Source organism: Sturnus vulgaris, chromosome 5, assembly GCF_052056855.1.
Source record: "Sturnus vulgaris isolate bStuVul1 chromosome 5, bStuVul1.hap1, whole genome shotgun sequence".
In the NCBI taxonomy this organism is placed as follows: domain Eukaryota; kingdom Metazoa; phylum Chordata; class Aves; order Passeriformes; family Sturnidae; genus Sturnus; species Sturnus vulgaris.
The window spans coordinates 37,702,257-37,774,345 of NC_142247.1; the positions used below are offsets into that span (position 1 = coordinate 37,702,257).

At 36.1% G+C, this 72,089-nt stretch overlaps 1 protein-coding gene across 3 annotated transcripts; it reads right to left on the reverse strand.

The window, feature by feature from the left end:
- Positions 1-5,836: 5,836 nt before the first annotated feature.
- Positions 5,837-58,045, reverse strand: MDFIC (MyoD family inhibitor domain containing). Of its 3 annotated transcripts, none has more exons than XM_014887992.2 (5): positions 57,917-58,045; positions 55,752-55,907; positions 44,476-44,607; positions 21,764-22,039; positions 5,837-9,312 (listed from the first exon to the last, which is right to left on the reverse strand). In XM_014887992.2, the coding sequence occupies exons 2-5, from the start codon at positions 55,840-55,842 to the stop codon at positions 9,065-9,067; spliced, it is 747 nt and encodes a 248-aa protein (XP_014743478.1). In that variant the 5' UTR covers positions 55,843-55,907; positions 57,917-58,045; the 3' UTR covers positions 5,837-9,064. The 3 variants fall into 3 exon arrangements, with proteins under 3 accessions (XP_014743478.1, XP_088021598.1, XP_088021599.1); XM_088165472.1 differs by lacking the exon at positions 57,917-58,045 and adding an exon at positions 56,343-56,432; XM_088165473.1 differs by lacking the exon at positions 57,917-58,045 and adding an exon at positions 56,174-56,255.
- Positions 58,046-72,089: the final 14,044 nt, after the last annotated feature.

Here is a 72,089-nt window from a genome sequence, read left to right on the forward strand (position 1 = left end):
GAACTCAGGTCTATATAATTATTTTTATAAAAAAATTATTCTTGTTAGTGAATAATAATTGAGAAGTATTTTCCATAAAACTATACTGACATACATTATATTTTCTCTGTGAATAAAATAATTCTAATTACCGTTTTTGAAGATGAAGAGTAGTAAGGGAGCACTAACCTTCTGAAACACAATTTGTTTATGTTAAAATTTACTCTCACTTATGATCTTAAACCCATATTGCAAGGCTACTACAAAGTTACAGGTAAGTTCAATAAGGAAAAACATCACTCTTCAGTAGCTTTTTTTTCCTTCATAAATATGTATTAAGCATCAAAGAAGCAATGAGGACCAACAGAACTGCACCTGAAGTTTCAGTGAAAACACAGAGGATGCTGAATTAGTAAACCAAGTGCCTAAAAGAATAGCAAGAAGCTGAAAGCTGAGATGGAGTGAAAATACAGAAGTAACAAATGTCGATAAACTTTAATGACATGGTCGATTCATCTTCTCTGTTTACTAACACCATACCTGCAGGTCTCCATCCTGGAAATTTTTAAAAGTTTTCTGCAAATCCCATGAAAATGTTTCAAGGGATTATGTCGATAATCATAATGCTGATTCCTTGGACTGTTTCTTTTACAGAAGTTAAGGTTCAAGTGAAATACTGTCAACTTTCATGCCACAGAAATCCATGCACATTATAGACATGAATGTATCCCTTATCTCAATACACTATCCAACATCTGTGTTTCTTATTAGCAGAAAAAAAATTCCTTCATGAGTTGCTCCCTCAGTCTTATCATAGTTTGAAATGAGAAGCACAGGTCATAGAGTTTATAATGCCTGAAATGAATGTGGCACTGAAAAGACTGGGACTAGATTTCTTTAGATTAGGCAAGAGAAACCAGGCAGGAGTACACAAACTATATGAAAGGTTAATATATGAAAAGTTATGACGAGAGAATGGTGATTGTTCTACACATCCACTGGGAATAGAACATGGATACATCCGTTTTATTTGCAGAAATGAAAATAAGATTAGATGGGATGTAAGGAAAAAAGCTATTTGTTAAGACTCTACTGTAGCACAAGTGAGAACTGTCTCCAGTGTCCAATCTCCCTTCATCAGAGGCTTCCAAGAACATGTTTTTAGACACTGTTACAGCTTAGACTGCTGAACGGGAAGTTCTCTAGAAGTTTCATCCAATCATGTAATTCTGTGTTTCCACAAGACTTGTAGGTACATTTTGGGATTAATATATTTCAGTATTAGCCTTACTTATACAAGTGATTATGCAAAATAATGTCCAGAAAAGTTGGAAGTTAATATTACTCAGAAACACAATAAATTTTTGTCCTTTCCAAACACTACGTAAGGTAGGAGTTCAGTATGAAATAACTTTTTTTCATTTACATGTACATGTACTACAAAAATATTATGGTTCTGCTTTCAGACATTATAGAAATTAATATCAGCTTTAAAAGTATGTGATACATGTAAAAATACCATTTTAACACCAAAAAAATTTTCACCACAGATTTTGTAACAAGACTTGCATATGCAATACATGGAACAATTTAAAAATCATTTTGATGCATTATGAATCACCTGTAAAAGAATAAGTAAGTGAGGACATTCTCAATTTCGGTAAATATTTATAGAGCCAAACAATATGAAGTATATGTAACAATCAAATTTCTAGTGAAAATGTGTGCAAGAAGGTTTATTTTGAAAGGAAAATTCCTACTCCCAGTGTCATACCCAATTAAATTCTCCAGGTAATGACCCCATTTGCATAGAGAGCTGAACCCACAAGTGGGAATTTTAATGGGCACAGCACCTGAGTACATTAATTGAGAGTGACACTACTTGAACTAGTTTTGTGCTTACCCCACTGAAAATTCTACTCATATTATTTTTAATGTCAAGCTACAAGTCAAATTTCAAGATGATGGATTTGTTCTTTTTTAAGCATTGAATTTGAATAAAAGGCGGCTTTAATTCTGTTATGCATTGCATAGCTTTAACTAATATGTAGTTCTGATTCTCACCATTGCTTCAATTTTTCAGTGATTGGAATTTAATTTTATTCATTAATTGGCAAATAATTAGATAGAAAGTAATACCTTCTGCAGCTAAATTACTTCTGGATTGCTGTTTAATGTACTTTAACCAGAATATGTGTTACAGTTAAGCTGACATAATAGTTTACTAAAATGTAATTGTGTAAATATGTCTAATTACTCTATCTGAAGAAAAAAGATTGAATATAAAATTTTAGTCACGGATACCTAAATTTTCTTAAATTTAACCCCATGAAAGCTTGGTAGTTGCAAAACAGATTACTGAGGCAGAGACAGCAGTTGTCAAGAGTAGTGGGATCCTTGTAACACATTTCCCTTTATCCTTCACACGCTACTTCTAATGACCTTGAAATTATTGTGGATTCTAAACCACTGCTGTTAGTCTACATTAAATATGTAATCAAGGTGTCTCCTCCTCACATGAAGAAACAGACAAATGGAGTTGCGTTTCCTAGGGAGGAAAGAAATACCAAGTTGTTTAATATATTTATTCTTCCCAGCTTGTTCTTAATTAGTCCTCGCTAACTGAAGGTAGCTCAGAATCAAAAAACTAGCATACATGTGTGCATATATATATATATATATATATATATATATATATGCTACTCTGAAATGCACTGATTTGAAATTTACGTACTAGTCTTATTCTTGTAACAGAACTATTTTGAAGATTGTCAGCTTGCAAAATTCTGCAGAATCCAGCTTGATGAACTTCTGGTGTTTTATTTGAGCAAGAGAAATAATCAATACATCTTCATTTTCAAATATTTCAACACTATTGAGCTTCAGTTATTTAGATGCTAAGTCCAAAGTTCCAAAGACATCACTTTTACAAGTCTCTTTGACTAGAAGTTGCATATAGCAGAGAACATAGAAATGATCAAGAAACAACTTACAATGCAAGATGTATCTTGGTATTGTCCCAGACTTCCATAATGAAGACCCTTTTAATTCGCTTTGAACCAAAATTTAAAAGTAAACAAAACCAAACATACTACCTTGCAAAAAAAGCTAAGGAAACAAAGGTAGGCACTGTGACTCTAGTGCCTAAAAACATAGGATTGTAACATGAAACATATTGGAGTACAGCATATTCGCAGTGTGGTCACTTTGTGCAACTTGGAGATGAGACAAATTTCTGAATCCTGCATCACTGATTGAAGAGGAATTCTGTAGTGCTTGGACACCAATTACATACCCTACTGAGATGATATAAAGAGCCCCAATTAGAGTGGAGTATTTTGTCAGTTAAAATAGCATATGCATATCAGAATAAAAATCAGTAAGGCACTATTAAATATATTAAAGGTATTATATAGTCTTTCATCTTACATTCCATTTTTATGAGTACTGAATGGTAATGTACTAACAATTGCTATAAAATGTGTACATAAAATAAGAAAACAGGAATGTACACAGTGTTTTATTAAGTGTGCTGAACTGATAGGAGAATTTGAATTGTTCAGCCTGGAAAGAAAGAGCTTTTGGGTGGCCTAACTGCAGCCTTCCAGTTACCTGAAGGGAGCCTAAAGGAAAATGGAGAGAGACCATTTACAAGGTCATGTCAATGACAGCATGAGGAAGAATGGCTTTAAGCAGAAAGAGGGGAGGTTTAGATTAGATATCGGGAAGCAATTCCCAATGTGAGGGTGATGTGGCACTAGAACAGGTTGTCCAGAGAAGTTGGAGATGCTCCACCACTGGAAGTGTTCAAAACCAGGTTGGATGTGGTGCCTGGAAAGGCTGACCTGGAACAGAGACCAGACAGGGCAAACGGAATAAAATTGGTATTTATTGAAAGGATACACTTTGGGCAGTGCAAGAGCCCGGCTGGGGCTACACCCAAGTCAAATCCAAGATGGAACACAGTAAGGAATTTTTACACTTTTATAAGTTTTGGTTCATCTACATATTGTGGTCAATTATCCAATTGCAGCTCCAGGTTATGAAGTTTCAGCCCCTGGCTTGCCCCTACCCTTTGCTGTTGTTTATGCTTTTTGAGTACCAGTTGTCCTTGATTCTCTTGCTGGCAAGAGATTGTTTTGTCTCTGTGAAAAGAACTTACTAACACCTAATATGAAATTTCAGAGTTACACTTTAAGCAGCAGAGAATCTAAAAACTATAAAAGCTCAAACCCAAGGCATCGGATGGGGCTCTGAGCAACCTGGTCTAGTTGAAGTTGCCCCTGCACATGGCAAGCGGGTTGGAATCATATGATGCTTAAGATCCCTCCCAACCCAAGGCATTCTATGAACCTATAATTAAAAATCATAAAGACATTAAGAACATCTAATCACATTAAACATCTGCCTGTTTTGCAGAATGGTAATTCAGAGAACATTCTCTTTCCAAGTATAGTAGAAATAGCCCATCATATTAAAGATTTCTAAAGGAGCGAAAACCCATTCTTTTATGACACTAATACCAAATCACTGTTAAATAGCATAAGCAAGTGTTTAAGAGTAGGCTAAACTTTGTACAAGCAATCAACTTCACATTCAAGTGCACTGAGTCAACAAGTGCATCTTGGAAGTGAGTGTGGTGCATTATTTTTACTGAACTTCTTTCAATGTTAAAATTGAGTTAAGGTCTCCTTGCTCTCTTTGGAAGTGCTAAGGGCTGGCAAAAGGTTTGGAAGGTAAGGGAAAAATCAAGATTAATGTCTGTAGGATTCTAGAGCTACTACTGTCACCATCAACACAATGTGGAGTTTTCCAGTACACGGTGTATGCACTCACAGACTAAGACAAGACACTAGGGAGATATTTCTCTAATATTTAACTCAATTTTGGGGCCAAGAGTAAGATTTCAGATACATCATTCATTCTATGATCTCTTACCTTTCAGAAAGTTACAAGACTGGAGACAATAAAAGCTTTATAATGGAGGTTCATCAATAAAATTGGCACTGCTTTCCAAGAACATACATCAAATATTGCAACCATTGTTGCATAATGTGAAAAAAAAAGCCTAAGTGTGTGATGAGTTCAGAAGCTTCTCATTTAGAATATTACAAAATCAGTGATTCATCTAAGTCAACACACAGTTCTTTACATGAGAACTACGACTAAAATAAAGCCATTATTCAATCCAAAAGCTCCTGAATGTTCCTGATCCTTCTTCACAGGAGCCATTTTTCTCTAGGAATCTTATGTATTATGGATACTGGTAAACCAACTAAAATAGATGTCAAATGATGTTATTTATCTGTGTTTATCAGTTCTTTTACTAAAGCGATTATTTTGGTGCACAGTCTCAACTCAAGACTTCATGACACACACTCAAACACAATTTCTGCCAGTTTTATCATCCTTCCTCTGCAATGGCCAGAGAAGCAATTTTTTTTAACCTTCTACAGGGGTATAGATGAAAAAAAATCATATGAATACTAAGAACTAATTGCCCTCTTGGTTCAGCTTGTTTTTCGTAAACTGAAGACTTGCTGTGGATGTATTAAAATAACTTTCATTTTGATAAAATTTAATCATTACTGGAATTTCATCTAATTAATCCAATTTAATCAAGGAATGAATTTTCCCTCTTAATTACAAACTTTTTTACTGCTGGAGGTTCATGCTAGCACAGCTTCTAGTGCCTGAGTTGGCTGAGCTCCACCTGTAAGACTTCACTCTCTGTGCAGGTCACCCAAAGGCTAACACCTTTCAGACGGGTTAAAGCAGAAGGAAAAACACAAAAAGAGATTAAATTATTCTTCAGAGGAGTAACAAGGCAAGACTAGAAGAAGGTGACATCCAAAAGTTTCAAAATAAAGATCTTTATTTCAAAATAGTGTTTGCAAATAGCACTTCCAATTGATACAAAATACAAACAGCATGTTTTTCAAATGGGCCAGTTTGCAGAACTATAAACTGAAACACTGTACAAGTTCACAAGAACTATCATAAAATAGACAATTCAGTTCTAAGGTTTTCATTTTATTTAAATTCTATTTTCACATTTGACTTCTAATTTTGCTTTTTTTTTATTACACAAGGTGCTTATAAGATTATAGAGTGAAAATTACAAAACAGAATTTAAGGATATAAATATAGAAAGGAATTGCTTAAACTACATGCTAATATTCTCTGCTACAAAGATACATTTTTCAAAAGTGCTAATATCTCTATGACAAACAGTAGCAGATTACATTTAAATGTCAAACAAAATACACAACTTTTAATTTTTTCAATTGTCTGTAATACTATGATACTTCTAATCATTATGAAGTTAGTAACACTATTTTCACTTCCTAGTATTTCACAAATACAGTGGGAAAAGACATATCTGTGTATGTCCATGTGTGTGAGAAAAAGTATATACACATATGCATGAACAAAATTCTTGTAATTATTGTTTTCATAATTTCAATAAATCAAAAACCCACTAAGTTCCAGTAAGTAGAAACAAGGTTTGTGCAGGGCAAATTCTATAGATAACTTTTACAGAAAAGAGCTCTCCAGATAGGTATTTTTTTTTTAAACCGTATCAACCTGTAAAAATAATTTTTAGTAAGATCTAGCATTCACTAAAAGCATGATACACAAATGTGAATTTTCCATGCACAGAACTGGAACTGCTCCAGCAGGGCATGGATATCGGGGCAGGACAAGAGACTGGAAGTCCCCTTCCCTGTCCCGAAAGCACAATCAGACAAGAAATAGCCATAATTCACCTCTCTGTGACCAGAAGGACATGAGGAAAGATAGTTCATGGTGCTGTCTAGCCCCAGAGAACATGTTACCACAACCACGGTGTCAACCACAGACCTACAATGGACAAAGTACTGTCTAGACTTTTTCCAAGGTGCATTGAGTCCCAATGCTCACTGTGATGCCCCCAATTTCCCCAGAGGCATTATGCCTTACAAAGACAAAATGCCTCCAGGCAATGCCACTCAACCAAGGCACCTCTTCCCCCCTTCCCAATGTGGTTCAGCCTTTTAGGAGTCATAATTGAGCCCCATGAGCCTGATTCTGAGCACTGGGGATTTATCAGTTTAACTATATTATTCCTTATTAGCCTGCCTATTACCATAATATTTTTGTGCTCTCTAACTGGAATTTAACCAATAGAAAATTCTGACATGAAATGGAAATGCACTTCGTTTACACAATAAAGATCAGAATCTGGCCCAGTACACAGGGAAAAAAAAAACAAACCCAAAATAAGAATAATACTTGTAGCAACTATCAAAAACAGATTAGGAAACCCTCTGAGGGTGAATCTGCATTACATGAGAATATACCACACTATTGCATACGCTAAGGCAAAACGTAACACTTCCCAGCTCCCTAGTATAGTTAAGGATTCGGCTTCAGTGATAACTTGCAGTAGTAGGCACTACTAGTCAGTGTTCACAAGAAGAAGCTTTGGTTAATATCAGACCATTTGTCGACTTAGCTTCACACTCCTATGATCTTTAGCTCGTCACATTTGTATAAACTGAATTCACTATAGTAGAAATAGACATTTATGGCCAATTCACTCAACACACGTGCTATTGGCTATTGATGATTCTTGTAACAAGGACTGAATTTAAGAAATCTACACTCTACACTTGGAATATCTGTAGTGTAAACAGGAAAGTTTGTGAGATCAAGATGTATGGGTGGTTTACACAGGAAAGTTCATGAGCTACAGACATGGAGGGGAGAAATTACCAGATTATAAAGAAAATGGGTACTTTGATACCCTAAATCTGGGAATACCATAAACCTCTTTATGTGTTTCACAATCACAATTATAAAAGACATACTTCTTGGAAAGCCTTAATGGTGTAATAGGGAATATACAGTTAGGTCCAACAGATCCTAACTGTATTTTTCAAACATTTTAAATACCAATCTTTTTTTTATTTTTAAAGCATATATTTTAAAAATTATCTTTTCTTACACAGTTATTTAAAAATAACATTTAAAATGTATCAGAAAATAAACATTTTTCACTTGCTTTTTGCATTTGATGACAGAATTCCTTGATCAAGTCAGTTTTAATTTACTTTTATACCCTATATAAATTCTGCTACCCTCTGTAGATCTTTCTTACACTGCAAAGAAATAAATATTCAGTTATATGACACAGGCTCTAATGCCACAAACACTGACCAGGCCACTTCATGAACTGGTTTAGATTCTTGAGTTAATTTCTAATAATTTTCCTCTTATAGCCAATTTTTGAAGTATTGTTAGTCTATTAATTTGTTACTCTAAGGATATATTTCATGTCTACACAGATTTCCAAAGTCTCTTTCTAAGACAAAGCATTTCAAGTAATTATTGTACTGAACTAAAATTATAAGGTCTCTATTCTTTCTTCATTCATGACAAAGAGATCCTGGTACTCTTCTAGTCCAGGGCAAAACTTATATTTGACTGCAGATTGTCAGATAAGCTCAGCAATGGAATTTCTCTCTAATCAATGAGATATTCAAAACAAAAGACATATTGCCAACATGATCACTGTAGCAAAACCAAGGGTAGATTTCTGATGCTGGCTTGTAAATTAAGTTTAAAACAACAGAGCAAAGTTGCTTTCAACCCAAAGAGAGAGAAATAAAAATATTTTGATTTTCAGTATGCCTGTAAAGGCATGTTATGCATGGAAGCATTTGAGTGTTTAAACATTAAAGTAGGTAAAGGCAAATACTTAAGGCTTTGCCTTGCAGTCTGTTCTCTGACCAAAACCTATCACTCAATTCAAATGGCAATTTTGCCTTCATATGGCCTGCAGTATCAGGCCTATAATTCACTTTCAATAAACTCTTCCATTTGCAAAGCCAAAAGGAAGCTGGAATGTAGCTCTAGTTTCACATACAAAACTATACAGTTTGTGTTAGAGTACAGATTTGAGGATTACTATTTTAAAAAAATATTTATATATAGGGAATTAACAGTGCAAGTGTGAAAATCTTACCTTGTCTTTCTTCAAATGTATTTAAAGAAAAGCTCTCCAGTTTTATAGAGAATAAAATAGAAAGGGTTAAATATTTCACGAAGGGAAGCAGATCCCACAGCATTCCATGCAGATCTCCAAGCAATCTGAGGATTCACAACACGCGTCCATTATGCCACAGTCCATATCGCACGGGCAGTTACAGTCATCCCCCATCTCATCCCCGCAGCAGCAGCAGCAGGCTTCCGACGTGCAGATGCCACAGGATGCTTGTCCCAGAACAATGTTACAGAGGGTGAGAAATTCACAGAACAAGCAAGCTAGGATACAGTGAACACAGCAATCTTCATATGTAATAGTTCAGTAGCATGTCAGGAACAAACAAAACAAACAAAACAGTAAAAAAAAAAAAAAAGGCAAAGAAGAAAAGAGAAAACCATTAATATGTCATTCTAAATCCAGATATATTACAATGTCAAATAAGTAGCTGAATGAAAATGGTTCAGAGTAGACATAATCTACCACAAAAAAAGTGCTTCCCATCTTCATGGTCACTTCTGCAGCTCAACTCATCTCCCACTCTGTGCAAGTTTCCTGTCCCCACTTCACTTCATACAAATCCCAAGTACTAAACTGCTCAGAGCTGCTTAGATCAATCTCCTTAGTAATTTATTATGTAAAAGATCCATATCTATTATCTTCAGTTATACATTCTTACACAAACTGATAAAAAAAAATAAAGAAACAACTAATGAAGGAAACTACCTAAAATTATTTCCAGCCCTTCCCAGTTCATCTCACCCTTCTGAAACTGTTTTGTTTGCTTGATGTATGTGAAGAAAAATAAAGGAGTTGACTAAACATTGTTGTTTTCTTTATAGTTTTTTGCACATGTTAAAATCAGTTTAACAGCATGTTATATGCATTTCTCATTTTCAACAATATGTAAAATATTCAGTCAAAATACAGATTTTTCCATTGCTTTTCAACACAAATCAACTGGCAATTATTTTAATGTACTGCTTCAATCTTCAAGAGTTCTTAACTACACCTGAACATAAATATCCAGCTTTTAGAATACTACTAAATTATATAGATGATTAAGGTGTCCCACAAACTGCCTGCAAAAAATAAGGCACTTGAAAAGTAAATATATGGAATAACTTCAAACAATAATACATCCATGAGATATGACAGGAAAACAAGGATTGGAAGTAAACATGTAAACAGTGAAAAGGAGACTACAGGAATGACGGATATACTTAATTTTACATAATATGTATAGATTTATACATATAAACATATTTAATTTGTAAGAGGCAGTGAATGGCCATTCAGAAACAAAACAAAAACTTAAAAATACAGGATGTGTTCAGGATGGAGAAATACTTTTCTTTCCTGGGCTCAGCTTTCGTTCTTTTTACTGCGCAAACTTTGAATTCTTTAGCCACAGACAGGTGGAGACTGGAAAAATGTTCTGGGGAAAGTATCCTGCACGGCCTCACCCTATCTCTTGCCCCTACAGTCTAACACAAGTATCCTCTATGAGAGAGACTGTTAGGAATGACAGGACATTGAGCTATATGGACGACTGCTCTGAGCACCTACAGACATTATGTTCTATAGACATTATGTTCTTACAGTTCACAGGCTGAAGACTGCTGTCATAGGGGAAAATTTGCAATTACTTGCAACAGTAATACTATTATCAGGCCTTGTAACCAAATTTATAAATGTAAAAAGTTGTGCAGTAGCCATGACAAGTATGTTGATTGATTCCAAATACCTCTAACATTGCAGAAACTCTGACTGCATGTTAGTGTGGCGGTGACTTACAAGCAAGCAAGAATACTTAGCACAATGCAACAACAGACACAGACCAGCCAAATCTATCCCAAGAAGCAAAGGAACTACTTGAACCCTTGGCACACTCCTACTTCCTACACTCTTTAAATGCAAACTTAGCTTGGACATTTCTGTACTGCAGTGTGGCCACGGTCATAATGTACTACTGAACGCTTATGCCCAAAAGGAAAAAATGGAAATTTCAGAAAAAGCAAGAAGAGGGAAAAATCCTCAAAACCCTATCCTTAAAATCTCCCTACTACTGCACAGGAAGAAAGACAGAGGAAATCACAGGTACATTTAACGTGCTCTAAAGAAAATTGTTTCTTGTAGTAAAAGGCTTCTATTCCCAAAGACATAATGTCACTAAATAAATGACCTTCATAGAAAACACAGAAGATATGTGAAAAAAAGCTGGAGAGTATCAGTTCACTGAAGAAGACCAAAGCCAGACTGATAGCGATTAATTAGCTGGTTGTCATGGAGATGGTGTTAAATATGCTCAGGTAAAATCTCCTTTCAGATTTTCTTTTAATATGAAGGAAAAAGATAAAGAAGCCAAGAGGTCTATCTAAGAAACCTTCATATTTGAGGAACTAAGGTTTCAGCATATTGCATCTTTAAAATACAGCCTGAAGAAGCTAATACATCAAACGAACAAATGTTGTTCTGCTGTTGTTCTGTTGTTGTTAGTTTTTTTTTAGTACACCATAATGAAACTTTGTGTGTATATATATTGTAAACAAGATGTTCAAAAAATCTTGCCTGCTTCAAGCAGGGATATGTGCAATTGCAGGGAGAGAAATACACATTCACAGACATTATGTTTCTGTTGATGGGCAAGGAACAGAGTTCAAAGGTTAAAAAACAGAGACTATACTCAGAAAGCATTTAAGCATTTTCTGGACACACAAAAGAACTTTTCTCTCCTAATCTAAAAAACTCACCAAATAAAGACTTACAAGAAGATGCCGTGTTGATTTAAATAAACATATTTCAAAGGTAAAAACCTATGAAAAATCATCCAAGACACAATAAGAAAATTTGGCCACTAGTATTATTACGGAAACTCTGTAGAGGGTACATTTTCCATCTCTTCTTCATGGACTGAAACACTAAAAGGATTTATTTACCTACTCCTTATTTTTATTTCCTTCTCCCCAGCTGACAAACCTAATATTCGATTCAAAAAATCTTTATATAGTAATTTTACTTAACCTCCACAAACAATTAACAGAAAGTAGAAATACCCTTTAGTCCTCTCTTCATTCTTGCAATGACTCATTTATACAATGAACATAAACTTTGATCCACATTTCAAGGACAAACCTGAAATAATCATGCTTTTATGTTCTTCATGTTATTGACTTTTAATAGCTATCCAGGTAGCAATTATTTAACACATGACAAAGCATGCTGTTACCTAGTCCTACCTAACTTGCTGAATTCAGAATCATGACTCTAAAGGGCTGTAATACAGTTGGATAAAATGGGTGGAAGAATAAATTCCATGTATGACCCCTATTTATTGGCTTCTTATCCACAGACAAAGTTATAAGCAAAAGATACAGTTATACTGTGTTTTGTAGTAATAACAAACCTACCTGGCACACAAAACTCAACCTTCTCTAGTGTCTACATTCCTACAGCAACCTGTCAGTTCCACAGACAACATCATACAGCTAAAACCGACTGCTGTTATGATCAGTGGAATGCAGCCATGAAGGTGCTATACAAAGCTTGCTTCAAAAGAGATGACCACAGGTTTTTCCTTACCATGTTGGAGACCACTACAATATATTTCATTGCTTGCACAAGTCACTCCAGTAATTTTTTCCTCCTTATAAGACCAAGGAGACTATTTTAAATTACATATTATTCTAAATTTCAAAACTTTTTAATACATTAAGAATAAAGACTTTATTTAACTTCCCTTCTTTAACCTTACCCCATCAAAATTCGATTTCTTTTTTTCCAGGTGACTGGGAAGTGGAATACTTTAGTCCAACTAGAACTAAACATATTTTATGTATTTGTAAACTTGACGATTTTAAGGTCTGACAATGTGTTTTCTGGAAACTTTGAGTATATTCTAATATTTTCTAATAAAGAAATTAGAGAGTAGTACCAGTTATGACACTGGTGCCAGCTTAAAATTACTATTTCTTTAAGCTTTTTTGTTTGTTTGAGAATTAGAGGGTCTCATTCTTCTTCTCCCATTAGCTATAGTAACACAATCCAGAATTAGGGTCACGTCTTAATTGTGGACAGAACTCCATTGGCCTTGGCATTCATGATGCACTGCTGTTGATAGTAAGTTAACTCTGAAACTTCTTGAGGTTTAAGTTTTCATTAAACCAATTTCCCTCTCTGTGGAAGTTTCGTCACAAATCAGGCAAATCATTAACGAAAATAAACTTTTTCTTAGGACTTCTACACTACACCACACCAGTCTCAAATTTCCATTGCTTTCAATTCTTATATGACACTTTTCTTTAATTGAGAAATGCTGCACTAGCGACTGTCACTACATAAAAGTGAGGATGTGAGGTGTGAGCACGGTCTAGAGGTATACTTAAAAAAAAAAATCCAAACTAGTACATTTACCTTAGTTCTTTTACCAAATGCTTCTCATTTCATCAAAACACTATATCACATTTGTTGACTAGATCCAAGCTCCCATAAGCTATGCTAAATGGTATAAATTACAACAGTCTTGATCTGCAGGCAGTGCTAGTACATTTCATTAGACCAATTAATGTTTGGGGGAAAAAGGTGAGCTTTCAGATAATCAAGCTTACCTTTAATTATTTTTTCATTTTGTCTGGGATGAAAGTTAGACCTGAAGTTAAAAGGGTCATCCCATCTGACATTTTTTAAAACCGATGTAAGTGAAGGTATTTCCTTAATCCTTTGGCACACCCCCAAAAGGCACAGATTTGTTAGGAAACTTCATCAAAACTGTTAAATCATGCCAAGGCAAATAGAGCTCCACCAAACATGTTCAAGTTTTTACTGCTTTATATCATACACACACACCCAACCACGTGCTGATTTAACCAAAGAGTGGATACAGTACATGTAACATCTACTTTAAATGGGTTTTAAATGTTACCAGAGACAATATCCAGACAAGAAATGGGCCTAAGATCCCTTCAAAATGTTTACATACTGTTATAAAAGCCCAGAAGGCTCCACTTCTAACTTACTCCAGTTATAACAGCCATGCTCATTTAAGGAAAAGAAACAATATCGACAATAAAACTATTTTAATGTTTGTCCATGTCTTTAAACATTTGCAGGTGCACACCATTTTTTACTTCTAAAACTTCTGCATGCAGATATTACCATGGTACCCAATTTCTTTCAAATACTGAAATATATATTTATTTTATTTCCATTTCCCTTGCATGATCTCCTCTTCATTTTTATGAAAAGGTGCAGCTCTCTTTAAAAAACAGATTTTTAAGAGAACTATCAACCATCAAAACTACAAGAAATGCAGAAGGTGAATGGAAAAATGCACAGAGAAATGCATGTGCAGGCTGCTATGTGCTGCTTTTGTAATGTTTGACACCTACCTGTCACAAACTGACTCAAAAAGCTTTCATACCAAGCAGGCAGGTCGCATATGATAAAAGTTTTTCATGTCTACAGCGGTAAATAAGCTCACTTACAGGATGGTGACCTTGGTCAGCTCCTTACTAACTATATTCACCAAGTTCAGACAACTCAAAACAAATCTCCAGGCACTCTGCTGTCTCACAGAGAGAATCAAAAAGGGCAAACCCACAATCAAAGTGACAGCTGAGGTCTTCAGCAGGGGTTTACTGCGGGCCCCCGCAGAGCCCTGAACAGAAGCCCCAGCAGGTGCTGCAGGCGTCCCGCAGCCCGGCAGCGCGGGCTGGCAGCGGCTGGGATGAGCGCACAGCGGCAGCGACTGAGAGCCCACAGCCAGAGCACCAGCGCCAGCCAGGAACCAGCCCAGCACAAGGCTCCTAAAGGGCTCCAGAGGCCAGGAGCAAAACTCCCGAGCAGCGGCACACACGCTGTCACACCTCCCATCGCTCCTGCTACGGCGCTCACCGGCAGCCTCTGCCACCCAACCCCTTTCTCTGGAGAAAAATCACTGCACCCAGGAAAATGTTCACAGGAAAATAAGAAAAGGCAGAAAGAATGAATGGACGTGTTGTATGGAGTATGGTTATTGCTAGATAAAACGGACATTTATTTAGACAGGGGAAAACACAGTTACAAAGCCTAGCATATGTGATATTTCACCGTTTAAAGTAAAAAACTATTATCTCTATTGAACAAGAAAATTAAAATGTTGCCTGAAAGGGGAAATCACACTGAACACATGGAAACTTTCATCAAAGCTTATATTCTAAACTCTCAACACAGATATAACCTCAGGAGTAAAATGATCCATTTCAAACATACAGATATACTAAGAAATCTGCTAATTTCCAATACCTAAGACTTCCTTAGAACATGAAGCCTCCATTGCCACTGCTCACCACTGCAAATACTGAGACAAGTTAGGTGCTAAGTAGACTATGTTCTTATTTAAAAGACCCTTTTTCTGTTACCGGCCCCATTTTCCACTTACTCTTGTCAAAAAACATGTAAATTACCTTTCAAGATTTCTGTGCAAAAAGAAAAAATGTAAACCATAGTGAAAACACATCACTCTTCAAAATGCATTCTTGAAAAACACACATTTGGCCATATGATAATGTTATTTGCCCACTGCCTGATTGACAACTGTGTTCTGATACAACCTTGTCTAACAAAAACACCTGTTAATCACTTCATGCTCAGACACAAATCCACTTTGAACCAATTTCTAAAACATACCAAATAAAATTTCGGCTAAAGTAAAGAGATTGCAGGATACTAACAAGTAGCTGCCTAAATAATATTTAATGCTACAGGATGGATTTCAGAAGTGTATGTATGTTCAAAAAAAAAAAAAAGCCAGATCGAGAGATGGCTAACAGATATTTCTGCAATGTTAGGCTATTGATGCTGCAATGTTAGGCTATTGATGCACACTTACTGAATTTCAGTAAATAATACCAATCAAATGACTGAAAGGTTTAGAAGAGAAAAATTACTGCTGCTCTGGTGTCCGTCAAGAGGAAAAAAACCCAACACAATCCTATTGCAAATCATGCACACTAAAGAAAGTTTCCTGGGAACCATTTTTCCTATATAAAGTTATGAAAAACAAAGTAAAACACTCCTACTTCAAATAGAAGTCTGCTAGCATGCTAAGACAACTACTCATTACTTTCCATGTATATGCACCTAGTGGGTCTTAAGACGCTGGCTTAACACAAAGGCTATTTGTTGGACTTGCTTTGTCTTCAGTTAAGCCATCAGTATCACTTGGGATATTCTAATAAATTAATGTAGTCAGCAGCATGACTTAAATAGGGTCCACCATGCTTTGATTCAAAATCTAGAACAGATGAAGTTTCATTATACTAAAAAGAAGGGGGAGGGGGAAAGGGATGTCTTATTCAAATGCGCCCTGAAATGTTGAATTTTAAACACTTTATTTAAAAAAACACCCACATATTGGGTGAAATAATTCATTGCATCTCTAAGCTCAAACCACAAGAAGCATAGTCTAGAAAGCTGAGGAGGGTTCAGGCTTTGCTTCTGGGAAAGCATGAATGGTAACTTGAATGTGGTGGCAAGTCTGCACTGACTGTCCTTCCCCAGAGTCTCATCCCCATGGTGCAGGCTTTCCTTCTCTAGCTCACTGCTGCATCTAGCCTTATCACACTTCTTAAAGACCTCTCCTGAAAGAGAGGCTTTCTACCCATTGCAAACAAGATGCCTTCTCATGCCTTTCTGGTTTAGTGAACCTGGGAAGGAAGGAACAGAGTAGATCTCACTGCCCATACAGGAGGCAGACTCATGAACTGTTCAACATAGTTTAACAATCTACTGTTTCCAAATGAATACAGCAATCGTGCATGCTTAAAGCCTTTTGAGTGAAGTACCACATTAAACTCAAATAATTGAATCACTGGAGTTGTGGGAACTTCCCTGCCAAACACACTAATTTCTGAGATGACAACAACTTGACCAGAAGTGAGAGCTTCATGTCAAGAATGAATTAAAACCTGTATTCCCTCTCTCCATCCTTAACTTTTCAAAAATGATTGCTTTGACTCAAAAAATGTATAACACCAAGCTTCATAAGGATTTGGTAGGAAAACTTGGTTTGGTTTCTAGAATATAATAAGCACCTACCTTAGCTCTTCACTCCTTTAATTAAATTCCTCTTCCATCCCCCCCAAATTCTTTCATTTTCTCCTCCAACTCTGCATGCCATTATTACCTTCCACCACTCTGATACACATATGCATGTATTCAGTTACTCATCTGTCTTCATTTCCTGACATCTAGATCTACTGTTCTGCTGCCTCATTGCTGACTCCTTTTAAGTTTCTCTGGACAGGCCTGTATCTGGATCTGCACCAGACCTATGGATGCTCTGCCTTCCTTTTTACTCATTTACAATTGCTTTTGCATGTTTCCAAGGTGATTTTCTCCACTGTTCATAACAAACAGGCACAAAACAGTAACAATTCTCTGCTAGTGGCTTACCAACCAGAATTTTGGAAGTACTGTGACACCTCTGGCATCAATAATTCAAAATATTATTAAAATTTCTTTGAGCTAAATTTTTTTTATTCCCAATATTCACTGAAACCTATCCAGTCCCTTTGAAAAATCTTTAGAACTGAAACTGTTTAAAAACTGCTTTTCAAGAGTGACTCTCCAACTATTTCATAATACCTTTGTTTTTTTATAGTGTAAGTTATGGAGCTGAGTAAGATTTCTTCAGGGACAATATGGATTAATAATAGATGTAGAGGAAAAGCAGAACTGGTGAGTGCACTCACACCCTCCTAAGTCTCACTGGATGTGAAATTGTTTCTAACCAGCATATTCTGGAATGCTGACATGACCACATATACTACAGACTCATTTTAAAAAGTAGTCTTTAAAGCTTTTATACTACTGCTTACAAAATGTCTGTTACATTTTGAAGCATTTCCCACACAAATTCAGCTCCAAAAGCTCACAATATGTGAACCACAGTACAACTGGAGTTTCCAGCTGGAACAATTAATAAAAGAGTTCTTAACTGTGGTGGGTGAATTTTTGAGGGGTGGCAGACTGGGAGGTTTCATAGCTTGTGTTAGGACTGCCTAGTACTTTGGAGACCAACAGGAAAAGTACCAATTTTCACAGGAAGATGTGCTACTCAGGCTAAAGTAATATTAAACTTCATTAGCTTTCTAGTATATATACTGAAATCTGCAGTATATGAAGAAGCATGCTACATTTTAAATAAGAATGAGCCAGAACGTGTTCCTGTGCAGAAGGGGAGGCAAGTCCGTCATGTTTCTTGAGTCTATCCTCCTTCAAGCTCCTCCAGGCTTTCAGTTCTGTCAACAGATACAATATTCTAGAGCAAAGTACCAGACCTGGACAAACTGCATTACAACCAACTGTGGTGCTCCAGAAATATTAATATCTTTTCTTTTAAAAAGAATCAAGAAGAATGTGGCTTTTGGGAAGGAATAAGAAAAAAATGAAAAATATTTTGTCTTTCCCATAGTTTAAACTCAGCTTGACAGCCGGAATTTTCACTTGTCATCCTTATAATCTATTTCTTTTCTCTGGCCACTTTCCTTCACTTAATTCAGTTAGTCTCCTGACTGACAACAAACCAAAACACTCAAGGAGGAAGACATGGCAGATGAAGCAAAAATACAGTGTGTGTTTTCAGATTTTAAAAACAAACAAGACTAGCAATTAGATTATTAAATCCAAAGTACTACATAAGGAATAGCAAAATTAAAGTGAATTGAAATATCTGAAAGTGTAAAAGTTTACCTTATTTCTTTCTACTAAAACTTTCTGGGTGCTATAAACTAAGCAGGTGAGTAAATTCAGGTGATTTATTACTCACAGAACAAAATAAATACAGTTTGTCTCTTTCCGCACAAGACCATTTTTAAAACTGCCTAGAAGTTATATTATTACACTATATATATATGCCTGAATACAAATACACACCTTCAAGTAAATTCAAACCCAGCAACTCTTCAGCAGTAACCACTGGTTTATGAGGTTAACATGGTACAAGTTAAAGCAAAGCCAAGTAGTGAAGCAATGTCACAAATAATTTTCAATAGCTTTGTATCTTTTCCATCTTCCTGTAAGCTGTGTCAATAGCCTCTACAGAAATGTCATTGAATCAGAAGAGGCAACTGCTCAGAAAAATGCCTCTTTGTACAAAAACGTTCATTATACAAAAAGAATAGCTGCAGAAATTAGGTTCAAATTAAATTGTGTACACCATTTTGAAAGAATGTCTATGCCATCATCAGTCACTGAATACTGATACTGAATACTCTGGCTTAGTATAATTAGATGTATTTATCAAGAGTATATATGCATATATATACATATATTTCTGATTTAAATGCAATTACGGTAAACAAGTAACTGGGCTAATTATATCAGGTTTTTGTAATGCAATCTTTCAGAAGTAGTCATAGAGGGCTAACATGACTTGTAGTAATAACACAATTATTTTTATCTATCAATAAGTAATTTTCCCCTTAAATAGTGAGTTCTTCTTTGTTTTAATTTAGATATTTCAAGTTACTGTTGCCAGACTTTCTGATTGTGCATCTTCTAAAGAATTGGGATGATAGAACAAATAAAGTATATAGTGATACTTCTTGAAAGGCAACAGCTTGATAAGAATACTACTTATATTTATAGTTCTGTCATGTAGCCCCGTAGGATACCTTACTGAAAAGCTGAAGAAGCTGTCAGAAGGCTTGTACATGTGTGCAAGCAGATGTGTTTACACAAATATAAAAGATGTCTGTCAGAGAACTGTAAAGCAAAATAAATTTCAAAACCAGAAAATCACTTTTAAAAACACATATTCCCTTATGGACATATTCCAATACACCAGACATACTTTAATCATTGCACAATAAGACCACAATAAGAGCTTCGCTTGGATTGAGTAACAGAAAATTTAGAGCTGCAGACATTTGCAGAATGGGAGAAGCTACTCAAAGCATATATCCAAGTTCTCAATTCAGAAGGAGAACACTACAATGCCAGATGTACAATGTTGACTATATTTAACCTTAGCTATTTGGTAACTTGTGAAACTGTTAGTGACAATAGGACTATCCTGCATTTCTGTACTTTGAAAGAATGCAAGTTATACAATGTGACAACACTATTTATTTATATTCTAATCAGACATGTCTTTAAGGATAATGGTATTTCTTCTGTATATAAAATTATTTTATGATGGCAGTTTCAGGCAACTAACACAATTGTGTTGGATATTAAAATCAGACATTAGAATTTAAAGCTAAATCTGAAGATATCATTAATTTTCTCCTGAATCACTTAGTAATTTGGCATATTCACTTATTAAACAAACAAACAAAAAAAAAACAAACCAAAAAACCAACAACTGTTTTTATTACAGGGCAATTTTAGAAGAAAAAAGGAAATGTTTTCCATAATTAATTGCATATGGAATTGAACAGGGCAGGCACTGCCTCTGAAACAACAGCTTTGGGTTTTTTTCAGAGGTTGAATTTCTTAAAATTCAGAGGCCTGCACTTTGTTTCAGTCACATGAACAGATCTAGGATTCTTAAGATATAGTCTTTTCAAAGTGCACTAAGGAGAACCATATAAGGATATTTCACGTAACAGAAAAGGGAATACAGGAAGTATGAAGTTGTGGTTCTGGAAAGAAATGTTAGAGGACTAAAAGTGCAGCAGAAAAGTAACAGTAGATTCTTGAAGATAAACATGAAAATAAACAACAGCAAGGGGGATCAGCCCATGGAAGGGTCTGACTGAAGCTGTTCTTGATGTCACTACACAGATTCACTGAGTAAGTTTGGCCAAAGTAGTTGAAGCCAAAAGGAGTCACTCCACATCAGTGACATCAGTAGGCTTCCTTCAGGCCACTACGTGCAGTCCTTCTCATCACCTCATCCTTTCATCTAGGCTGGGAATCTTCCCCATTTCACTGAACACTACTGTCTCCCATTTCTCTAAGAATTGTGTCTGTTCGCTCCCTCTAGAGGTGTTTTTTTAACCAGTCACATCTGTGCCTGCCTCAAACCAATAAAATTTCTAGCATCTCTATACTCTTCCTGTTAAAGGCAGAAGAAAAATCCATTGAGTATATTAGTGCTAATGGGAAGGCAGTGGATGGAGAAGCTCAGGAACTCTGGAAATCATGAGTGTAAATGCAAGCAGTGAGAGCACAGAGACACAGCTAAAACATAAAAAGAAATTATTTACTTTTGCTTATTTAAGCTATTCAGGTGTATGAAGATTTTTTGTGCACATTATCTACATCCCAAATATAGCATAAGGCACACTGAATACTGAAGCACAGGTCATTGTTTTATTATCTAGTCTTCAGACCTCACAGCTAGTCAGGATATCAGCTAACAGAACATTTCAAAAGCAAAGTCTACCCTCACGGAGCTTGCCATTACTGGATTTAAATATTTACTATGCTTTGAACTAGTACTACTTTAATGTTTTTCTTTCTGTTGCATGTGTGACAATGTTGACAGGAGTTTCTCTCAGTTCAGGATACTAAGTACAGAGACTAAAACATTATCAGATCATGTTGACCAAACATTTGAAAGCAAGAACTCTCCCATTCCTTCCCTTTACTTCAAATACTTAATATTTTCCTTTGGGAAAGAAGCTTGTCTTTTATCTTAATAACTTCTATTTGCTTCTGGAGTATGAGTCACATTCTTCAATTATTTTCAGTTGATTGTATAATTTTTACTGAGGTTTGCTTTGTCTTTATTCAGTTTGCTTTTTTTAAAAAAGAGTATCAGCTTACCTTCTGGTGAAGTACCTGGCTTTTGAGAAAACACAGAGCTTATTTTACTCTTCTTGCTGCTGTTGCTGTTGACAGACAAGGTGGACTGAATTTTTCTGTGCATTTTTTCTGAAACAGGAGACGAAAGCTTTCTGTTGTCTGCAGGCATATGCTTGACCCCGCTGTGAATTCCACTTCCATTACTCAGACCCACATGGCCATTTTGGATTTTGCCACTTTCTTCCTCACTTCTTTCCAGTGCTGAAGGATTTGGCTGAGGCAAACGTTGAGGTTGTGCTTAAAAGTAGAAGAAAGAAAGGGTTAATTTAAATTGTAAATTGATAATTGAACACTTTAGGCTAGACTGGGAATGCAACTTTCCTTGCTCTTATTAATTTAAAACCAGACTATTAATCTTATTAATCTAAAAAAAAGACAAGTTAACATTCCCCCATCAAGACAATAAAGCACAAAATATCTCTAGATTAAAAATAATTACTAGATATTCAAAAAGCACCTCACATCTGCATGAGGCCTAGACTCCCCATTTGGCAATGCAAGGAAAGGCTTGCAAGGCTCTGTGAACTACACAGAAAGAATAATGCAAGCAATTTGAAGAAAGGGAAAAAGTCAAGACTGGGAACAAATGCAGCAAAACTGAGATAAACTTTTATTGAGGGAATGAAATTAATAATGTGTGAAATACACCCAAATGAGAGAAAAAGTGTAGGAGTAAACATACAGACAGACCACATCACTGGGCTAAGATGCAGGCTAGCCAACATGCCAGCCTTCAGAAAATAACCTGAGTGACATGGTAGGGGTCTCCTGACACTCAGCCATCACAGACCAGTATATTACAGAAAAGCACAAATACCCAGGTAAGCAACAAGTTTGAGCTTAAATTCATAAAGATCGTGGATTAATGAGAAGTATAAAACCAATCAAAACCTAATTTTGTGGAAGAGCTAACCAGAAGGAATTTGCATTCAAACACCACAGAGCTGTGACAAACCAGAGTCCCCACCTCCATATTCTTCAATTCAGAATCACAATTTTAGAAATGGCTGTAATGGACCAGTTAGGGATTTAATGGAAACACTAAAATGGTCAAAGGGGAAAAAACAACCCTGGTCAAGGTAAGAATCTGCAGTGACTTGGCTAAGTCTCTGAGAGTACATGTTATAAACTCATTCTAATGAATAAGCATGAAACTTGTCCATTCTGTGTTGAGCTTCTGTATCATAAAGGAGCATATTTGCAACAACATGGAAAAGGGATTTCCTATGTATTCTTTAGTCTGTAACTAAAGAAAATATGCATGTTTTTTTAATGTAAAGCTTTGTAATTAAAAAAATGGTTTCAATTTAACAATAATTATTTAGAAAAAAAAAATGCAGATATGCAGATTTCGTGGGGGAGAGCTAATTAAACTGTAAACACAGTAACACAACACGATTTCATAATCAAAAAGCATCAGCCCAATCACCTTTCCTAATCAAAACACTACTGCATCATGCTTGGACATAAAGAGGTTTTCAGACAGTCCAATCTTCACCTATTTAAAAATGCTATATCAAAGAAAAAGTCCAGATTCTACTAGATACCCAAAGGGCAAGAAATTTGTGCCAGAAGTAAGGAAAAACAGTGCTGCAGTTCATTCTCTTTTCAGATGGTTCATATCCATTTTCTGATGATTTCACAGTATCAAGGTAAAAAATACATATAGATAATTATAGGTAGCTTGTTCTAAAAGAAACAACTCCAGTGATCACTTCAGGTACCAGTTAACAAACTTTCCAACAACTACTACTATGACAAACAGACCAACATGGTCTCTAAAAGGACTCAGTTCTAAATTTGCCTAACAAACCCCCAATGCTTTCCTTTTATCTAGTACACTTCCTTTTATCTAGTACACTAACACCATTCTCAGATTGCTTTGTCCACTATCATAAACTTGTCATGATTAAACTTCATGAGAATCTTAAACTTTATGTTCTGGTTATGCTCACAGGCAACAAAGGATTCTTTTTCAAAATAGTTTAAATATGAACTGGTTCACGCTTTTCTTGCCACTTGATATTTTAGTCACTGCCACTAATGTTTTCAGAAGATAGCCTTGACTGCTCACATTTATCTAGGTCAGAGTAACCCTGCCTAAACCGACTTGACCAAAGTGATAATTTTCTGTTGCAGGAAAGAAAAGGAGGGCTGGGAGAAACATTCATGTTTCAGACTCCCTGAAGATGTTACAGGGAATACAAAGATCAAAGATCATTCCCTTCCATTACCACTAGTAACTGCTCAGAAACCTCCAAGCCAATAAAACAGGAGCACACTATCTGAGACCTGAAGAACTAACTGCTGCCCAAAGGCTGTTTTATTGACAATGCTGAAACAGCTTCTCCTTCAATTTTGCATTAGTGTTTGTAAAATCTATGAACAGAAGCATAAGCAAGGCACTTTCCTCACTTTGGAATTGAATTTGTGCTATTGATGCCTTGAGAGGCTACCTAGAACAGAGGCTAGACAGTGTTAAAGGAATAAAATAGGTATTTATTAAAATGCCTTCAAAGGATACACCTTGGGCAGTACAAGGGTCTGGCCCAGACTACACCCAAGATGGATGATTGGTCACGAGTTTTATAAGTTTTGGTCCAGTTACAAATTCGGGTTAATTGCCCAATTACATGGGTTATGAAGTCCCATCCTCTCAGATTGCTCTTCTCAATTTGCTGGTTTTTATACATTTTGGGCTTGAGGCTGTAACAGTGTCCTTGGTTCTTGGTCTGGAAAAGGATTATTTTGTCTAACTAGACTGTGAATAGAACTTGCTAAAATTTTATTATGAAGCTCAGAGTTATATACTGATGCACTATGGAATCTGGAAAATATGAAAGCTAAAACTTATGGCTATATATTTGGTTAACATATCCAAGCTCTCATAAAGGTCCCAAAGCAAATTTTTAGGGAATTTTCTCCTATTTGGATAAGTATTATTAAAAGTATACTACCAGGAACCCTTCATTTAGTTTATCCTTCCACGTATGTGCAAAATTAATTTTGTTAAAAATCAAATGTTATTCCTTCCATTTTAAAAATAGTCAATGTAGACCTAATCACAGTTAAAAATCTTTGCCAATATCAGAAATTAAAATTTACTCGTTAAAATTAAGTGTTTATGTCCATAGCACCCCATAGTTTTATCTTCATTATCCCACTTAAATGCAAATTTTGTAATTAAAGAATAGTGGTTTTTATGTTTCATGTAATGTTTCCTCACCCTGCATTGCCTATGATTCCCTGCTGTGGAGTAGTGCAGTTATACCAATGAACCAGAATTGCTGGGGACAGTTAACCTTCCTCAATAAACACAAGCAGTAGACTTTTCTAAAAATCCTCTAAGTCCGGATGTCAGTTGATAAAACTGACATCTGTGACCTTTTCTAAGCCAGTTAAATTTGAGGTGACAATTTAAATTGTTTGTATATTTTTGGGGCTTTACTACAATACACTAACTTGACAAAATATCCAAAATTCTATCTTCAAAATTAGGTGTGTTTCTGTCAAGCTAATGGATAAAGTAGATAAATGGAAAGTCTTGGAAATCTAAATAGTTATAGGTTTTTACTTTTATTATTATTTTTACTAAGGGTTTAGGGGCTTTTCTATGGTTTTTGAATTTTAATTTTTATTAAGTAATCCTGTTCCCAAAGTACTCTTACTTGAGTCTTTTAGCATTAACATAGAACTTTTTAGCTGACTGGCTTTACAGTATTCACGTGTGATACGCAGGTCAAATCAAAATGGAATAAAACCCCAAATGGATTAGTTATCTCAATTTAAATTTATTTTAACTTTATTGATAATTTTGCACTAGGGAGACTTGAATCTTATGGTTAAAACACACTTGAAACCAATTAGGAACCATATGACCGCATTCTAGCATAAAGAACAAAAGCAATTGACAGTTCCAAGATTAAATCATAACCACTCAGTTTAGAACAGAAATGTTTTTACCTTATTTTTTAAAGGTTGTGTATATCTTAAAAAAAAAAAAAAAAAAAAAAAAAGGTGTAATATGGAGAACGACACAATGCTTCTTAAAACACAGTGATACCCAGGGACTCTCACTCTCTCTTTAATGATCCACTGCTCTCATTCAGCTGTCTTTCTTTTTTCAAATCTTTACATATGTGACAGCTCTCAAAAGTAGACCATAGACCATCTGGCATTTTCCGAGGTGTAACTTGTGCAAATTCAGCTCTACTGGGAACACAATGCTATCTTCTGCCTGCGTTATAAAAGATACAATAGAATGTAGAACTTATGAGTTGTTTTGAATTATTCATTTTTTGCCTGTATATTCAAGAAATTTTACAAACTCTGCATTTTGTACTACATAATCACATGCGTTAAAGGTACAAAGAAACTTTTTGACACCTCTTTTCTACAGAAAGATGGCATTTTGTTTGATATGTGAACATTCAGCGCCTGTTATATCATTCTAAACAGGCCGTGTGCTGCTACAAAAGATCCCATTTTACACTCTATGTATGAGCAAAAATGTTATTCTTGATATTCACTAACTAATGCAATACACATCAAAATTTCAAATATGTGTTGGATGAACATTCAGCATCGACAAATCAGCATGGTACTGGTCACTTACTATATGCCAAAGATTTAAGAAAAAAATCATTCCTCAGACAACATAGAAAAATTGTCATTTCAAACATCTACAATGAGTAGTTTGAAAATGTCCTAAGAAATACCATGCTTTTCAGGTTAATATGTTTTTAATCTTTAGCAAAACCAGTAGATTTAAGTCAATATTTTATACAGTGCTAACACTAGTGGATTTTCAATAAGAATGATAAATATTAGATTAATGATTCAATAGACTGAATCTTTTTTGATAGAAAACTAGCAGATAATATAGGTAGTAATAACTGCACATGAATCTGCTGCCTGTGGAAAAGCAATAAAAAGGCAATATATTGCTATAGCATATAATCTATTAGTGTGTTTCACACTTCCTTGTCGTTGGTTTCCTTGTAAAGTGGGCCTTAATGCAGTAACTTCTGCTGTTATTTAACTGACTTTACACAATAATTTAATTGTAATGTTACTATCTGGTGAATTCAAATAGTAAACATTTATGATGGTTTTTGATGGTTTTGAAGTAACAATGCAGATTCTCTTTCAGACTACAAAACCCTTAGCACACTTTAAATGAATATGCACCCTGACTACAACTGTTTTTACACCATGCAAAGTCTCAGCTGTTTTAAAAAGAAAAATTTTGGTGCATGCACTTAACAGAAAAATGTATGTCAACAGAGGGAAACTCTCAACCAAAAGAGGACAGTCTAAGCTATCATTAGGGATTTTAGACAAAACACAAAAATACACAGAATTCCGACTCCTCTGAGTTAAAGTGAATCAAAAGAAAATATCAGGAGGGAGAGAAGAATTGAGACAGTTAATTAGTAGCCTAATCACATCAAAAGCAATTCCAAGGCAGATGATACTGACGCCCATGGAGTTTGCTAGTCTGGCCAATGAAAATGATGGAAAAAATACTTTCCAATTTACAGCCTGAGTTATCTGACTACACATCCAGAGAGGTAAGAACAATTATTGCTTTATGTATGACACAAACATATGATGACAAATCTGGCCACAATAACAGTATTTTTGCAGGTGGATGTGGGAAGAATAAAATGCACAACTCCTGGTTGCAAAAACTGTAATGGCATTTTCAAATATTGAGAAAATATATTGTTTCACTTGACAATACTCTTAACACTTCTCTCTTCCCAAAACAGTTGCAACTGCAATAAGATGAACTTTTTTTGAAATACAGAGGTCCTGACTGGGCCCACTAACACTGAAAGTCAAGATCAACATGGTAACTTGAGCTGGAAGAACTGTTTGATCTCTGTGGACACTGCTCCTACTCCTGCTGTATGGATCACATGGAACAGACTATATGTAAGGGAGGTAAGAATCAGGCCTCTGATTTTCATCAGTGCTTCTTTGTAACACTGATTTAAGCTTATGGGGGAAAATAAAGCAGATGACAGTCAAAAACACAGTAAAACCAGGGGCTGCCTGAATTCTAGAGTAAAATTAAGGTGATTCTAAATTATTTCTGGAGAAAACATAAATTCTTTAGATATAAAAGGCAATATTTCCCACTGGCTAGCAAAAAATCTTAACTTTTCCAAAATACATATTGTATTGTGTTACACGCTCTATAAGCGTACTATTTTAGTGAAACTTGGAGAATTCAAGTATCTCAATCTTTCTCCATCCCCACTTTCTAACTAAATCCTGACTAGTCTCTAATATGATCTTCAAACTACATCAATAGTTTTCTCTGTCTAGCTATCCAGAATATTAGCATTCAGATTACAAGATGTACCTCTGAGTCAACCTGTGAAGTGGCTTTTGTCAGCAATTATTTTTGAATATTTTCTGGGACATAAATAGCATATACTGCAGCTACCATATCACAGAAAGCATACATTAACTAAATAACAAGGTACCATCAAGGCATCATCTATCTTTTAAAATCATTTTTTTACACTGAATTTTTTATACCATGCTGACTTTACAAAGAAAACAAAGTATCAACTAACAGCATCAACCACTTTTTAGAATTCCTTCTTGTAAGACGTGAAGACATCTTCAAAATGAATACAATATATTATTATGAAACAGGATGTCCTTTGTAATGAAAATACTGCAGTAAAATTGCTGGTACAGGTTTTACAGGACCCACACTGAGAGCACTTTGTTTGAATACGTCTGAGAGCACATCCCAGGAACACCTGGTATAACAGAACAAGGCTGGCAGGGGGAAAGGGAAAATGCATTTTATCCTGTCATCTTTCACTTGGTAAAGGGTGGATGAGAATGGCAAATGTGTGAATGTGTGTTTACAGGTTGAGAAGCAACCCAAGTGCACAAGACAGTGCCCAAAGTGCTCTCATATCTGTGCCCAGACACCTGCAGTGCCTTCCTTCCGAAGCGCTGCAGGACTTTACACACTGTTTGAAGGGTTGCAGGAATTGTATAAAGATGTCTTTGACATACCCAGAGAGATGCAGTTACTACAGAGAAGCATGAAAAGTGCTGGTAACCAGGGTTTACAAAGTTGATAAACATTCCAACTGAAAATATGGAGTGAATTTCTCTATTTACAAATTCTACATCTACCTAATGTGATTTTGCAAAATGAACAAATGCCCACTGATTTTCTTTAATGACTGCAACAGCAAATTTTAAATCTTTGGTAAACTGAGTAAATGCCCTAACATTTTTAGTTACCTGTCTTGCAACAATTAGCTCAGAATCAAGATACCCTTTGGCTTCTAATTACCATTAGATTGTCAGAAATTTATTCTTCTTTATCACACATCTTGCCGTCATTATCCATGTTTTTTCTGAGACTGCAAATATTGTCATCTATGATAAACTTGGCAGATGATCTGGGAATTCTTGGTAGATCACAATATAATTAGAAATAAGGATAATTCACAACAATATAATTAGAAATAAGGATAAGTCACATAATACGGTGATTGTTAAACTACACCTACATAAAGTTGAATGCAGTTCTTACTGTAGCGTAATTTGTCAATTCTTGAGAATAAACAACAGGAACTCACCACAAAATACCAAGAGCCAAACACAAACCAGGGCATTATAGGCAACACATTCATACACTTGGGGAATAAATCCCTACATAATGTTGCTTTCAAAAGTGGGAAATTTTTCTGCAAACTTTCCACTTCCAATGTTTCTGCATCCATTTTTTTTCTCACACGTTCTGCTAGGACTGGAAAAGAATTGTACTGTATTTGCTCTTGCGTTTCATAGCATTACAGCTATGAACTGCAGTGGTAACAGTTGCACAGACACATGGAATGACAGGTTTACTCGTGGTCACCATTCCAACACTCCTAGGGCATATTTATGGAGCTTAATACACTCATTAGTTACTACTGCAGCTAGTTTGTTTGGTTGGTTGTTGTTGCTGCTAGTTTGTGGGTTGATTTTTGATTTGTTTTTTTGTTAATTTAAGATTTTTTTTCTTATTTAAGGTGAGATGTTATTTTGTCCTGTGTTTTCTACAAAGGTAATTTATTAAGAGGCATCTTCATCTACTTGGGGTTTTTTATCGTTTGATTGGCTGCTGTTACATCTTCCTTTATAATGCACAGTGGCTTGTAAAACATTGGATCTGAGAAGTGAATAACCAATGCATTAAGAATCAGAGAATTAGCTTTTTGCTAATTCTTAAAACAATGAAATCTATTTCTTCAACACAAATAATCAGCAATTTCCTAAATGTGAAGACAGGCCCTGAAATTATAAAGGGCAGTAGGAGTGCAATACAATCCATCTCATTGAGGATCAGAATGCTTTGTTTCTGGAGATCCAGTTTTAAAAGAAAGTTTATGAACCACTAAATGCAATCCAAGCTGTTGGCGTGACATTACAGCAGTTATGCTATTCCTACCTGCTACAACATACAGTAATACCACTGAATAAAGACACACTGGTGTCCCATGGAAATTGAGACACATTAAGTCTCAAATATTAGAAACAGTTTTGATGCCCCTCACCACTGTGTTACTTGTTCCCAAATACAAATACATTAAAAAACATCAAAGAGAAGCTACAAACAACAGGATATCACTTGCTGGGTATTGCCTCATAAGCGGCACAGCAGGATGCACCAGACAGAAGAGATAACCTCAATGTCATTAACAGCTGTAACCTAAGCAAGTGAACAAACAGGTCCTCTTGCCTCCAGCACCTCCTTCTCCCTTCCTCAAAACTCCAGCAACCACTGACAAACTAGACTCTGTTTCACCGCAGGAAAGAATGTGGGATGGTGAGGCAACAGCTTCTCAGCCAAGCCCATTCAGCATTCACCTCTGAGCGGGAAGATATTCTGAGGTCAGATTTATTTTCCACTGACCATATCTATCAAGCGTCCAGATGTCAAGATTACAGTGGTCAGCTAAACTCGTACCAAAAACATGCATATAAACTGGCTGTACTTGGTTTTAAAAAGAATTTGAAAGTAAATGCTTGGAATGGGCAATTCCTTTAATGTTCACTGCTCTCTTGATTTCTAATCTTCAACTCATGTAAGTGACAGAATTTCAGAAGATTCTAGAAAGTCTTGCACCTCAAGTGTGACCACCTGCTCTCAGTGCACTATTTTTTGCAACCTTTATAATTTTAATATCCAATGCTACTATTAACAATACTAATTGCAGAAATCAAAAAGAGGAGTGAAAACATAGTAACAGCAATAAAGAGAGAATTATATAAAAAGGTGGCAGGAGAACACAGAACATGAGTACAAATACAGTAATATACAAATTAATAATTGAGTTTTTGATTCCATTGCTGCACTTATTTTCTCTCTACTATTCTTTCTTGCAACCTACAGCTGATACTAAGATTGGCATTGGCTGATACAAAGTACCAGAAAACCAAAGAAAGAAAGAAAGAAAGGGAAAAAAAAAGCACAGCTGCAAGAAAAATGTTACAGAGGAAGCAAATGGACACTAACTACAAATAACAGGTCAAAACTTGGAATTTTACATTATTAAAACAATAGCGGGGCAAAAACATCAAAAGAAAAAAGAGCGGATTGGAACCACCCAGAAAAAGACAGCATTGGAAGGGAAGGAGACAAAGACAAAAAATACATAGAGAGCTAATCCATTTCACGTCTGTGAGGGCGGAAAAGAGCACGGAAGAAGAAACAAAAAAAAAATCACAAATAAAATCGCAGTAAATCTGAAGTATTTCCTACAGATTTCACAAGTAAGAAAATAATTAAATTATATAAATAATTGGTTGATAAGCAGTGAAATATAATAAAGATAAACTTTTCATACTTATATGGTGATTGGGTGCTGAAGCAATAGCTCCCCTTCTGCTCGAGGTCAGAGAGGATCCTGGAGCCCAGGCTAAAAATCATCCACATTCAGCAATAGCAGCATAATGGAAAATGGAAACTGTATGTTCAGAAAGCAGGATGAGAACTTGAGGTCCACAACAATAACTCTTCATGACCCATCTTTTCATAACTGCAGACTTCATAGTTAAGAGAGAGATTGCCAGTAGGAGAAAAAAGATGTGGAAATACGGTAGAGAGAGCAGCAAATGTCCACCTGATCCTGAAAAAAGCAAAGTGTGAGGAGAAAGAGAAGCAGGATCTATGTGCACAGACAACACCCTGAGAAGATTCAGTCTCATTTATGAATGCCCTTCAGCTGCCAGAATTCCCTTACAGCAAGCAGGGTCTAGCAGATGGATACAGGATACCCCTCACCAATCCACCTGGTTTCTATGCCCATGGGCTGGATGAGTGGGGATTCCCCATCCCAAAGCACTCCAGGGACTCCAGGTCACCAAAAGATTTTGAATAGCACACAGAAAGTCCAGGCAGAACTGCTGCCACCAATGCTGTCTCATGGGTTGCTGTATGCCACTAATGCACCAGCTTGGCATCAGGATGACCCAGAAATGAGAGCTCTTTCCTACCTTTGAACTAACTCTTTGACGTACCTTGAATTGATAAGGCACCATCTAACCCAAAATATTTTTGTGCAAGCTGTACAAGTAAGATTCTTGAGACTGCTTTGAAAATTCTTCTTATCAGAGTCCTTGAAAAACCTAAATTCTCATTTTTTCTTCCCTAGATTCAAAGCCACAAGCAACCATGGACTAAAAGGCTGAATCTCTGTATCAGAGCTCGCTCTCTTTTCCCTTCCTCACCCAACCCCACAAGCAGTTTAACTTTGACTCAACAACAGTTGTTTTATAAGCTAAGGGAAAAGGCAATTGAGTCTTTTTGAATATAAACCCTTTTCAACTCAGTTTCAACTTTTAAGCTTTGTGTGTAAAATTCAAAATTGAATGCACTCAACATGCAATTATTGTCACCAATACTAAGGAAAAAAGGCAAATATTTTTTACTTAGATGTTTATTTATCTCATTCTAACAAAATGATCTAGCAAGACCTCTTTCTGACTTGGCTGGAAAAACCCACACATCCTGGCCAAGTTTTCATAATGACTTCGATTACGGGAATTCAATATAGTAATAAAAAGAAAAGCTAAATGAGCTTTTGCCAGTGGCTCACAGGTCCATCCCTTAGAGCAGAGCAAAAGTCAGACTGCTGACCATGCCTGGTGAACACCAAACTTCCTGTAAAAACGATGCACTTGGTTTCCTGAAAGGAAGCAAAGCATAAGCTGCTCAAACAATACACAAGAAAGCTCTGATATCTGAGCCACACAGTTACAAATCTGTCCTGTTAGAAAAATACAGCGTCACATCAGTGACCAACAGAGACAAGCACAAAAATTGAGTGGGAAACTGAATTTGGGAATTCTCAACTTGAGAATAACTCAATGGGAAAGCATAAGATTAGCTAAAGAAATAGATAAATTGTTTCAATGGGATGAAATTACCTGTAAACCTTTTTCTTTCGTTCCACAACTGAGCTAAAATTCTGATTCTCCACTCTGTTCATGAAACAAGACATAATTCCCTATGAAATGGTTACACCCAAACAATATTAACAGTAAAATGCTAGTTTTTATCTCTAACATGCAGATAAGGATTATTCTCATTCCAGCACGTTTAAAAGCATTCCACATTACCTATGGAATTATTTTCATTCTCTATTAAAAATAGTTCTTTCACCTTACAAAACTATGCGATTTGACCCACTGAAGTTTATTTGGTTCATCTTTTGTTTAAAAATATTTTTAAGTAGCATTTAAATTTGAATTAGCTCCATGCTTGGAATCAGTTCCTTTTGCAACACGTTTCTTTTTCTTAATCTTTTTGTTTTGTCTTATTTAGAAGACATACTTCTCTTTACTCACAGAAAATAAAAATCCTTCTGCACACTAATTACAATGACTTTTTTTTTTAATGGAGTGCAGACACAGCAATGAAATATGTGCTGTGTCAGTATTATTCTGAATACTGAAAAATGTCCATTTATACATTTTAAAAACATTTTGTAACAAGTTTTTATAATAAGCTGAAAGATTTCAAGAAAAGAAACAGCATTTTAACTGAAAGAATTAGAAGTTAGCTACTTCTTTCAGTCCTTTCCAAGTTTAAAAAGTCACAGCTGAGACAGCAAGCTTCTCTTACCCACAAAGTTTCAACATAGAGCATAGCACAGACAGCAACTACATCAAACACACCCAAGCTTCCCTTGCTGCTCATGCAAGCCTTCAGCCACACAAAAGCTTTCACAGCATCCTCAGCAACAGCAGCACTGACCAGGCTGGTGATGGGGGAGCCAACTGCTGCCTCCATCCCCCTGCGCTGTGCAGATATTCCCTGCCTGGCAAACATCGCAGCCCCACTGCTGGCATTTCTTGGCCCTAAACAAAAACACTTAGGAAACCACTCAAACAAGTGCTACGGGGGCAGAACTACACTTTTCTTTATTACTACCATATCCACTCTTCTGAAGAGTCCTGGCAATCTGCCATGTTATCTGCCATTTGGAATTAATTCCAGCACCCTTTTCTTTCATGTTCCTTCAGTATAACTGGCTACATTTTACTGTACCATAATGTTTTCTGAGGCTGCTGGAACTAACAACTCACAGTGGAATATTTCTCTACTACCTTTTATTTAATTAGCACTATGATAATTTAGCCAAAATTCCCTGTTTCTGTACAGTACAGAGAAACCAAACTATTCAAAAATCACCAATATTTTATTTTTAAATATATCCTTTTTATTGGCTTTCCCAATTTTCAGTCTTTAACTTTCTGCTTTTGTCAGTAGCTACATACTAAGACTAGGTTAATATTTTTTTTTAATTTTATGAAAATTTAAATCTCATATAATCATATCGCTCTAGAAGTTGAGTTTCATAGTGTGTTGTAAAATTTAACAGCTGGGAGTTTTGCCTGAATTGCACAGTATATTTACAAAATGTTTAATTCACTGTTTGTTCTCCAATACTCAGATTACTCATGCTAACAAGAAGGTTCATTGCTACCTAAAAACAAGCTTAAATGTTGATGTTAACACATAGATGCTGAAACAGGCTTTTGTACTGAAGCACTTTAAAACATTTCCAGTCAGCCTCCAAGCACAACCTTGCTGTCATTACTTACAGGTTTGTCATTGTAGTCGAGAAAGGAGCAGGGAAACAAAGGACTGTTCAAGCGAGCAAACAGACAAACAAGAAAAATCGGAAAAAGGGGCACTAGAGAAAATGATGCAAACACAAAAGAGAAAAATGGCTTAGCATCGGAATTATTATAGGGATGGGTCAGTCTTTTCTTTATTCTTTTACTTTATAAGGCAAATATGGGAAAGAAGGTACAGAGTAATTTATTTTAAAATGGAAACAAACTTCGGCATTCTTCCAACTTTGATTCCACCATATCACTGATTGATAACCTTTACTTTCTTCCAAAATTACTCTAAATTCTAAAAAAATATTTTTTTAATCAATACTTTGAAGTGCCATTCCATTACAGCCATTGTGAAATGCACTTCTTTCTCTAAGTTTTGAAAGTATATTATTTGAAAGAGTATTATTCTATCAAAACCTTCCCTGTGCTATCAAACAAGTCTTCTCTCCTTTTCCATAAGGACCTGCTTTAAAAAAATTCAACAAAATATTAATAATGAGACCTGAACTTCTTGGCCTATTCCAGCTATCACAGCAGAATCTCTGGTGTGGATGCTGATTTGATAACGAACAAAAGCTTTTGACAGGTTGTTTTCTCTTGTTCAAGGAGGGAGCACAGCACAGCAAATGGGATCTCACTGTTCTTCTGAAAATGCTAGAGTAGCAGATGCTCTGTAATAATACAAACAGTCAAAACCAAATAGTGATTTCCTTAAAATTGACCCTGTCAACTAAATTGTAAGAAAAAGATTCCTCAGGCATAATAATATGTTACAAATGGGAATCAGAAAATCAAGTGGACAGAGAAGTATATCAAGTAACAGTCAAAGGAGTGGAATAAGAAGAGGAGTGGATAAAAAACAGAAACCTTTTACTAGAATTCCTCCTTTAAAAAGTGTTGTGAGTTGTTTTTCTCCCTTCCATATTTCCAAAGTTAAACACTGTCTTATTTGTTGTAAATACAAAACTCACACTAGTTGCAAGTTTCCAGGATTTGATCCAGCACAGAACAACTTACAGAAGGGCTGTACAGGAGGCTCTTACAAACCAAGGGGATCTTTACAGCTACTTCGGCTGCCTTAATGTACACTCTCAGTTACTTCATAGCATGATTAGCATACAGTCCCAGTGAATGATCTATTACTGTATAAAACTATTTACCAATACTGATTTTACATTATAAATATGATAGTGACTCACCACTAGAAAGTCATGACACAGTAAAAAAGAATATATATACTGAGGTAGGGAAATACTTCACAAAGTCATAGTTACAAAGTGAGCTGCAAAATACTAAATGAGATGGTGTAATTTGATAAAATCACCTGTAAGAAAACTACATATATACTATCCAAAGTTAGCTCTGTATCCCGCCCCACCGTCCAAATATTTTTCTGTATGACCTCTGTGAAAAACTGAGGTTGATCTCCAGGCAGGTTAATCCCAAATCTTCTCACTAAATCTTAGTTTCTTTCATTTTGAAATTCAAGCAAAAAGAGTATTGTTCACTGATCTCCTGTTTTCCTGAATTGTACAGACCTAAAAGATGTTCCATTCTGGTTTGACACTGCTCTTACAGCCAATTCTGGTCAGTATCATAACCTTTCATTGCTTTTCTGTCAAAATATGAATTTTATTTCAGCTTGCAACTTATGGTATACAGTCAAAATATGCACCTGTCCTATTGAAGAAAGTATATTGGGAAGGATAGATGTCTTCTAACTGGCTAAGAGGTTTTATTTTTGAAGATGTACTTCAGAGTTACCTGTACCTGAAGACAGGTTTGCCCCTGATCTGCCAAAGAATGGGCAAAGAGTTTATGCTGTCTCTCAGCAGCAAAAAACTTGCCCTGAAGGTCATATCTGACTTATAGGCCATTTTTTTATAGATTTGCCTAACAGTCTGCTCTACCTGACTTGTCTCAAAAGCAAACTTCTTAACATTTTATGCAAACATTATACAACCTTAAGTCTGAGTTATAAATCCAAAAACTCACTTAAACTTGAGGAACCTTTGCAACAGGAAATAGTCTCTCAGCTGAAATTCTGCTGTAATTAATATTAGCATTGCTAAATTTTCTCCAAACAAGTATTATAATATTTATAGTTCAAAGAGAAAACATGATAATTGAGATACTGCATAGAATTTGAGGGAAGAAAGTTTAAAAGTAAAATTTAAGCCTCTAAAATTAATGAGTCCAGACAAAGTCAGAACTTGAAAAGTTCTTGTGTTAGGATGTATGAGTCTACATTTTATAATCACAAACTTCAAGAGCAGTCTCCACACAAAAATGTTTCTCACACGCCAGAATGCTACAGTTCATTCAAACAGAGTTAAGGCTCAGGTAGAAATAATTAATCATTCTCTTAAATCAAGCCTCAATATATCTGGAGGCCTACTTCGTCAGTAAAATGATTTTTAAATATTGGTATTAGAAATAGCCTGTGTGACCACAGCTGTTTGACATTTTAATGTTTTTCAAAAGGCTCCTCTGGGTTTGGATTATGAAGAATTTTTTAAGGGAAAACAGAAAACCACACCACAACAAGATACCAATAGGTCATAGACTCCTGTTTTTCCTTGTCTTTTATAAAAATACCTTCAGGGAAAGGTACTTGTGGGTTCTTTGCACTATAGATATCATATTATCAGAATGCATAAGAAGTAAGCAGTATTCAGAACTATCTTTCCTCTATGCAGCTATATAAAGAAGAAAAATGTTGAACTACGATTACTTTACTAAGGCTTATCCTGTGACCATGGGTCCCTCGTCCTCTTTCACGTTATCAATACATATAAAATTCAAAAATATTTAAAACTATTTTTATTTTTAAATTTTGGAGAATTCATTTAATTATTTTGTTGTAAACACAATATACAGTACTACCTTTGAGGTGTATAAACCTACTCCAAGCTTTTCACACCCATGAGAGAAAATACAAAATTAAATCTAAAAAGATATTTTGCCATGGTTTAAGTTCATGACATTTTTACCAGCAGACAGGTTCTTAAAAGTATGTCTTAGATAATGACACTTTCTTGCACTTTGTAATTTAGTGTTTTCTTTGCTAAATATGGCTGACTCTTAGTACTGAAAACAGAAAACTAAAACCACACTGACTCATTGCTTTGGTAGTATAATATTTCACATAGAATGCAGTCAAGAGTTTTATAATTCTTCCTTTTTAGGGAGCTACTACAAGCATATTCTACTTTTTCCCCCTATATGAGGAACTAATCAGAAAAAGAATATAACTATTCTTTCCCATATAGGCATAACAGAGTGATTAATTCTGAGACGGTACCAATAGAACACAGGAAAATATTCTGAAATTAAGATACAATTTACTTCAGGCCCAAACACAGCAGCACAGTAATCTTCACATTACTTAAATTTCACCTTTGTCTGGTACTGATGATTACTGCCATCCAAACTTTCTCAGCCTCAGACCATGAATTCAGATAACATTTTGAGAGTTAGAAGTAAAATAAAACAGGAACTAAAAAGCTCCAAGTAATTCTGGCTATAAGTGATATGCAGAATACACACATCTATCTTTTGGCCATCTGGAACAGTTTAAAGTTCTCACTGAAGTTTGACTACTGTTCTGTAAATGTATCAACAGGAAGAAGTTTATTTCTTGACATGGAGTGACAACAGAGTATACAAATTCCTCATCTACCTCAGTCCATCTTTAGCTGCATTTCCTTACAGCATTCAATGAAGAGCTGAAGGGAAGACGATACACAGAAAACATATGCACCTTGCAGCAGCTCGGTTTACAGGGGACTACAACTTCAGCAACACTCGGGCCATTTCACAGTGACTTCTGTAAACACAGAATCACATAGGATCAATTAGGTTGGAAATGATTTCTGAGATCTCTGAGTCTAACTTATGACAGAATGTCACCATGTCAACTAGATCATGGTACTAAGTGCCATGTCCACTCTTTCCTTAAATATCTCCAGGGTTGCTAACTTCACTACAGCCCTGGGAGGTACATTCCAACATCTGATCATCCTTTCTGTGAAGAAATTCTTCCTGATGACCAACCTAAACCTCCCCTGGCACAGCTTGAGACTATGTTCCCTTGTCCTGGGAGAAGAGACCAACCCTCATCTGGCCACAATCTCCTTTCAGCAGTTGTAGAGAGTGATAAGGTCTCCCCTGAGCCTCCTTTTTTCCAGGCTAACACCAAAGACCCAGTCAGGCTCTGAAGATTGCAACTATAATGGTACAGCTATCTCTGAAAATCCCTCTTTACCCAGGAGAAAGTAAAATGAAAATCAAAGGGAAAGGCTTTGATTGTGCAACTCACAAGGCCACTTAATAGGCCTGAGAAGTTTTTCGAAGACTTTTGGAGCAGTTGCAGTAAGGGGAGAAACAGAAGCAACACATGCTAGTTCTCTGCTGGGGAGAGGATTAAAAAGTCTCTGAGAGCAGTTCTCAGGGAGGACCTGTACTCCTCTATTACATCTACTAGCCAGATTTCTCAAAGATTAATCTTTTTTAAAAGAAGGTTCCAAATATCAAATACTGTGCTGCTGTATAAATATTGAACTGATTAAGTTTTGTTCATTCATAGGTTAACAGATTTTTATACCTGGGTCTGTTTGGAACATTGTACATAAATCACTACTTTAACTAATAGAATACACCTTTCAAACTCAGTAATATATTTTGAATACTTTCCATTAATCTATTCTACACAATTCTGTAGTCACACACTGTTATGCTGCAAGAAGACTGTATAAGTCATACTTTCTAGCCTTGAAAAGAACCATTTAACTCAAGCACTTTGCATTATTTTATAGACAGAATAAACAGGATCATCTGAAATCACAGTAATTGTAAGATGGCTGTGCATCATAGAACAGCCAAGAAAAGATATCTGGATTAAAATCAAACAAAACAAAGACTCTTAACAGCAGATTATCTACTTCTTGTTTGGAAAAAAAAAACCAAAAAACAAAAAAACAAACCCAAATACAAACAACATAACATAAACTACAGAAATCACTCATGCAGATAGACAAAGAAAGGAATCTCCAAACCTTAAAATTAAATACATAATCATGTAAAGCAAAAATGATAACATAAAATATAGAAAACGAAAAGATAAAAATATATAGGTTTTTATTCCAGAAGAGCATAGTAAATAAAATAGTGGCCACAAGACCATGTGAAATTGTTTTATCCCCACAGAGCAGAAAGAAGTATCCCTTTCTCTGAAGAACCACTCTTATCAGGAGGGTGTTCCATGGAGGAGAAAGAGACAATTGAAGCTAGAAAATGATGGATAGCAATGACCTTTCTATCTGTAAAACATGGGCATATTTTAGGTATTTAATCTTCAGAATTGGATTATTATTAATCAATTATTCATGACAATTTGAATCTATGGTCGATGTTTTTTGTTTTCTTAAATATCACATAGCTAAGGTTCTGCTTGGGAACTGGAAAGGAGATTAAATCCTCACAAGCAAATAGTGTTCAAGACTGGCATTTTATTCCCTCCTAAACATTCCCTTCCCTGCATAGCAACACACATTGAAGATAACCTAGTGTCCTCTACAAAAATCCTGCCTAAATATTCTAAAATCCATCTTTATAGCCTTTTTTTCTCTAAGAGGGAAAAAAATCTTATACCTCTTCCAGAGAACAAAGCAGAGCATTGTGGTAACACAGAGCAGCAAAAACTGCTATGGCTTTATTCCTATAGCCACAGGTTACCCTGCTTCATGTTTAACATGCACTTCTCCTCACTTGCCAGCAGTGAGTGATAACAGAAGCAGAACCACTCCATTATGGGCCACCAGACCATACAATGAAAATAAGCAGAAGGTGTTTGCAGATATTTAAATGCACTGCCAAAAAAGATAGCAGATGGAGTTATTCTAAAGCTCTTTTGAAAAGCAGAACCTCTACAGCAAGAAATAAAATAAAAAATATGTATGTGCCTGTGAAGGGAAGAGGTCTCAACATTTTTTTGAAGAATAACTCTACTGAAAAATATATGTCTTCCCAACTGGGGGAACCACTATGGAAAGTGGATCTCTTCTTTACTCAGGTTCTAAAATTCAAGGATATGGATAGCAGTTGTCACCTTGTGAAGACAATTTAACACACATAAAGCAACGAAGGATTTGGCAGTTTTTCCTGTTCTCAAATATTCTGTTAAAAATGTACACCTTACTCCTAGTCTAACTGAACTTCCTGATACTATATTTTGTTCTCTTTGTCTTCCTATAATTGAAGCACTGCCTTACTAAATTTCTGTTTGTTGTGGCATGCTTCTTAGGGACTAGGCAAAGCCCCTCTTTATTCCCTTTGTTAACACCAAACAGATTGAATTCCAGCAGGTTTTCCACAATATGGCATATTTTCAACTACTCTAGTCATTCCTGAGATATTTGTGGTTCTCCCCTGACCCTTCTCCAACTGAACAGTCTTCCAGTAACAGTTATGCAAGTGTATTAACAACTACTACAGAAAGGTAAAACAACTGCTTCCCTTTTATATAGCCCTTCATTGTTTATATGTCAGTATACAGTAATCTTTTGACTCTCAAACTCTCTTCAAAAACAATAAATTCCTTGGTTGAGGCTTCCCATAAGGTTAACCATTTACCCAGGATATTATGAGAATTTTCATTAATGAGGAGAAGGGATGCTCCAAACGAGGTGGGGAAAAGGCTAATCTGGAGGAAATCTCTGGAGGTTAAAAAAGGGAGCTTGAAAAAAGGACGGAAAGGGCAAAGCAAGGTGAACATAAAACATCTTACTGTGGAAAACGGGGGCAGTGTTTTAGTTTATTGATGTTGCCTGGTAAACTGAGTTCACAAGTGCAAATGAGAAATCATACATAATGAAGTCATTACAGGGGCTCTAACACTGGACTTCGTTGTTAGTGTGCCAGTAAAACTGACTGATTAATCTAATTCCATATAACAGCAGGATAAAACAGCTGCAAACAAGGAAAACCTTGGAAATTAAATGCTGGAAACATTTATAAAGTAAAAGCTAATGCTAAGACAAATGGAGTATGTATCAGCTGTGGGGATGGAAAACAATCTGTATGGGAAAAAAAGAAACTGAATCATTAGGATAGTGCTGAACAGTTGTGAAGTATGCACTATCTGAAACGATTTTTAGGAAGAGTTTTAAATCAAAACACTGTTTATTTCTAACCTCAAACTTCTTTCAATATGCAATAGTCTGTCAACTTTGGTGGGGTAATAGATCTGGTTGGAACAAAACCATTCTGAGCTACAATACTTACTTTTTACATTAAATACCTAAGTAAAGTTTGTGATAAGAAAGCTTATGTTTGCTGCATTTGTTCTAGTTTTCAAACGTGGCTCCTAGATATATTGAGTTGTAAAACTTCTGCAAACTACAAATTATATAACTGAGTCAAGCACTGCTCCTCAATTTTTAAAGGGAGAAAAAACTTCTCTACTCATAAAGCCACTCCACCAAAAAAAAACCAAACCAAAACAAAAAGAAACTGCTTTGATTTCATAATTTTTGTTTCTTCCATCTAGACTTTAAATTACAGATTATCTGAAGCAAGGAGAGGTTTGCATCATAGCATCTAATCAAATATAACTCATAATAAAGCCTCTACTACACACTTATTAAGACTAAGTGTTTTAGAAACTTATAGCTTTCACCTAAACCTGCTTTTCACAAAGTCAGAGGTAAAGCTACTCATGACTGCAGGATGAGGACCATCATGCACACTGGAACAGTTCCTTTTACCTCTACATTTTATCCTATCTTTCCCTTTTTCCTTGTTTCTTTTTTTCTTTTTTTTTTTTTTTAATTCAGCAGCAACTAACCCTCCCAACACAGAGATATAACTACATATAATCATCAAGTCACTTTACTAGGAGTTTCCACTATCTGCTGCAATTTCTGCTGTATGTTGAAAAAAATGTATCATTTCCTCACAGTCCCCAGTGCAGCCACTGCAGTGTGTCTTGGTGGTGAACAGATTAGAGGATGCACAGAATCACCCTACAGTGCCTGCTCCTCTTTCCTCCATAGTTAAGGCATGCTGCTAACTGCTATGAAATGAATCTGCATGGGTTGGGAATAAGGAAACTTCTAGGAAGAGGGAATGAGGAGACTATTCCAAAAGCAGAAGATGCCATACACACCTTTCCATATCCTCAACATAAGCACAAAGAAATTGCTTGTCCAGGGACAGTTAGGTTTAAAATATTAAACTTCTTAATTTGGGACTAACTAAACTCTCAAGCTGTGCGGGACAATTCTCCCTGTTTGTAGCCCTTTAAGAATTATTTTAAATCATTAGATAAATATCTGACATGTTAAATTCAAGTTTCCTGTAAAGGATCTAGGTAACTATTCAATACATTAGAGGTCTAAGCATTTACTGGGATTAATTATTTAGAAAATAAAAAGGATTAACTAAGATTTGAAAAGAATTTCAAATGCTAATACAAAGTTCTGGAGAAGATGAATGTATAGATAAGACTAAAAAACAACTAAGCAAAATAACAAAACTAATGAAAAAACTACCTAAAAAGAAGATTTTATTTGCAGGAAAAAATCATCAGTTTTGACAACAGCAGGTTCAGAAATATGAATTTACCCCACTGTCAACAATATAGTGTGTACTGTAAAGAGAGACTATTGCTGAAATGTGTGATCAGACTACCTCAAGAGAGCTGGAGCACCAGTCTACATTTAGTCCATTTTCTTTCTGAATACACCCAATAATTAGAGAACAGTTCCTCATGCTGCCCCTCCCTTGAGCAACTAACATTCAAGCATTCACAGAATTTTAGAGCATTATTGAGTATTACCTCTGGCATTTGGCTGAAATATTTTTGCCTTAGGAGAGTGCCTTGGATAGCATATGATTTTCAGTCCACGACAGGAAAATAGGAGTAATCTTGCATGCCTTTTTATGTTTAAAGCATACAGGACATACACTAGGAATGTGGACCTGTAAAGACTAATTTAAAAACTCCACAATTTCACAGTATAGGTCTAAAACCTTACCTTACAGCATTCTTCTAGTTTAGAAAATAACTGCTTTAGGACTCAAAACTCTTAAAAAACTTACACCTGACCAGTACTCACCTGGAAACAACTGCTCTCAGCATAGTTTACTCTGCTGCTTATATATATATGTGTAACCTGGGAAATTGAGGGTGATGACACCTAGCACAGCTGCATACATGCAGTACTAACTATGGTACTATTAATGACAAGAGAAGAATGTAACGTTAAGGCTTTAAAAGCTGAGGTGCTACAGAGGTCTATCCCATACTGCACCACTAGAATCACACCTTTCCTTATACTTGTTGCTTATGCATGCTGACAGGAGTCAATCTGGGAAATAAATTCAGTAGATGTGCATTACAGTTGCAACAAAATTGCATTTGACACACATTTAACAGAGTCAACAAGCAGTATCCTGTTACACTGTGAAAGCAAGCCTCAACAGCAGCAATTTGTTCTGGAAATACTTACTTCTGATGAGGTCACCATCAGTGCAATTTCCCCAGATGGACTGCTCTTGTATCTCTGCTTGTATACTTTGATTACTGGAAGGCTGGTTTATGTCTTTATCTCCTGCCACAGGAGTCTCTTGGTCAGCTTTTCCTAAGTCAAAAGAAATTTCAAGATATTAGTTTCTACACTATTTTTTCTCTGTGTGAGAAAAAAATAATTTTTGAAAATTAAAAGTAAGATGGCATAAAAAATAGCTTGTCTTAGCATTTCCTTTCATTTCCTTAAAATTAACTTCCAATAAAATTGATTTTCCATTTGTTTTCTGGCCTAGAACAATATCATTTCTCATTAAGAAAGACTTTTAGTCATATTGTATCCAATTGTGCAAAATAATAGCAGCTTTTGTAACAAATTACATTGGGGAAGGGGGGGTTGGGAAGGGTTTTCTTATTCAGTTACCTTCCACAAAATTTTCATACAAAAATAGATTTGTCACACAAAAAAAACCCATTATTCTTTACCCACATATATGTGGCTCTAGCATATAACAGCTATACTGATTTCACAAAATTTTGTTCTCTGCTTTTTCTAATTGAACACATAATCATAGATAAATACAATTAAAACTTCAAAAGTGACTAGTACACAAATTCAGAAAAATTTTCATAACACAATTACCGTTTTTTAAAATATTTTTAAAAAAACACTGCTGATTAAAAAACAACATTTAGCCAATAATGAAAAGAAAAAATATTTCTTCTCTCCAAGTATACATAAGGTGCAGGGAAAATTCCTTATTAAGATTTTTTCAGGTATTCTTCAGCTTAGTTCACAGTGTAACAGATGTTGTTTTGATGATGTTGCCAGTTATCACAAGCAGAACCAGAATTTCCTCAAACCAAGATAAATGATATTTTCATCTTCACTGTCATTAATGTTTTAATAATCAAATCCATACACATAAATCTTTCTGTTCTTGATTGTTTCAGATTTTTCCTACTGGCATTCAAGGAAACATTTTCAAGTCTGACTTACTTTGTTCATTATTCACAGCAACAGATAATCAGTTTATATTACTTATTCAAGGAATCTATAAAACACTAAATATTTTCAGTCTCATGTATTTTTTTGAGTATACCTGCAACATTTAATATTTACAGTAAATCTAGATGAGCAACTGCTGAAAAGTCTGTTAGTTCTATTTATTTGTTTCAAACAAGAACACATTTATAAATTCCATATTACAGTTTCATACACTGTATCCTCTAGTAAAGCAATTATTTCAGTCCTGAGACACAGAAAAATCACTTTTTGCTACTCTGACTTAGTAAAGGTTAGTTTCTTCATGTAACCCACAGCACTTTGATTTTAAATCCTAACTTTCTGCCTTTGTTATCCACCCTATTAAACTGAGGCACTGGATATCACTCAAAATAAAATATATGCCATCTTGTGTGTATAACAGCATATGCCTTCAAGCACTGCTGCTCCCCTTCTATCAATTTCCACCTCTGAAACGTCTGACCTATCTACCTCCGTGGTACTTCACTCTCAGTCCTCCCTCCCACCACAAACTTGTCAGTATGTCCTCAAGCCCATCCTGAGAGGGACTGTTTCACTAGGATTGGCATAGTTACTGCAATGAATGGGACGATATTGACTTTAATGAGTTTTGCCCCTTGCCCTGATGACTTAATTTTTCTTAGATACTCATCATATTAACACTAAAACACAAAAACAAACCACAAAACCCACCAAACTAAAAACAACAACACAGAGTTTTTCAACCCCTTTGACAGACATCAGATACAAATTATTCCTGCCTGATATCTATCAAATACAAAGTGACCGTATTGAAGTATGATGATTTAGCCTGTGCAGTCAAGTATTAGGTGAAAATGTGCTTCAAAAGTGCTGGAAAAGTGTTCTGGAATAGACTCAATAAAAAATAAGTAGCGACCTGACAGAGCTAGTGTAAAAGCACTCTACTTTCCACAAACACTAAGCTTAAATGAGCGATCTTAGGAGATTTTGCACTTAAATTACTTTACTACAGCAATGACACCAAAATTACAATATGTACCCAGGACAGACCCACAGAGTAGCTGTATACAATTCTCTCGTATAGGATATGACTTTGCAGAACACTGTTATTTCATGTAGTAAACAATGAACGGCTATAAGGAAACAATAATGTTAATATTAAGTGGCCCTCACTGTTCTAGATTACGTTTTTATCTAAGAAATCTGAAAGAGTGCAGAATCCAATCAGTCATCATTATTCATATGAATTTATTTTTCAACCCCCTGCTTGTTTTCAGTTCAGTATTATTTTTCTCTTTGTTATTCTCACTACATCTACATATTATGGCTGTATGTGTATTTTTCATGTGCACTTTTGTTAGTTTAGCTGGATATCATAAATGGCCAGCCAAGATCATGTAAACAATAGTAGCAGTTAACAAGAAAAAAGACGCACTATTAAAAAGTTTAAAAGAAACAATGTTGCAATTGAACACCAAACAATTTTGATAGGAAGTTCAAAACAATTAAATTAATTATCTCTTCTTTCATCTATTGAATTCACATGAAGACTTCCCCATAAATGTGCATAAGAGAAACCTACATCATTAAACACGTGTTTGGTATCCCACTTTGCACTCCAGAACTGCCCATTGGAGAAGCTCATCCTGATAGATGCTGCTCTGTGGCATGGTGAGCTCACAATGGGCAGCAGGTAAGGATCACACAGCCTCTCATCCCTTGCCCAGCCCCCAGCAGGACAAAGGGAGACAACAGAAAGACCCAAGGGAAGAAACTTGTGAGTCAAGACACAGTTTAATAAGTGAAGAAAAGAGGAAGGAAAAGTAAAACAGGAGGTGCAAAGACAATCACGCACCATCTCCCACAAGTAGACCAAAGCCCAAGCTAGTCTCTAAGCAATGGCTACTTCCCCTAAAACCTCCTCCCCTGTTTTTATTGCTGAGCATGATATTCCATGCCATGGAATAGTCCTCTTGTCAACCTGAACCAGCTGCCTGGATTGTGTCCCCTCCCAATCCCATGCCTACCCACAGCTGAGTCACTCGAGAGAAAAGTAGGAAAAGAGAAACTTGACTGATGGTGTGCAAGTGCTGCTCAGCAATAGCCAACTCACTGGTGTGCTATCAGCCTTGTTTGTGTCACTGATCCCAAACACAGCACCACAGGAGTTGCTATAAAGAAAATTAACCCCATTTCACCCAGGCTTAGCTCAATGGGGCTTTAGAAATAGTAGACCTTATGATCTCTTCATCTGAGCATTTTTTCATAAATGGCTTCTGGTGCATCAGACTACTGAAAACAGACACACACTGATGTCTTGATTAATATGTTTTTTTCTTGAATATGTACCATCTCTCAATTTTTCTACAAAGGAACTTATTGATTATTCCCTTAAAACAAACAGTTGATAATGGGATCTTTTTTTTTTTTTTTTTTTTTTAATATTAGAGGTGTCATTACAACATACCAATAACAACCAGTCACACATGAAGACAGCCTCAAGAACACTCCTGTCGTTTGTGGATGACATTACTTTTATGTTAGGTACCTAAGAATTGTCACAACAGAAGTTTATGAAGAATCAACATAAAGACCTTACTCTGACAAAAATACTAACGACTGGATCTGGCCATAGAAAAGTATAACTTTTTTTCCACTGCATCTTCAAGTAAATGTGTAACATTTTTCTCTTTCAATCAAGTTACCCTTAAGAATTCTTTCTGTAAGACTTCCTTAGTATTTCAGCTTCTGCTTCCTTTAGCACACCCTTCCACTCTCATGTGGCTAACCTCCAATACTGACGGCCAAGAAAAAAAAGAGATGCTCTTCTGCTCTTCTTAACAGTTCAAATAATGGAAAGAAAAGACTCATTATGTTCTGAGTCTGGCAGTGCTAAAGTATAAATCCAATCTCTCTTCAAAACCACAGTAAGTTACTCTAGGTCATGTCACAAAAGCAACACAGACTTCTTACCTACCACAGTTCAGCCCCAAACCAGCAACTTGTGTGGCTCTGTACTTCCCCTAAACTAACAGCAGTGCCAGGGCTGAAAAGCTTCTAGTCAAAAAGTCCCAGACAGAGACACCCACACAGAATACCCTGTGATTTATCCTGAAGGTAAGCATAGGCAGAAACTCTTCTTGTCCAGAGATTAATGCAAGATTTAAATAGTAAGAGATATGACATGCCTGCAAAGTATAGAATTGAGATGGCCAAAAGCCAAATCATATCTATGATACAGACAAATGGTAAGCCACTTAGTGAAAAAATATTAAAATTTTAATCACATCTCAAAATTACTGCTTCATTAAATAAGCGAATGAAGTGAATTTCTACTTTTTCTCTATGGAATTACTTCAGTATATATAAATAATCTTTATAGCACATACATTCATTTTACCATAATTTTGTTATATTTATTTTCAAATTACACAGCAATACACATATTCTATAGACTAGAAATCTGTTTTCACCTTTGAGACTACTGTAATACTGATTGCTAACTTTTGTTCTAGTTTGGAGAATATGCCTCCAGTTACACATGCTTCTTTTCAACATGACAAATACATTCTGCAAGACTCGACAAACTGAATGTCAGCAGTCTTGATTAGCAACAAGGCTACTATTACAACAGCCCTATCAAAAGGCAAACTTAACAAATAGTCAGAGCTGACAAGAAAGACCTATGTATATTAGGCAAAATAGGTATACAGGGCAATCACCCTGGATTCCTTCCAATTCTGCCTCCTATGCCTTTGGGAAGTAGCTGGAACATACATCATACTAATTCCTGAAAAATTCTTAGACAATCTCAGTGAATAACCTCTCTTTTCAGAGCTACATTTGTGTATCTTTCTCTATAATGTAGAGCATATTAAGTGGGGATGAAATTAATACACAAAACTGATAGAAAATACAAAAAGATAGGTAATGGATGTGTATTTGAGGACACACCTCAAAGAGCTCAAGTCTTTGACAAATAACCAACTTTTCTTCTCCAAGTGCTTTTGTACATTCACACACTAGCTGCCCCCAAGATGCCCACCACATCTTCTTGTTCAGAAATGGGTCTCTGTGTGTTCACACATGTGCTATCATCTATCATGAACTATGTAACATACACAAAACAAAAACGGAAACAAGTGCCCACATTAAGTGGATTGCACGTCCTCAAGAGTTTGATTGGCAGCTGACTTCTGTTCATTAGATGACACATAACCTTAAATACTGACTCAGCTGTCGCTTCCAAGAATATGAATCATTAGAGTGCATGACTAGCAAAATGACAAACTGGACTTGAGAAACGGGTTTAGAATTTGTCTGTAAAATTTAGGAGTTTGTATATAAAACGAATTTAATTAATTCTGCTGCAACAACCAAAGGTTTTTCTGCTATGACACATTCATTTTCTGTTCACCAGCAATGTGGTGGACTGCTCCGAATAGCATGTAAAAAAAAACTGGTGAGAGAAGCTTCTGAAAACCTGAATGCATAATTCTCATCAAGGAGAGGGAAATAAGCAAAATGGACTGGCACAGTGATCACCAAAAATGCAGTCACAAACAGTCCAACAGTTTTATGGCATAGGGGAGAAGGAAAGATTTGGAAGCATGGAGCAAAGTTACTTAGGCACCTAAAGCTGACCTAGTTGTTGGGATGATTCATCAGAAGGCCAGAGTTTACCCTAAACAAGCAGGTGCAGATTTAAAAATGTATGTGCAAAGTTCAAATCATCCCAAATGAAATTTTGTCCTTCAGAGGAAAGAGAAATTACTAAAGAAAATCAATTGCCACAAAACATAAACACAAATGCATAAGTAGATCTATGAGGAATAAAAAAAAATCAAAGAATGTTCCCAAAAGGAAATCTAACAATCAGATCTCTGTCTCAAGCCTACAGTTATTGGGAGGGATTGAAGAGCATTTGGCAAACACTGCATTTCTAACACTTCCTTTGTTCATTAATAACCTTGCTGGCAAGGAACCACTAAGGATGCTACTTCCTACAGAAAATTCCACTGTTCACAACAATAATACAAAGAAACCTGGATAAAACCACATTTCACAATGTAATCATTAATGCCTACCATCTACTTCATGAAATGCCTAAAACTTTTAGGCATTTTCAACAGTCTGTGTAACAGAATGCCTATTCCAGCATTTCCCTGAAACAATCTCTTTTCATTAAGGACATCCAATTAATACAGACAATCCACAAATTATGGAGTTGGAAGCCTCCAATTAGATGTTTGATTGTTTCAAAACTAAAAAAAAATTTTTTAAAAAAATTGCATAAATGTCTTGTTGCAATTTTCAATGGCTTCAGAAGTGCCACAGAAAAATTAGTTTCTCAAAATTAGAGAAATTTAACTGAACAATTTTTTGGATAACTCTTACAAAGAATTTTCCAAGTGCAAGATATGGAATAACTATGAAAGTACTAGAAGTTTGACAGCCCTGAACAAACTTGAGCCATGATAAATTAAAAATGAACAGCTATGTGCAAATAGGTATTCTGCATTATTTTAAGTGTGTAAAAGGTCAAATACATAAGTGAAAATTTTTCACAAATAATCACATCAGTTATACAAGTCAGTTATGCATGTGCATCATTCATCCAAAGAAGTTTCACATGTATACAAAACCAGTTTCATACTTGGCAGCTATGGCTATATTAGCAACAGCCAATAAAACTGGGCCTGTACAGTGAAAGAGTTAACTTTAAGAATATTCCATATTATACATGTTCCAGGGGCTTTCTACTTTGAACTAGCTCTCAGATTTAATCTTAAAGATTCAAGGCTTACTAGTGGCTGGAGCGTATTAGGCACATTCCTGCAGCTTTCCCATTATTTTGAGCAAAAGGAATCCCATCCAGGTCACTCCCTAGGATCACTCCACAATGAAAATCAAAGTAGAGGCAAACAGATTTACTTCAAAACTGCATGGCTGATCCAAATAAAAACAGTGGGATAACACACACATTGCTGAATGCTACTTACTAGGAAAAGAAAAGAAAATAAGTGTTTAAAGCAAAGAAAAATCTAACTTTTGAGAGTCCAGAGCTGAATTTAAGAAGAATTATTGTGATATAAAATAAATCTGTGATATAAGATGGAACAAAAATATTTCAAACTTGATACAAGATCTTTACAGTTAACTCTATGAAATACAAGTCTATCACACCCATGTGAGCACGAATCACTTGACTGGAATGGTATGCACGTGAAACTGAAAGCAGACATATATTTCCATGACAAACTAGAGTCAGACACCTATTTACCAAAGTTTTAGATATTTTAGTCAGTAATATTAAATAAATGCCTCAGTACTGGCACACAGCAATGAAAAAAATTAAAACAGATTCTCTCAACTCTTGTCAGATAGCAAGAGGGAATAAAATTACAGAGGAAATATTTGGTAAATTTGAGCAATTTGAGTACACTGGTTAACCGTTAAAATAAAAATATGTTACTCATAACACAGAGGCATTGCTGGCAAAGTGGAATAATTATTGTGATAGCAATCACTGTTGCCTCAAGAATGTCCAAACATTCCCTACATTAAGTCTTTTGTCACCCAATCTCATCCAGACATCAGATTCCTTTCGTGTTCCTCATCATGAAAACATTTAAGCACTGAAAACATGAAGATTAGAATCACATTCTTGAAGAGGAGTACTTCGTACATTTTCTGAATGGACGTATTAGTTGCTGCATATGGTTTCTTGAGATACCAAATCAGAACTGCATCTTCATCCAGCAACAGTCAGATGATTTTCACCAGAAAACAGTCACTTGTAGAATCTGATCCTTGATATTTCTACTAAATTTCTCCATCCTTCCCATCCCATTAAAATAAAAAAAAATCTAATGGATTTCCATCATCTAAAGATTTATTACAGTGAAATTATCAGCCTCAATTTTGTAATAAGTTGTTAATTATTATAATTATTGTTCTTATTTTCTTTCTTAATTGAGAAACCTAAATATTATTCCTTTGTTATTCTAGGTTACAGTTAGTTACCAAAAAGCAAAGATAAAAGAATTCCAAATAATTTATAGATGACAGTCCTACATTTTCTAAAATGTGGCATGATTCTTTAAATGTAGTTCCATTGTAGTTCCATGTCCACTGAATTTCTCTCTTATATTCCATGGTTTATTCAAATGCAGAGGATTTTAAAAAAAAGTCTACCCATAGTCCAGGCACCATAGCCTCTAATATATTTACATTTTCCTTAAAGCAGAGAGTCCAGTGGTCATGAATTATCACATTCCTTCCTCAGAGACATTATTTTTGGTACCTACCAGTTGAGAAATACCTGATCACAACCGAATTGAAATAGTCTGAGCAGAGACATGACATTATTCACTGACTACATCATACAAGTAGATGTAATCATAATTTGGCTCCAAGGTCCTTGAACTACAAAGAAAGAAGGCATCACTAGGATCTTCAACAAGGGTGCACAAGCAGAGCTACACTTTTGGAAGGATGTGGCAGAAATTAACATGTTTGCAGAAATTAGATTAAACCTTCCATCTTGCAGTGGGTCTCTTAAAGCAGCAGACCATACTGACACAGGTAATGGTTTAAAGAAGTTGAATTTTGACATTGCCACAAAAGAAGATGCCATGATTTCATTTGGTCTCTCTCACAGCACACTAATTGTGGATGGGTGACATCCAGATTCTCACTAACATTTATGCATTTATTCAAAAATGAACTAACAAGGAAGAACAGTGACAGGGGATATGTTGAGAGAGCATATTGGTTAAAGTAACGCGGAAAAATTCTTTTAAATTGTGAAAGCCAGAACACAGCACATCTGTAGGCCAAACTCTTCTCACCATTTTCACAACTGATGAATATCCCTGTATACTGCCTGTAAACTTTATCCCTGTAAACTTTAAGTTTGTCTGATCTTTAATTATTTTGTGGGATAGTTATTTTTGAATATTCAAAGTTCAACTGAAGTTTCTTTTCCTTTCATGGAAAAATACAATTAATCTTCAGCATCTGAATGCATATGAAGCAAAAGGAACACTTTGTACAGCTAGAATTCTTGATGATACCTCGCAGAACTACAGAAAAGTTTGTTCCCAGGATATAAGGTATCTATATCAGTTAAACATATATAAAGCACAATTAAGTTACAAATGAGAAATTCCTTCTCATTAGAATGCACCTAATACTTTATTATATATACAAGATAACCTATCTTTTCCTGATAAAGGAATCTTTAATTCTAGGTCAACCCAGATTTCAAATACCTCACTGTAAATATATGAAGTCACTTATAGGTCAGTAACATGAATTTCAATCAAAGCTTTTAAAATTATCACCAAATTCTAGAGAAGTCAGTACAATTTTGGATGTCCTGGGGGTGGAATAGAAGGATAGGGGCTGTTGAAAGTCCCAGACATACTATCTTAGTTTTTCAGCTCTGGAATATCTGAATTACCTTACCCTGTAACCACACACCACAAAGCTGACAACAGAAATGCTGGAATATAGACTGGAAATGTTATGAACTCACCTTTTCCTCTTTCCACCCCCACTTCCCCAACAAACTTAGACTAGAAAAAGCAACAAATATCCACATTAAAAATCCATATTATCCTTAAATCTAGGTTCATTAGAATAAAAATTATGTATTTGAATGCTGAATTTTGCTTTATCTTTAAGTGAACTCTACATAAGCTTTAATATGAGCATGTGTCTTGATAGGTGTGGCAAGTGAACAAACCATAATCATAATGCTTGTTTGTATCTTATGGATCCCTAGAAAAGCTGTGAGGCTTAATTGTGTCATTCGGATTTTCTGCATATTACTTGTCAGGGAGAGATTTATTTCCTTACATTTCATTAAAAAAAAAAGACCATGTATTTACAATCATGCATAGGACTCACTTCATAGTGAAAACTACTTTGAAGTAGTACTGTGAGAATGAGACCACTTTCCATGCTAGTTAGCTCACTAACTTACAACTTCAGTAACTTTGATGTATGACCGACATGTAGAATTTAATCAGTGAGGCCAGTTGACCACATGACAGATAAAAACAACACACTGAAAATAAACACATATCACAGGTACTGATGATTCTGGCAAAAATGTGATTCTACCAGTTCAGTTCCACATTTCAATATGCTTGATCTTCTGCATTTAATAATTTTTATTATTATTTTTTACTGTTTAGAAGTTATGAGTCATTCTCTAAAACAAAAAAAAAAAAATTAAAAAAAAAAAATCCAACAATAAGATAAGCCAGCTTGCTATGCCTCCCTGCCAAAACATTTTTTACTTAGCTTCGGATACTTTCTGGTTTCTGAAACAAGTCTTCAGCTTTGATTACACATAGCTATTGATTTCCCTAGTTACAGAAACAAGACTGCATTTTAATCCACAGTTGCACAACTGTATTACCAGGCTCCGCTCCAGTTAACCAGTTATGAATAAAGTTACAGTTCTTGAACGAGATTATTTGTCTGTCTTTCAGTGACTTTTTAAACTCCTGTCAGAATTCTGGAAAATCATAGTTGTAAATGAATAAACAAAGAAAAGTCTCGTCTTCACAGACCAGGACTTAACAGGCATACTTCCCAATTCTGACCATAACCTAAAATATACTTTGTCAAACTTCCCTACATGAAAGTGATCAGAGTATAAGCGTATTTTGTTCAAAAGCAAATAAGACATAAATAATTTATTTTTAAGATGAATGTCCTTTTAAACAACTTTTTGAACAGCTGATATGAAACAAGTTATATTCTCAGAAACTGATTTTAGCAGCAGCATCACAGAGTAATCTAAGAAAAAGACAGCAAAGTGACCTCCAATCTGAACAACGCTCTTGCTATTGGATCAACCTTCTATAATTTACTTCAAGACCTGGTAGGATAGCTTTACAAGAAAGAATTTCTAAACACAAAGCTGAGAAAATCAAAAGTGATTTTTAAGAAGCAACATCTGCCTCTGAATAATGCAGTTTTTCAAGTATTGAAAATCAGGGCTGAGAGAAGCGTATTGTTTTCCTTCCTTTTTTTTTTTTTTTTTTTTTTGGTCATTTTTTTCACGGGAATTTTGGGTTAAAACAATAAAGTGGTGAAGTGAAAGTGCTGCAGAGATACACCACAGAGGGGAGGGGCAAAAAAAGAGGGGTTAAAACTCACAAGTCAAATCAGTAAATGTATCATTCAAATAGAACGCGCAACAATTACAGAGAAACTTTAAAGCAACTTACCTCGAGGGAGAGAGATCAAAGAGCTGTTTTCAGTCGGAGCTTGCTCTGGCCCTCCAGGCCCCGGAGGAAGAGGTTCTCTCACTTGGGACATCTGCCAGCTCTCTCGCCGAGTAACAGAGAGCCTGCACCCCTCTCCAACAAAACTAACACGCGACCCTGAAGGAACAAGCAAATGAAAGGACTCGTTAATGTATTTTATGCGGAAAACTCACGGCTCGGGGCGAGAGACTGAAGAGGGACAGTAGTGAAGCGGCAGCAACTTTCCGGCCGGCGGCGGGCGCGCCCCCCGCCCCCTGCAGCGAGCACCCGCGGGGCCGGGGGCGGGAGCGGGCCCGGAGCAGGGCGGCCGCGGGGGTGGCCGGGGGGGGCCCGTGTGGGCCCGTGTGCCGCGGCGGGGCCGGCCGGCAGCGCGCCGCGCCTACCTCCGCATTTCCTCCCGCTCCGCTCCGCCGCCCGGCCCTGCGCCGCGCCCCGGCCGCGGGAGCCTTCGCGCCGCGCCCGCTGCGCCGCCGCCTGTCCCGGCAGCCGCCTCCTCCCGCGCCGCGCCCGCGGGCCTTCCCCCGGCAGTGGCGCGCACAGCCTGGCACTCACACCCGCTGTCCCACCGCCGCCACAGTCACTCCTTCTCCATCATTTCCGGACAATGAAACGTCCCGCTCCGGCTGGCGGCGGCTGCGGCTCGGGGCGGCGGTTGTGCAGGTCCTGCCGCCCGCCAGCCAGGGGCCCGCGGGCCGGGCAGCGCTGGGCTGAGCGGGGCCGGCCGGCCGCGGGGCGCCGCGCTGCCTCCGGCCGGGCCTCCAGCCATAGCAATTCCCCCAGGAGACCGTAACCCGTCAGACAGAAGTAGGCAAGAAGGGAAAATAAACCCAGGAGAATGTGCAAGGGAGGCTTTCCAGCCCGGGCAGGGTTTGCAGCTGCAGCGGGGCACGCTGCATGGCGCAGCCGCTGGCTGCCGAGCTGGCCGCCGTGTTACGGAGCGCCCGCCACCAGTTGCGCCTCGGAGCGCGGGGCGGCACGTGGAGCTCCAGGCCCCTGCCCGCCGGCCGCGCCAGCTCCGCCGGGCCCCGCTGCCCCTGCCCCTGCCCCTGCCCGGTAACAGGCAGGTGTGTCTCCAGTAAAAGGACTTCACAGCGGGCAAGCAGAAATAGTCCAAGAACAAGCACTTTGCAAAAGTAGAACCCTAAAGTGCAAGCTACTTCCTCTGCTACCGTCTGCAAAGCAGTGTTGCCTGGACTTTCTCCATATAAGAAATAACATTTCTTTCCCATGGCACGGTGTGATGTGATCATCAGTCTTATACTCTGTTCTTGCCCAAAACACGGGATACTTCAATTATTGCTCACACATGTGCAGGTGTCCATAATGGGATCTCAGTATGTCACCTTTCTCATTTGAAGTGTGTCCAGGTTTAAAATGTATTTTTCGTAAAACATACAAGCAGATTCTTTTATTATGGTTTAGTAAATATGCCGGCTTTACTGGTAGGTCTCATTACAGTGAGATATTTAGATATATTTTTTAGGAAACAAAAGTAGGAATATAAAATCTGCAAGTTATAGACTATCAGCATCCTAACATGACAGACTATAGCTGGTAGATATTTATTTTTATATCACACATTCTAAGCAATATGCTCAGTTATTAAAAGTTAACTTCCTAAAGTTTAGCCTTTCCCTGGCATGCTTGCAAAACAACCAGGATAAAGTGTAAATACCTGACTAGGAGCCAGTTCTATGTGAACTCCATACCCTTCAGGGCTAACTCTTATTTCAGAAGTCATCGGTAATTTTACACCACTGTACAGCTTTTTTTGTCATTGCTGGTGCAAAAGAGAAGTGTGATGAAAGGTGCATATGCTTTCCTCTGAAAAATACTATAATTTTAGAGTGTTTCAGTAACCTAAGGTGTTCTTTGGTGCAGCATAGTCTTCCTTTAAACATTTATATGGAAAATGGGGGAGGGGGGAATATTTTAAGGAAAAGAGCTGTGTAGAAAAAAAATAAATTTGGGGCAAACAGAGCTATTATTTTACTGAGTAATAATAATAATAATATTGGTCTCAATATCTACACCTTTCGTCTGTGCAAACATTGCATAACTTTCCACAGTCCCCTCCTTGCTGTCCTGGGGGCAGAGTGATCAAAACATAAGGTAGAATGACTTACCTCAAACTCCCAAGTGAGTCAGTAGTAGAAGAAAGGTTATGACTCACTCTCAACATACAAGCTTGTGTTTTTCCCTCTGAAACTGGAAATACAGCAAAGAGCTGTGGGAGGAGCAATAATTTAGCCAACCACACCCTGCTTCCAAAATATTTCATTGGATAATAAAGGCCTATGAAGAGCTGATACCACCCAGGGTTGGTATTTTGGTGGGTTTTTTTAACCTTATCTATGAAACCCACATGGTAAACTCCCATGATGTTCAGTTTATCTTCTTTAAAAAGATGATGGGATGAGCTCACCCTGACAAGGTTCAGTTGTAGAGTTTAAAGCAACTAAATGAATTTACAGGATCTTCAGCAGACAGTACAACTGATGCAGTCAGAGGTAATCCTAAGTAAAATCAGATTAAGAAAAGGTAAGAGAATTCAATGCACAAAAAGCACAATTTACTGGAAAAGTACATTAGAAATATTATGCAATACACAGCACATTACATACCAAAGGCTATGATTGTAAAATGATGGGTCCAGATGTGGTCGCTGTTAAAGAGATACCACAGAGATGCAAAGCTCATTGGCATAAGCACTTCCTGACACTACAACATCTAGCAAATACTCAGCAAATCTCAAATATTTGTGGTATTACTTTCCTGTAAAATATGTATCATTCTAAAATATTATTGACAATTCTCAGGAAGTGGGCAGTTCAGATATTAACACCAGCAGCCTTTCAAGTAGGCTACAAAGTTGAGATATACTGTATCTTACTATACTGTATCTAACCGAGTTACTGGCTGTTGCACATGTATCTTCCAATGTAGTCTTCCATTGCTTAAAGCCATAAAATTCAGGTCTTGTAGGCAGTTAATGGTAGATCTCGGGATTGATGTGAAGAAAAATTCAAAAGCCTTGTAAATAGAAAATAAATACAGTTTGTAGGCAAGTTAAAATTTCATGAAAGGAAAAAAAAACCACCAAAAAATCCTGATCAAAATAAACAAACAAACAAACAACAACAAAAAAAAAAAAAACAAAAAAAAACAAAAAAAAAAAAAAACAAAAAAAACCCAACCAACCAAAAAAAACCAACCCAAAACCAAACAAGCAAATAAAAAAAAAAAAAAAAGGGAAAATCCACAAAAAATCCACAAAACCACACTCCAGTAAAAAACCCCACACACCACTACAACCATGAAAAAGCCATCCAAGTTTCTTTCTCTATTAAAAAAGATTCTTTAAAACACACTTCTATTAAAAGTGCACAAAATGTGGAATACAATCCTATGTCTTCGGGCCAAAATTGTTTATCACCACTGCCTAGACTGGGTTCCTACACAAGCCATACAAAGTATATTACTTGCAGCCAAAATAGACTTGTCACTGAACAAAAGAACGTGTTTTAGAAAGATACAAGTTGTTTATTTAAAGTAAACCCACAACATTACAAAATTAACAGCTGCAGAGGTTGTTTATTCACATTATTAAAAATTTGAGCTATATTTCAAGCTTGAATTTTCCAAGGCAAACTTTTAGTGTTTGTGGGTTTTTGGATTTCCAATAGTTTGTGTTGGAGGAAGTTGTGGATAGCAGAGATGCCCAGCTCAGAAATGCTGCAGGGAAATTCTGCAAAACTCTTCAAATAAAAAATGTGGTCAATAGCTATTACTCAATGATCAATGAAGGTCTAGGTACTCAAATTTTCCCCCCATCGTAACACTACCCTTTCCTTCCCTAAGGCTACTCTTTAACTGATGCTGATTTCCTTCTGTCAGGAGGAACAGAGGAAACTGAAGATATTTTACTTCCCTCTTAACATCCTTAAATAGTTTTGAATAATGGATAATAATGTTATTGAATCTTTTTGTCATTGATTGCTTGTAACTCAGTACCTGTGAGTTCAAGTTATTCTTCTGCTATGCCTGAGAACATGATTTTCGACTTTGTAATGTGTAATTTTAACATATGTGTATTATTCTAAACTTCACCAGTCTTTTCAGTATTAGGATCATGGCAGGATCTCTGTCCTAAATATTTTATAGTGCTGCAATGCTGAAATGGAAAGACAGTTAAAGTTAAAAGGGCTAAATAAAAAACTTTGAGTTAAAACCAAATTATATTGTAAAATAACATAATTACAAGTGGAGCTTATAAATTTCTTTTAAAATAATCTTTAAAATATAGATTAAAAGCAGAAATATCCACAAGATATACATAAAAGGACAATAAAAGAGAATTTGAAGATCAATATTATGGTTGGTTTGGAGTACTTTTGTTTCCTGGTGTTCCTGACCTAGCTTTTATATTACCCTTCTGCAAAGCATCCTGCAAAAAGCCATGTAAATTGTCGGGTGCCAGGGCAAAGCTGGTTGCAGCTGTGTTGTAGATGAGGATTTGTACTTCATAAAGCATAACGTGCTGTGGGACTGATGGTGCCTTAGACACCAGCTGGTCCTAACAGGGCAACCAACCCCTTTTAGGCCAAGGAAATCCACCTCCAAAGAGCACTACAGAAACAAATAAACAGTTGAATGTCTAAAATGAAGCTAGAGACATGAAGATTTAACTCCTTCTGTAACCAGAACTGAAATGTGCATTATCTTTTAGAGGAGCAACTTGTTCCAGTAATACTGTACCTTGGAGCAAGAAGGTTTTCTACCATATAGAATCCTCATCCAGGTTAGATGTTTTTCTGCCATGGGATGGACTCTACAGTGAGGAGAAAGGGGACATGAGGCTTAATGCTTTCTTCTGGCTAGAGGTATTTTTCTCCATTTTGTTTTCCTGTTTAGACTAAGTATAAGAACTATAGTAGTATGAGAAATAGTTCCTGTAAAATATTGTCTAACACAGGTGGTAAAGATTTCATTGAAATTGATAAACGATCAAGTAAAACAAAGAAGATTCTCTGAGATTAATTTTTTCTGATGTAACTCTAATGAAGTTAAGGAGTTGCATGAAAATGAATTCAGCTCAACAAACTTTGTCCTTCTTAGGGTGAAGCACATCATACGGCCTGGCTTATGGCAGTTTCAGCTATTCCTTAGCAAACTCAAGCAAGTAGCTCACTCAAGCAGGTAATAGATCTCATGAAAAATAACAAATCATATATTGAGGCATGGAAAATGACGTTTCATCACAACAAAATGTCAACTAGTAATTCATCACATTCCTACAAATAAGTCAAGAAGTGTTCAGTATACAGTACAGCTGTGCTGGATTGCAACAGTTAATTAATTTGCATACATTGCTTCAGTTATTCAGCTTTTCACTTTACAGTTAATATTGCACCTTCATTAATAAAAAAACTTATTTAGGACATCAAAAGAAACTTAAAATTAAGCAAAAATTATTTTTTCAAACTCTGTACTGATTTTTAAGGCATTGAAGATTATTTGGAACTTGCAGTGACATTAAAGATCATCTCAGCAAAGGCAAGTGATGGGCAACAGCATCTTTTGAGTTAACTGGGCAGGAATTTTAAGGGAACATTGATTAAAAAGTGTAGCTAGCTTAACACAGACTATTGTCATATGAGTTATATAGAGACTTAGTGAATTTATAATGACTTAATGAATTTGCCTGCAACATTTAGTCCTAATAATCCTAGATGCTGTATACAAAAAAAAAAAAAAAAAAAAAAAAAAAAAAAGAACTAAATATTTCTGATGCTTTTCAGGTTAACAAAGCTCCTTATGCTTTTGCACTCTGAGAAATATTTGGATCTGGCATTATTCTACATTAGTATTTCACACACATTCCTTAGAATTGTGAGTATTCATGAAATTTACATTACCTTTCTCAGCAGTATCAAACTAATCACCAATATCAAATGATGTTTTAAAAAATACCTTATCTAGAATTCTACAAAACCAAAAATATTTCCATGAGAAAAGAATATCTAATCAATCTTTTCCCAAAAATTTTAAATCTGAAAATACCAAACCAAGTATGTTTCATAAATGGAGTAAATAATGCAGTGGAACAGAAGACTATATGTTATATTGCTGTGTGAGGTCGTGGTAATACATCCTGAGATCTATAAAAATTTAGTTAATTCTGTACATCTTTAATATGAGTTCATAATACAGAGTACAGATGCTCCTTTTGTGCTGCAAGAGGGTACACTGTGAATGAGTATTAAAAATATTGTGCATTCTATTTTATATTTTCATAATATAGAATGCTCTTACATATTGTGTATTATTGCTCATACATATTCAGAGCATATATTGTAACAGTTCCTTTGGAATCCCTAAATGTAAGCTGTGAATGTGTATTAACAGCCAAATGCATTTGCATATTATGAGTCCATAATACTGAATGCACAACCAAATTGTTGATAAAAAGTCATTGCTATACATAGAAACAGAATTTATTTTCTCATGCTTCTCACTCACAACTGTGCTATCCTGTAGTTATTTCTCACCCATATCTTAACAGCTGAAAAAAAAGAAAAAAAAATGCCAGTACAACAACAATTGAGAATTATAGGTTTCTTGAAGTAAAATATTTTGTGAGGATTTTTGGTTTGTATCATAATCAATATTTCTTTTAATTGCCTGAATATATATGCTCCTGGTTTTTCATTTTGGCATCCATATAAATGACTGGACCAAACTCTTAGCATCAGGTGCTCATTCACATAGTACATGTGAAATGTAGATCATAGGCAACACAAACATAAATATAAACCTCAGTCAGTTGCACTAGTATTTTTAACTGTCATGATTTTGTTTATTTTTATATTTTCCTACAATAATGGAGGGGTTGCCAGCCAGGAACATGCAATTCTCCACATTGAGCAGAACGAAATTTGGAAAATAATATTACACAATAGCATAATTGCAAAACTTCATTTGTATCAAAAAAGTTTTTGCTTGTCTGCGTTGACAGAGGACCATTCTGGCAATCCGAGTAAGGATGAAAAAAGACACCATTTTACTTTTTTAAAAGAGGGAATGAAGGAAAATAATCTTCTGCCTCAGTTTCTTACTTAGAAAAATAAAAGTTTTACAAATCTTAGGTCCAGGTCTGATCTAATTCTGTGAATATGCTGCTAGGATGGGAATTTTCCCCAGGAAGAAAAAGAAAAGCTAAGGACCAGTTGACTTTTGCCCAGTTTCCTTCCTCATCCTATAGAGCTGCTGAAATAACTGGAAAGACACAAGAGGAAATTATTTATACCATTTCAAGGACTGCATAGTTGTCATACTGACTACTAGTTTTAGAATAATTTCAGGTGTATTATTTTAATAAGTAATACTGAAAGTTACTTTATAATTCTGATATCACAACAGATATTAAAAAATATTCAGTTATACCTTCTGCCAGGTAATGGCAATTCTAAACCAACTACCATGCAGGAACCAAATATTTACACAAGACTATCATAATACCTCAGCTAAAATATCAATAAAATCAGAAAACACAAACTGGATTTCAAGTGCCTCCTATATAGTTGGTATTTTTGGATCCCATCTAGGAGATACAGTCCTGCCCAGTGAATGATGGCACGATGATACTGTTCACTAATGTGTGTAATATCTGCTACAATAGCATTGAGAGAGAAAGAATGTATGCAGGTACGTATTGTGTGTATGCTCGTATGTGGACATAAAATCACTGTTTTGCATTTAAAAGAAGTTATTACATTTTAGTTTACTCTAGAAGCCTATTACAGTGTAAAATTCCTTTATTTCCCTTTCTCTATGGTTTGTTTCAAACATTTTAAAATATTGATGAAAATACTGTGTAAGTCATAATGTTAGAGTGTAATTTTATTTCATATTTTTTATAAGATCTATAAACAGGCTCCTGTAAACTTATAAAATCAGTTATTTTGAGGTCGGAGCTGTGGTTCTTTTATTATTGTAAATAAAATAAGATAGTTTGTACTCAGTTTTATACTTCTAACATACTGGCTGATCTCTCAGGGACTGTTTCAAGATATATATGCCAGCAGACTAAATTACCTTGATAACCAGTGATCAACATAAGCAAGTGAAATATTTTTCTGTAGTTTTCCAATGCGATATTTATATTTTTTGAATAAATTATTTGCATTTTTGACTTAGTACAATTTATTATACTCAAAGGAAAATTCTGATAACCATGAACTGCAGACAAGGAAAATTTAAGCAATTGTGGCATGGGTGCTTTCACTGTCAAATCTCTGGTATACCTGGATATCTGACCACTTCCCTAATTCTTTTGTCCAATTTTGTTATATCAGTAATACAATGGGAAAAATATGGAAGTTAATCTTTAGAAACATAGAATTTATTAACAATTCAATTTTCTTGTTATAAAACTGTAGTTGGAAAAAACAAAACATGAGGGTAAGCAGAAACACTCAAAATGCAGGTTTCCCCCATTTAATACCAACTAATAGCTCTCTTTTATGGCATCCAAAGCTTCTAACATCTTATCACATATTAAATTCTACTCTAGTATGAGATTTCTTATTGAATGAGAACTAAGAAATAGCACCAAGGTGTCATGACATGGGAGAACTTCTTAAAATAAAACAGAAGATATTTTGTTGTTTTCTCAATGTAAATGGTTGAACTTTGGAACAAAAAGTCTCACTAGGCCTCATATTGATGAAAAAAAATCAGGTTTTTGACCCATGGATACAGCAATTTCAAAAGTACTACAATAATTTCCTCTACAGTTTTCAGGGAAATACACAATTTGGAAATTTGGTACCCCAAAGTTTTACCACAGATTTCTAAAAAACAACAGAGATATACCCTGTAATGTTCGTGTAAGGATCTGTCTAGACACTCGAAGTTAGCTACACTCTCAGTGTGCATGCATAAAAGATATGCTACACAGGACCATGAGATTATACATTTATCCTCATTTGTGAAGGTGGATGCCTAGAACTCATGAATGGAAAAAGATATGTTATAAAGTATTTAATCCTAATCAATATTTATTAAAGGAGACAAAGTAACACTAGCACAAACCTACAGTACTTTACTAAAAAAAGCCAGCAAGCTGGACTTCTTATCATGCAATAATTAATGAAGTTTTATGATTTATTTTAACCCTGAAGTCAGTTTTTTAAAACTAATTATATTAATGTACTAAAAGAAATACAGTTGTCACTTAGTTTCATTAAGCATGACAGGTAACAGTTTCAAAGACAAATGCTGAAACTTGTGAAATTTGCAAGTTCAGGTTGAAGTGACAATATAGCATCAATGGGATGGAATTGTGCTTCTCACTGCATTAATCAATACTAAAATTTATTTTTTAATGCGTGAAGGATGTTTCATTTCATTAATTTATGACTAGATTCTTTCTATGTATGTCTTTCTATCTTTGGATTTCTGTCCTTCATTTTAAAATATTCTGTCTGTTTATAAATCCACGGCCAATTTCATAAAATGTTACGGTTGGGAAAGAATCATTTTTCTGCATACCATGTGCAGTTTGTGATATTGATCATATAACTAAGGCAATTAAAGGAGACATGACTCTGTAAAAACTGGAGAAGTACTATTGTCACCTATGCTATACTCTGTGCAAAATCAGAAGATTTACATTTGTTCAGTTTATATCTCACTCATCTTTGCAAACCACAGGCTACACCTGCAATCCCCTAGCATAGCCTAGATTTTTAATTTCCAGTTGTGAATACATAAACTACTGAATCAAGTCAGCATTATATTTAGCTTAGCAGAGCCTGTATCATAGGTCACAGATCTGATGCTCTTGAGCTGGAACTGAGAGGATCCTGCCATAAAATATTTTCATTACAGCTTTATGGTTCAAAACACAAACATATACATGCTCCGTGCTGCTGTCCATAGATGGGGTTTGCTTATGTTGCACTTTGTGATGGCCCATGTAGTGGAATTTTAGTACTTGGGGATAAGTGAGCTGTTAAAATCTTAAATTTCCAATGCAGTTAATGAACAGTGGTAAGGTGTGAGTACAGTAGAGTTTTATGGACAGCTATCAGAAAGAATGCTTACAGCACCTGAACAGAATAGAACAAACAAATATTTGGACTATTTTCTCTAAGTGTGGATAAAAATGTATAGGTGATAATTGGTACATAAATTTAAATTTAAGAAATGGCAAGAATTAAACCATTTAATCCATCTCTTCCACAATACTATAAAGTCAATACATGAAGGGTTTCAAGAGCAAACTGAACTTTATGTTGGCCTTTCCAAGTAAAAATATAATTAGTACCAGACAGTACTGAAACCTACCCCTGTCAACAGGTCTAAGCTTGCTAGGGGAAAGACATAATGTAAACATTTTCATGTTCAGTGTAAATGACTATGAACCTGTTGGTAGCTTTCTCTGCTAACAGCACATATTTCTGCTCTCTGCAGGCTGTGTAAGCTGTAGGTTATGGACTTGCAACTTATATTGCTCTTTACATCTCCTGTACATCTGGCTCATTATTCCCATAGCCCGCCAAAATTCACATGTAAGTGGGTATTGTCTCTTAAACTTATTGACCCAGTTTGATTAAGAGACAATGTTCGTAGTGGAGGAATATATGGGGCAATTTTTGGCTTTTGAGAGTGATTAAATGCTGAAATGGACCCAAAGCATTTGATAATCACATGAGCTATTTAGTGTTGAAATATTCCAGCCACATGACTGTTTTCCTGTCAGCCAGTAAGAGAAGCACATTTAACAAACAACATTAAAAAGACAGATTTTTCTGGGTAAATGAAGGTTTGAAAGCATTTGAGAGCTCCAGCTCATCTCCCATGAAAGCATGGTAAAGCAAGGTAAAGTTTGTATAGAATTCAGAAGGCGTATGTTCCTCTCCCTAAGAGCAGTGCTAAAGACAAATAATTGCCCAAGGGAGTTACCTGCATAGAAACTGAGGGCTGAGACTGAGGTGTGAACATATGTGATTTCAGTTAGTATTTATGACTCATTTTCATATTGCCACCTGTAAGAGGGTAACAATTATCATCTGCCACACTGGCCTGTTAGCACATGTTGGAAACAAGTCCAGTGTGGCAGCAATTCTCCAGTCTCATGGGAACAAGCCTGTTTTATTTATATCTCCAAAAGTATAGATGATGTAGGGATTGACACTTTGGGAAGAGGCCTTTACAAAATTAGAAGGGAGGTTCTGGTGGAAAAATCTCCTAAGAGCTTGGAGAGGAAGTTGAAGTTGAGTTTAGAGGATTTTGTTGTTGTTGTTAATGTTGGGGGTTTTAAGTACAAGACCGAATGCAAGGATATTACTTCATATTTATTTACACAGTGAATACCAAGAAACTCAAATCATTCCCATACAGTAGCCTGCTATATACAAAACAGCCATGTTTGATTAATGTGGGGCTTTTTACAGAGAAGGTATTACTGGTACTCAGGTTAAATGGAGGTAATGACTTCTGCAGCTGAACAGCTAAACCCTAGAACATTAGTTTGTAATCTGGTGATTTCCAGAACTGGATAAACTAATCTGATGATATTTCTGATCATCATTCTCCCTCTTCCTCTAAACTCATATGCATCAGTCTAAAGCTATATAAAATTCAACCCTCTTAATTTAATGGAAACAAAGAAGGAAAGTGGAAGATGCTGAAAAGTTGGGTGGGCAGGTGTGGAGAGTGACTCTAAGCAGGAAGCAGGTAACTTTGCTCCATTGGCAAGCTGGCACTTCCTTGAGTGTTAGAAAAGAAATACAATGTTTATCCTTTTCATTGGTCATTACAGAAAAAAAAAATAGAATACTTCATTAACTTCAACAATTTTCAGCTTTCTGACGTTCTCACTTCATATCCACAAACGATTTGCGGAGACAACAGGAAGGAAATCTGAATTAGTGAACATACTTAACAGTGTTCTTCAAACAGTATCCTGGCAAGGACAGATGGACTACAACTGCACAGTAAAATACATGAGTACTTTTATTATAAAAATTCTAAGTCCCAGCTGCATTTCTTTAAACATAGTTTCTTCTGCTTTTTTTTTTTTTTTTTTTTTTTAACACAGGAAACCTCAATTCTTCTAAAATCTACCACAAACTTTCACTGCATCTATAAGCAAAACACTTAATCTTTGTCTCCTTTAATTACCTATGAAATAAGAATGACAGTATTTGCTTCCCAGGAAGATTAAATTTGCCTGGGATCCTGGGATTCCAGGTACCAGTGAATTCCAAACAGTTACTATTTGTAAAGACTGTCAAGGCAAAAATTTGTAAAATCAGCAAACACACCTGTAAATAATATTCACCAGGACCATGTCAGGGGTCTCTATTAGGAGGCACCATTACCAGATTTTTAGTCTTGCCTGACTGTCAGTATTCCTGTTTGGCCATTCTCACCTGCGGTGTTATTGACAGAAAAGGCTTCACCCACTTTTGCTTTCCTCAGGCAGTCAGAAAGGATGTGATGACAAAATCAGAGCTACCACCAAGATAGCAGGGTAGTTATCTCTGAAAGCATATTGGCCACGGTTTCAGAACAATCCCACAACATGATTTAAAAGTTGATGGGGTTCTTGTTAAAGACATAACAAATCAGCTTGTCCATTCTTGGGATGATAATGCCATTTCAGTGAAGTACAACTGAGTTCCTTTTACATTTTCTGTGTGCAGCAAAAAACTCCATAACAATACTGTTGAGCCTTCTGAAATGAATGCCTCTTGAAGCAATAAATCTGTTAAAGAAAAAAATGGTTTCTGGGCACCTGGGCTATGTGTTTAAGGATTTGAACTTTCCTAATGCCTAAAATCTGGGGAAAAAGTTCAGAAAGGACACCCAATTAGAAGGATATTGACTCATCCTGACAAAGAGGTGGGGGGAGGGAGAAAGGGAGGAAGGAGGGAAGAGATCAAGGCTCACAACAAAAGGCCTATTCATTTATAACAGCTTGGCTGTGGAACCATTCCAGCATGCTTAAAAATACTTTATCCATTAGTTGGGAGCTCTTTTCTAAATGACAACTTGCTGCCCACATCTGACCATAACCAGGCTCCCTTTTCACACTAAACGTAGTAAGGTTCACACTGTCAAAAGCAGCTTGCCACCTCTTCTGGACGTTGCAAGGAGGTGAGGCAGAGTAAAGCAAAGGTGCCCTATGAGAAACAAAAATCCCTGACCTCCAGCATATAGTGAGGGGAAGGACAATGGTGTTCAGTTCCTCCCAGACTATTTTTAAAAAAGAGAACAAGCAAATACAGCATTTAACTAGAGTTCTCGTTGCACGAAAAACAGGAAGAGCATTTTAGGTCAATCAAGTTATTAAAAATAAGATAATTTATTGCCTCAGTATATGAGCTCAGCAATAGTCCTTTGCAATTTTATATGAGGCACTTTATGCTAAGCTCTGATCACACACCTAAATACAATCATCAAACATATTTCACCAATGTTCTTACCTATTAGCCAAGAGATACACATTTTTAATTACAAATACTAAATACTTGTTGAACAGCAGGATGTTTTAAATCAAATTATTCTCTCCTAGGAACACTTCCTCCTCAGTTATAAAGCAGTATAGCTGGAACTATTAATATTTTATGCTGGGGACTGTGGATACAACTTCATACAAAAGCTTTGCTTTATCTGAAATGTGACTGTTGCTGTAAAATTGGCACTCCTATCTTTTCACAGTATTTTGTTGCATATGATTTCAGAGTGTAGTTTGAGGAAAATGAATGTCTGGTTTAATGTGTGTTTATTTCTCTTGACACATACGATGTGTCCTTATGTTAGTTTGCATTGAGACTCTGGAGAAGACTCTGGGAGAATACTGTGCAGTTGATCTTCTCATCAAAGTATCAGCTTTTCTAAACGTGTCATTCAGCTACAGCAAAAATACTGTATATTACAATATATGCTATCTGATTCACCTTCTTACAAGGATCATCTTTGAAACCTTCTCTCATGTGGATATTCTTAATAACACCAGCTTTATGTAAATGCGAAAGAGTACATCTGTATCTGCACTAGCTGTTTTAAGTAAAAATATGGGGGGAAAATACTTAGGTTCTTATAACATAGTATTCAATAATTTATATTTGGAGCTTCGATTTTAGATATAGAACAACAAGGTTTGTGAGAATTCCTTATTTTCTCTTCTTTGTTTAGTTGATTACCTTCAAGCTAGCATGCAGAAGCAGTAGTTAAATTTGGCATTGTAAATAAATATTCATATGTGTCCACGTAGTTACTCCTGAACATGGTTGTAGTGTAAAGAACTAAGAGAGTGCACAATAGCTGTCTTTTTAGTTTCCTAAGACAATATAGCTCTTAACCTAGGTTTGCAAGTACCTTGAAATATTTATGAGAAATACAGTATGGATTCTAAAATATATTTATTTTAATGAATACTGGCATGTTGTAACACAGCTCTACAGAAGGCCTAAGAAAAATGGCAGGGCAAGATCAAACATTTGTTTACATTTCACTTCCAACAAAGTATTTTACTTTGGCTGGTCTTTAAGTGGACGTAAAATTACATAATGCAGTAAACCACAAGCCAGACACAAAAGAGAGACCACAGGTCACACTATCCAAAATGAAGAAAGAAGTCTGGTTGTAGTTTTATCATGAGAAGTGCTATCTACATTTTATGTGCAGTGCTGGGCTTGTAAATGTTTCTAATTTAATGGGGCAATGTATCCAGACGTTAATAGCTCATTTCATTTTCTAGACTACATCAAAGAGCAAGATGACCTCTATGCAATAGCAGGAACGAAAGGACTGCCTGAATTCTGAGCCCGGATGCAAGGCCTCCTCTCCTCTGATGAGTTGGCTGGTTGGGTTTTTTTATTTAAAAGCAACATTTATGTACTGCATAGGAATGCTCTGAGGATTAATTCATTTGTATGCCATGTGAAATATGAAATGTGCTAGGAAACAGATTTCAACTGTGGAAGTTAGGGTGCTGCTATCCAGCTGTGCATGAGAAACTACCTGGTAGTGTCTGTTGACATTAAGGTACTTGCTCTGACACCGCTCAGAAAACACATCAGGGCAGAAGGAAGGAGGTCTCAGGGACAGCCTCCTCTTTCTGATCCACAGTGGGAAATGCCCTGTGGCCCTCAGCCAGAGGCCACTTGTGCAGACTGCTTCCATGTCTTTATGGCAGGTGAGCTGTTGAGCCTTGCATAAAGTTCTCATTCCTACCTGGGCTTCTCTGTCGAAAGTACTTTTAGCTGAGGTTGGATCTTAATGTATATGCACAGATGTTAACCAGACAAATTGGACCCTCATACAAAACAGAGGATGATCAGCCTGTCTGTAGAGGTATAGCTCATATAGCTCATATATCATGTTCCACTTTATTATTGAATTCTAATTCATGGAGCTAATGGACTCCTTAAAACAAAGAAACACTTTGAAATCCCCAACTCATCAAGCATATTCAGTCTTAAGCCAGATCTTAGTACCAATAGAAACTGATTATTAATAGCAATATTATAGTGAATGGCTCAAAACCAAAATGTCATTATTTACTCTATAGTAAGTGTCCTGTTCTCCATCCATGGCATGAAACTTGAGGTGCATTTGCATATCTTAATAAATTAAATAATATTTTCTAGAAATAAAACTATACCAAATACATCATGAAGCAGAATTAAGCACTTATTCATCCTATTTATAGGAATATATAAGGAAATCAATAGTTTTTTTAATGAAATATATAAAATAAGGAGACAACATAATAGACCACTCATCCCTGTATCAGGTAAGACCAAGTTCAAAGCGCCTCTAATATTAGCCTGGAGAGGATACCTCTGCAAAAACAATTATATTTCATAGAATCATAAGAGGTTGGAATGGACCTTAAAGATCATCTATTCCCAACCCCCACTGCCATGCACAGGGACACCTCCCACTCAAGGCTTTATCCAGCCTGGCTTTGAACATTGCCAGGGCTGGAGCACACACTGCCCTCCTTGGGAAGCCTCTCTCAGTGTCTCACCACCCTCACAGTAAAGAATTTCTTCCTAATATCTAACCTAAATTAGAGGGGACTGAGGAATCACCAACCACATGAATTTCAACAAGGAAAAATGACAGATTCTGCACCTGGGATAAGGCAACCCTGGATGCAGTTACAGTCTGGGGAAGGAGATGCTGGAAAGCAGTGCCGTGGAAAGGGTCCTGGTTGATGGTAATTTGAATTCGAGTCAGCAGTGCCCTGGCAGCCAAGAGGGCCAAACCTGTCCT

What these genes read in the sequence shown, in the direction of transcription:
- MDFIC (XM_014887992.2), bottom strand. Translation starts at nt 55,842, where the DNA reads ATGTCCCAAGTGAGAGAACCTCTTCCTCCGGGGCCTGGAGGGCCAGAG. An exon ending in TTTGATCTCTCTCCCTCGAG is followed by an intron (nt 44,608 to 55,751) that starts GTAAGTTGCTTT and finishes CTTTTGACTTAG; the next exon opens with GAAAAGCTGACCAAGAGACT. An exon ending in TGATGGTGACCTCATCAGAA is followed by an intron (nt 22,040 to 44,475) that starts GTAAGTATTTCC and finishes TCTACTTTTAAG; the next exon opens with CACAACCTCAACGTTTGCCT.